Here is a 60,948-nt window from a genome sequence, read left to right as displayed (position 1 = left end):
TTAATATTATGAATGTAATTTACGAAATATGTAAAAAATAGACATTTTATAAATAGGTAATATAAAAATGTATTTTTATGTAAAAATAAAATGTGTCTTATTTTATTGCTAATCACGTGAAACAAATTATTCATTTGCCATAATTAATTTATCATGTTTTATTAAAAATATGTATTTATACGTAAATTCTAGCCTCATAATGATTAGCAATCTTACCATAATATAGTCTTATTCATACCCAAAAATATTCTTTAATAGGACTACTATTAATATATAGGTGTATATAAAAACAAAACTCAATTTACTTTCTAATTGACATTTATTCATTTTACAGATAATAATTAAAAATAAACAATCTGAATGGATATGCACAACTAAAGAGAAAAAAGCTTTGACATCGATAAAATTTAAAAAAATAATAGGTAGGTACATAAAAATAATATGTATGAAACGGATTTCGTTTGATTATTCCGTTTATACGTATGTTTACAGACAGGATTTATAAAAATCACAGAGCGTTAAGTGATTGCTGTCGCTTTTGAATATTTTTATGAATTTAAATAAAAATGTCTATACAAAATAAAATATAAACACAATATGATATAATAATAATTATGTAGTGAGCTTAAAAACGTTCAGATTTAAAATCATCTATGGTTTTAGCGAAATATTCTGCAGCTATAGCTATATATATTAAATATATCTTATCATCTAATGCAACAACAATATATCTTTATTCTTTATTACATATTTAGACGTACATGATATTACCATTATATATGCAAGGTTAGGTTATTTACGAGTTACAAAGTAAGGTTTGAGATATTTATTATTTGTAGTCTTGTAGAGATCAAATGGTACTACATACTTATTTTAAACGTGTCGGATCGATGAAAATTAAATTCTATTATATTTCGAGAACAATATGATATAATGTATTCTATTTAGAGATCTCAAATTACACTAATTTTATTCTAACGTTTTATGATAACATTATTGAAAAATTGTTAAAAATTGTAAACATTTAGTTATATTAAGTGTAGTTTGATTATTTATAGTTTAATCTGTTTTAATTAATTTTATTTCCGAACAATATATACGTAATAATATGCGTGTATTCATTTTGAAAATTATACCATCACAATTGTCAATTTGCATTGATTATATTGTAGTCATTCAGTTTATTTTAATCATTAAATATCATTAAGTTATTATAATTATTGGCGTGTAGGACCCTTTGACTCAAATTTTTAATCATAGATTGATTACGATTTCTAATAATGTAAAAAAAATTGCAAGTTATCTATTCGAAATAACCGTAGACAGATAGGTAAAATTCGAACACTCGTGTAATTAGGTATGCATCAATCTGAAATAATGTTATGTACGTAATATACTTGTAGTTCATAGAACGATTGAACTAGAGTTATGGTTAGTATGAAAATAAGTTGGACATTTTCTTTGAATAATTTGATTTAAATTTATGCTAATCAAAATCAATATTTATTATTGTTATTCGTTAATGAACGGAAAAAACTTTGATTTAAGAATTTAGAAACATCTTTGAAATTTTATTCATCTTGCAGTATAAGCGGTTATTAGTATCGACAGTTTGATTTGAAATGTACGCAGAATTTTTTTGTATGTTTATAGTTATTACACACGATGTGATGTAGTTAAACTTAAAGCGTTTGACACATTTTAGAAATTTACGATGATGCTATTAATAAAAATTAAAAACCGTTTCAATTAGTTATTTATTCAATTACTGCACGAGTGACCTAATTTGAATAGGTATGTAATTGATAAATGAATAATCAATATTGTTTGGAGTATTTTTAGCGAGTACCCTATTACAGTCGTAAATATAAATATAAGTATATTCACGACTTTAAATAAAATTCATTTTTAATTGGTTGAGAATATATACTGTGATGGATTATTTGAGCTTAACAGTTTCGCATAAAGTATTATATATAATGATTATTTTACAATTAGAATATAATATAAAATGAGATAAAATACGATATAAACGTGTCCAAATATATATCTATTAATATTTTTCATAATTTATTGTATTTTAGCATTAATATTTTTAAGATTGTTAATGATAAATTATATTTTAAAAGAAGAATTTCAACGCACTCGTATTTATTGAGTTCACAGTTTGTATAACAAAAATAATGAACTTTGTTTTTAGTTATGAAGTGGACGGATCCGTATAAAATTAAGGTTTATATTTTACTGTATTATACACTCGTACATAAATGCAAGTGTCAATTATAAATAGTAAGTCATTGAAGTAAAAGTAAATAATAATCACGATAGTTCGGTTTATGGTGGCAAGTTTAAATTGGAATTTCAACAGCAGTATTATTTATTTGTATTTAATTTTTTTTTATATATATAACGGGCATTATACATCATATAAAAAGTGAAGGGATGTCCTTTGTAACTTGTTGATAGACAGAAAATGCTATATATACAAATAGTATAAACTTGAAACCTTTATAAGGTTTATAAAAAAATCCAAAACTGTCCATCAAAAAATTAATTTCGACACTTGCTAATACGAAAACTTGTCATGAGTTGGTGAAAGTTGTGAATAAGAATTTTATTAACACCAATATTATTATTAGATATTTCGTATGTTTCTAAAGTGTCTAGTTATTGGACAGAAGCGCATAGTATATATATATATATTATAGATACTACAAACCATCACATGTAATACATCTATAAATTATTATTTTTTTATATTTTATAAACCTATTTCTATAAAATTATTTAACGCTGTTAGCTTAACACGACATGCAGGGAAGACACGATATTTACTCATGAAGTTTGAGTATGTAAAAAAGAATCCATATATAATGTTCGCTTTTGACAACCACAAATTGCACGCACATATTCATAAGGTTAACGTTTAGTAGTTTATTTAAGAAGATTTCTGGTTCTTTGGTTGGCCGCTGAAATCCGCAAATCGTTTGATTTTGTCTAAAATCAAATATGATATTTTACGTTTTATTTGCGTTGTTATTTTCAAAAATATTTAGAACATATATTGGTAGATATATGTTAATTATTTAATATATATATACGTATTTATAATTTTTATTTTAAGTACGCTATATTATAAAATTATTGTTAAAATCGAAATAAATATTAAATGAAATATTTACAGTTATCGAGTCGTGTCCTGACAAAATTATTGGAACACGAGTTGATTCCCAACGGAAAAAAATGTTCAGGTACACTCTTTCCGTATAAACTATTATACTATGTAGATAGAGATTTTACTGTCTTTATTATAATTTACTATCGGGAGGGGAAATTAAAATGCACGTAGCAGTACTACAACGATAACGAATGTATCCATCTATCTTGATTATTGACAAACGACTATTAAGATTATCAAGATAACGAATTATAATATAATGCACTAATATGTAATGTAATAATTATTCTATTATTAAACTTTAATTTTCCACGAGAATTGATAGAATAATATAGAAAATCTAGTGATATATATTATATTATAGGATTACAGTGGCGGATTTTAGGATTTTTTTCTTTTTTTGTGGAGGGGGCTAACATTTTTTATATTATTATATTCATATAATATAATTTTTAACATAATATTTAAGATTTGATTTTAGGCCTTACATACATAATATAACCCCCGGGCTCTCTTGAATCCGCCACAATAGAAACAAAATTTATTATTTTGTAAGATGTTTAATTGTAATATATTAGTATAATATTGTAATGGGAAATGGACAAATTTCTATATTTGTGTACATGTATATTTTTTTCATCGGGGCACATCTCGTGTATCCTGAAAAACCTAGGGACATAATTCCGTATTTGAGACAACTCGTTTACAGACGAAGCATTTACCTTTGTGCTGATTTTTTCGATCTGCTGGTTTTGATTTTCAAGCTCGGAACCCATATCTAACGCCATGTTTCTCAAGTTACCAATCATCGTGTTCACTTGTCCCAAGTTTTCATCCATTTCCGTTTCTCGGGCATCGTTTGTAATCCTATATGAACGCATATCCTCGTTTGTATCATCGTTTTGTATTTTTTTTTCTGTTAATTAATTCTCAATTAAATAGCAATTTACTTCACTATGTATCCACCCTGTGGCGTTATGTTTGGTCCCTCGATTACACGCTGTGGTTGTTTATTTATTACTTTGCCATCTTCGTTTCCTTTCCACGTGCCTTCGTCTTCTTTGAAAGATGTCGACCTAAATACAATAGTGTAATACTATATAATTTGTTTAGGAAAAACAGAGAATATAAGTGTATTCGGGGAGTAAAAACATCTGGATTTGAACTTGTTGACAATAGATTTTTTTTCTGTGAGAATATTCCCTAAAGCACTAACCTACTCTGAATTATATAATGTTCCCTGTAAAAAAACCTAAATTCAGTAATTTTAAACAATGTTTTTGTAAAAAAAAATTTCAACTTTAATATTTTTTCTACTTCATATTTTCTATATGAACATAAAACTTTTTTTTCTAATTTAATATTTATACAGTGTATATACGTTTTTTATAGAGGAAACGTGTAGATATAATATGCAGAAGAAACATTTCATCAATCGTGAACTCTTATATAACTTGTTAAAATATTTAAAATATTCTTTACACTACTTTTTTACTTATAAGTTCATTTTATAAAACATCGATCATTAAAAAAAAAATTAGAATTTAAAAAATTTCGAATTAATTCTTTAAATATACAATTTATTAATTGTATAAATGGTATTAAAGTCAAATGTATATCATCTACTATACATACTTCAAACTTCAAAAGTTCAATGAATTATTTTTTTTTTTAAATCTGTTATGTTTTAGTTTTTGTTCGTTTATCATCACTTTAATAATTTTTTCTCCCTCACGGCCTCACCTCTTAAGGTATCTTTAGTACATTGCTTTAAATTATTCGTGTACACAGATGAACAGTCACGAGTATGTTTTATTTTTATTTCTTAGGTAGGTCATTACTAAATACCTTTAATAGTTGCATTGGTACATAACAATTATAGGTATCTCCAAATTAAATTCCTTTATATATTGTTGTATATTGCATTATAATTTGCATGATAGATTAGTTTATATAAATATTTATGTTATAGGTAGTTAAAGATATAACAGTAGTTTATTGATGATTTTATGACAATATGAGAGCTACATATAAATATTTACATTTTGATTTTCTATAAAAGTATATATAGTATACGAAAAGTCGCAAGTGTATATTTTGTATAGTATTTAGTTTTAAAAGGACATTATACTGTTGGTAAAATTCAATAATACCTATCTCGAAAATCGAAACAACTAAAAATCTAAAAAGTCTTAAATATTATGTACATTACTTAATATAATTATAACATAATGTAAACACTTCAAACAAATGGTACTACAGTTTTACATGCAATTTAGTAGTTAAGGAAAAATATATAATAATTACCGACACGCCTATAATATCGAGTATACCAGTATTAAAATAATAACGATTATAATATGTACTATGTATTATAAACATAAATAAACTATAAACCGTTTAGATGTACAGAAATATTCGACGTTTGCATAACTGAAATACAAAATAAAATTACTTTATCGTTATCTCGACTATCAAAACTATGGCTTGTCGACTTGTATTACACACGATACCTGTATAAAATTTTCGTACCGTATAGTGTGTGTGTAACTGATAGTACTGCTGTCGTTGGTAGTCTAGGGCAGTGTTTCCCAACTGGTGTCCCGCGGAACCTAAGGGTTCCGTCAGCTGGTATCAAGGGTTCCGTAAGAAATTTGGGAAAATATATATTAATTAATAATATTTTCGATTTGAATTATGATTTGAACATAGAAAAGCTACAAAAATTATATGGGGTTTCATAAAACGTTCAAGCTCCTGCAAAGGTTCTATGAGAAAGAAAGAAGTTGGGAAACACTGGTCTACGGAATCTAGGGGAAAATAATCATTGGCCATTTTTGATACGGTTGTAGTATATACGCACACCTAAACTATTAAATCAGTTATTTCCTTCTCATAATTTGTATTCAACCATAGGATTTTTATGTACCTACGGGTAGATTCAATTCCATACAGTTTGTTTTGTATAAATGCAGCATAATTATAATATATAAATATTGCTGTGAATATTGAATGTAATATATTAAACTATGATATTATATATGTACATTATATTTAAACTGTATATCGTATTGATGAACGGGCACTTATTAATATAAATATACAATTGTCTGATGATAAAATACTATCTATCCGAAATCAATGTAATAATTATATTGAAATAATAATTAATAAGTAATAGTAAAATATAAAGTATGATTTAAGCTTTAATGCTATACTTATTATAAAAAAAATCGTAGGTCGTATTCTAATATATTCACGTCTCGTATTCTAAATCGCACGTCAGCCATCAAAAGTAAGTTAATAGTTTTTAAATTAAAAAAATTGTTAGTTGAGATAACAGACAAGTAAAGGCTAAAGTACCAATAAACTAATCAAAATTTATAAAGTTATAATTAAATCATTATAATATACAAAACTATTAATAAAAAAACAACAACACATAAGAATTTATATTTTAATGATTATAAACGACATATAGGTATATATATTTATTATATTACCTTCAAATACATACAAATTTATAAAATATACACAAACAATACGCAAATATTGTATAAGAAATAATGACGTTTTATTTTTAATGTTATTTATTTACACATTTATCATGATGTAGTCTATTTTTTTTTTTTATAATTTATCTAAGTTTTATAACAAGGAATAATTAAAAGTTTTTAACAGATTTCAGCGTTAATGGTGGATATAGAACTTCACATTTAATTGTTGGATGGTAATTTATAAACACAATTTGAAATTCAATAAATAACTTCAAAAGAAACAACATAAATAAAATATAAAATGAATATTACAACGATTTGTATTATTAGGAGTCAAACAAATTAATAAATAAAGGCATATCTCAGAATTATGAATTTTGAAGAGGTTATCGTTTTAAAAAATAAATAAATATAGTAAAAATTTATAAAATATTAGTTTAATAATTAACGATGAGATATTTTTTTACCCTGTAGTTGGTAGATCGTTGATCGGAGTCCTCGGACAAGAGTGAATAATCAGGTGGAAACATAACAGCGATTAATTTAGACGAATAAAATAAAATAAATAATATTTATTAAATATACATGTATTTGGAAAAAACAGTCATTTGATGGGTCATTAATGTTATGAATTACTTATGATACAACGTTGGCATAAAACAATTTTAGATGATCGACAAGGTGTTTAACGTATATTAAATATTTCACGTATAAAAAACTGTAAAGGTGTAATTCAAATAAAATACATTTAAACCTATTAAATTTATTTTTAAATCGTTTTAATAAACGTTAATCGTATAAAAACAATACAGTAATAGTTTGCATAAATGCACATCCGAATTGTATATACGTTTATATAATTGAATTAAATGTTTTAGACAGCTATAATGTCAAGACGATATTTTTATACAGAATATTTAGCAAAAACTCCGAAGCAAATACTTATCAAGCTCGATAAATTACCATAAAAATTCCACAGTACATATAAATAATGTCTTACGGTATTGCTGTAGCTAGTAGCTTGTTATTTAATTTTGGAAAATTACAAAAAGTAGTAAGTAAGATCAACATGTATTTATCTGTTTTTATATTTAATTTAAAAAAGATGCCATACATACACGGGTTGTTTCAGTATTGTTAGTTTAATGTATTATATAGAATTGATCTATTATCAAATATAAAGGTAAGAATATTATCTGTATATCGTTTTTAGCAATATTTTAATTTTTGAGTTAGTTATGATAATTTTTGAATTTAAATATTTGAAATAATCGTATTTCACATAAAAAATGGTAGTATCTTAAAAACCCAACGTCCAATAATACAGATAACGTTAAAAACTTTAAGCTTGAAAACAGGTAAATTCACTCTTATATTAAATGTAACAATACATAATTAGTTTAATAATAATAACTAAAATAGCATTACAAAATGTATTTATTTAAAATTTTTGTACACAATTACCTAACGATTAAAAAAAAAATATATATTTAAAATTGTTATTCAAAATGTTTTTAAAATTGATTATTTATTAAAAGTCTAAAAGTTCTTTTTAAATAGTTAAAATGTTTTTTTTTTTTTTTAATTAGATCATAATTACCACGGAAAACTTAAATTCATTATTGCAGGTGTTTTATATAATTTTCTACATACGATATAAATATGTAATATAAAATTGTAATTATCTTACATGAAATGCAGAAAAAAGTTTTTGTAGGCTATTCAAGCTTCAGTGTTACATGGGTAAATCTTATATTTCAATTTAAATCAAAAAATGTTCACTGCAGCTGCAAGAGCGTGCACGCAGGCAATAATGTTCAGTGCCATCCGTCTGTTTGATTGAAATTCGCCGTTAATCATCTTTTCACTCTCGTCGAGGTTTCTAATCAATGATTATAAATCTATACGTATATATAATATATATTATGTGTGCTGTGATTAACTGTAGACTATAGCGCATTTTTATTTGAATATGAATTTTCGTAAATTCGTGCAACGTTTATCCAAAAAACTTGAAAATTAGTTAGATATAGGATTATCTACAGCATCTGATTTTTCGCTAATTTTTTCGTAAATTTCGCTCATGTTTGTGTTTAATTTTTTCAATAAATAATATATGTATGGTTTTGAGAATTTAGTTAGAAATTTGAGTGTGCTAACTGCTAATTATAAAAATATATGTGCTAAATAAATGATATTAAAGTAAGGCATATTATAATATAAATATACGCGTATGCATTAACCTAGAGTGTAAATTAATATTATATTAGGTCGACGTGTTTTGGAATTTACCTGTTTGCATTTTACTTCAGACTAATAGATAATATAACGTCTCGTTACATACAATAGTTATATGTTACTACTGTTCGTTACCAACTTTTAACTACTAATTGTTTTCAAAAAATAAAAAACAAAATAAATAAAAAAAATCTATAATGGAAACATTATTCGTACTTTTACCGGAAATTTGTATTAGGTACTTCGTTTGAAATCAAATATAAATTAGTGATATAATTCACTCGAGTGTATTTTTTTTCGGATCGGATTCGAAATAGGATTTCGTCTTGTAGGTCGAACTGCCGAACCGTTCAATTTATGATATTTTTCCTGGATGTACAAAAGATAAAACGCATTAGTCGTCGAGAGGGGTTTGTATTTTTTTTTTTTTTACTCTGTTCGACAGTTTCCACCGAGACACTATGTATACAAGTGTTTATTTGATTACGAGCCAAGTGTAGTTACGGTGAAATATTGGTAGGAACTTACTTGTTGCAAGGTAGCACGCAAATACCACAACATTTCTCCATGCCGGTAAGGTTTTTCTCCGCTTCCTTCATGTCCGCGTTTATTTGATCCATCCCCTCCTCGATCCTGTCCATTTTCTCTAAAAATCGCACAAACCATAATATAATATATACGTATAGTATATACGTTCTTAGTAAATGTGCCTATTGAAGCCATGCGACGCGTTCTTAAACAGATTACAAAAACCATTTCGATATAACTGCAAATATACAGGGAGAAATGTTGAGATAAAAATATCGTAGTATATTGCTGATTGCGGTTTATATGCTTTGGGTATAAAGACTAGTAGTTGAACGATTTTGTATACCTATATACATATATATATATTGAAATCTGTCAGATCTTGTAGATATTATTTTTGGTGAGCCGTGAGTATTATTACATGAAAGGTAACTGACTATAAATAGTACTATACGTACAAATAAATATCATATACTGAGCAGTGGTGAATCCAGGATTTGTTCAAGGGAAATGGATGACATATATTTATGCCACTGAGAATATATACCTATTATATTCATTATGTAGAAAAATTATGTATACATGCAATTCAAATATGACTCTAAAAATTGCACGCCTATTATACGCATCATTTTTCCAGCAAATTTATTTGGAACTTAAATATTTGAATTCCCCGACGTACTAAAATTAACTAAACATATAATAGTACATAATATGTCATATTCCATAAACATTTCTCCACTTTTTTGTGTACGTCATTTATAAGAGACCTCAGTAAATTTTAGTTTAAGGTTCGTATTTAATCAATGATTTTTTTATTGTATTAATAAATCAGGTACCTATTAGTAATTTATCAATGGATTCGAAGTCATTAATGTTGTGTAATATATAACTACTCATGCCGTATAGTTCATCTTAAACTTTCTGGGGCATATTAAATACTAATACATATTTAATATTAATTAATTCATCCTTACCGCCTTGATCATCTAACTCAACTAGAGCTTTAATGGCTGCTTCCTTTGTCTGCAAAAATTTCACGTTAGTTATTTTTACGTTCACAAATATAATATAAAAATTAATGGTAATAATACTCATATTTATTAGATTTCAATTCGGTTTTCTTTCGAAACAAAGTTTTAAGCATAACTATAGTAATAATGAACCTAATTATGTAACTTTTTTCAAGACGAATTGACAACGTTGCTTGTTGACGTAAGATTTTTTCAAATACTAAAAGTAGAATGTTTCTATATTTATGTATGATAAAAGTTTTTTCGTGGATTTATTTCATGATGGGTACATAAATAATTTTTTAAAGAACTTTTAAGTGGCATTTTTGTATTTGGTTTTTTTAATTTATTAATGTAATAATAATTATGCAAAATCTACTGTATTATATTATGTATATAGGTTGTACATTAATTTAGAGTAAAAAATTTCTATTGTATGAAAACTCGATTCTATAAGTATTTTTGTAAGTATCTTTATCAAATTATTTTTCATTTATATGTGAATATTATTAAGCTTAATAAATATTAATTAGTTTCTTACACGAGTATTAAACTATACTACTATAATATTGTATAGTGGTTTAGGATTTGTACTTCTAGATATTCTGGGAATAGAATATTCTAGTTTCGTGGAATTTCCGATCACGGCTTTCTCAAGAATTTGTGAGAATGCCACCCACTCCCCAGAAAAAAAAAACTGTTAAAAATGATATTTTTTCAATTATTATTTTTATTATTTTATACGGCCACAAATTTTTATTTATTTGTAATTTATATAAATATAACTAAATTATTTTATATATTTTAATAATTTAAAAATGCGTTGTAAAATTTTACTGTATAGATCAGTAGTCTTCAACATTTTTTACTCGCTAACCACTTTTTTGTAAACAATTATTCGTGACCATATATATGATCGATATAACAAGCCTATCTATGATCCTATGTTTATTATTATCTTTAAATTATAGGAAATAGTACGGTTTAATCGTAAAATACTGTTTTCGATGTAATAATATAATCTGTTGTATGATCTTGATAGATACATAATACTAATACCATACTATGATTTTATACCCATTATTACAAGTATTTAGCTTATAATATATTAAAGTATTAATATAATAATATTATAAATTGAATGCTACGTGAAATGCTTTTTTTTTTATTATTTATTATTGATTATAGTTTTATAATTTTTATTTAAGAGAAGACCTGCTGCGACCCATTTTTAAAGCGTACGCCATCCAAAATTGGATCGTGACCCATCGGTTGAAGATCACTGGTATAGATGTTAGTTATGTTCATCACCAGATACAGTTAAATTAAAGTGTTTAAAGTTATTATCTATATGATTATAACTTATAATACATAAACTACTAAACTATAGGTATCGACGAAACATTATACACATTACATTTTTATAATATTATTATAAAAATATAACCTTTCTGCAGTATCTCCAGTTTTCGTCAAATCTATTTGTCGAATAATGACGGTTGAAGATTATGAAAAAGTTAAAAAAATAAAAAGGATAATTTATTTTTTAATCCGTATATCGATACTATTAGTTACAACAAATTATACCAGTACAGGTACATAATAAAGAAGACCCGGAACTTGATACATTTGCATCTTTTTTTCTAATGCTCACATTCGAGGCTAATCTTTACAGACATTTGATTCGTAAAGTATAGAATTTAATGGTACAATTTTGATTTTGCATTTTTTGCATTTTTAAGGAATTTTATGCTTTACAGTCATTTTTTAGTGTTTTTGGTACATTTTATTCATTTTTGTACTTTTTTTTTTACATATATTTGCATTTTTCTTATTGAAAGTTACTAAGCTACTGCTGTAAAATATGACTATTAATAATTTAAAGAATAATATTTTATTTATTTGTTTTTTAATTATTCATGTTAAAATGATAATAATTGTTATCTTATATTATTTGAAAGCTAATGATGAACTCCACTAAAAGTTAGCTACAATTTCAAGTGAAAACTTTTCTTGTCAAAATTAAAAAAATGAAACATATTTATAAACAAGTTTTTTAAAATGAATTATTCAATCATAAATTTCATGTAAATTTTTGATAAATGCGTCTTTAAAAATAGTTAATATATTTAATAATATTATATGGATATGAATAAATTAGCAATTAAGTTTTAACAAAGTTAATTCTGTCGAAAGTCCGAATGCGTGCAAACATAAGGATATATACATATTATGCATAATATTCTATTAGGTTATATATACATTTATAAAACTATAATATTATATATATATAGCGCTTTATTTACTTTTTAAGTGTTATAAAGGTTTTATAAAGGTCAGTTATTTGCTTCTAGATGAATTTGTAAAATTGAATTAACAAAAAGACGTGAAAATGTATTTCATCATACTTCTAAACTTTAAATTAAAACTATTTAATTACTCAGATGAACAACTAGCTCTTCGCCCTATACTACGGTTTATAAAATGAGACCGAAAGCGTAGAACTTGATGAAAACGAAAACTTATGAGACGTTATTATTTAAAGTGCGATTTAATTTACCTGACTAATGGCCATTCACAACTATGAGAAAACATTGTAATAAATAATTCATAAAAAATCGTTTTGATTAAATGTGATTCAATTTCGAAATATACTTTTTAAGTGGTTCTCAAGTGACTATATATGTATATATTTATATTCACTAACGTTTAAGAAATAATATACTATTATACTTTCAAAGAAGAACTTTACATATACAAAATATAAAAGTTTATTTAATTATATAAATGTATATTGTACATTGTATATTGAATATGTACATTTTTATATGATATAATATACATAGCGATTACGCAATTATTGCTTAGTGATTACCTAACCTAACATGTCGTACTAGTCATTTTTAAAGGATCCGTTATTAAGTATCTTCTATCACTCGCATTTGTCTTAAAGATGTATTTATAACGAAGTAGTGTATAAAGCTATATTGTACACATATATAATAATATAAATCATTTAGCGATTATATTATACTTATATACAACTAACCGTTACTGTCAATTTAATCTCGACACCATTAATGAACATCCGATGGTTTATAGTCATCACTTAAATGCGCCTTTTGTTCAGTTATGGTGAATATCTAAATTCTACATATTATACTGTATCTATATCGTATAAAATTGAACAATATTCGTGTTTGACATACGCTATTAAGAAACAAAATGTCACTTAATAACCCTTTCATCCCATATAATCAATAATATGTCATTAGAATAAATATAAAAATATATTATTTATATAGGTACAACGTTTATTTATTTTTAAATATTAACTGATATGTTAATTATTGCTTTTTTACTTATAGGTACTCGTATTTCTATATTCACTGTTTGAAATTTATTTTTCGACTCAATCCTATACATGATTTATATACATTTAAAAATAAAAATTTACAATACATGTGCATATCTATGGATAATTGAATTTAATATTAAAATGTACAAAGAAGTGATCAATTACATTTTTACTCCCTTAATTTATAAATGAAATGTAAATGTACATTTTTATTATGTTTATTAAATTCGTTTAATTTGAAGTTTATAATAACTTTATACACAATTAAACCGAACAGAGCAAATTTAAAAGTATAACATAATATTTTGTTTTTAAATTATATACATAATTATAGTGTTTATAGAATTTATTTAGCTTATATACACGAGTAAAACAAATTTTTTATTAAAATAAACAATCTATACTTTAGGGGTATAATTCGTTTATGTGATTAATGTGGAATACATATATATTAATTTTATTAATCACACGAATTAATAATAAAAATAAAATATTTATAGGCAATAACTTTATTGTGAGCAATCATTCATTATGACACTCGTCACTGGCTTTTATAGTATAAAACATACAATAATAAGTTATACATATGTTATACATATTCAATAAAATATATTAAAAATGTACAACAGGTATTATTGAAGTTTTATGTTCGCTTAAAGTTATATATAGGAAAATTATTTATTTCTTCACTATAACTGATATTTAGATTATCAACACTAAAAATAGAATATTTTAAATTGTATAATTAATTTTAATATTTAGAATCTATATGTTATTCAAAATTATTGAATATAGTATAAATGATATAATTATTAATTATACAATTATTATAGTTGTAACTAAGTTCAAAATTACATACATTGTATCCATGGATAATTCAATTAATTGTATACTTATACGAGTATAAGTTAAGAATCACTGCTTATTTTGAAAAAGTTAGGGTAGTACAATATAAAAACTAATTATATAATTAATATTAGATATTTAGGTATATTTATATTATAATAGATTAGGCTAAAACGTTGCAATATTTGATATAAATTATTATAAAATCTATAAATTTAATAGCTTAATAACTTTCAAAAGTTACCAGTTTTATTAAAGAAATAAAATCTACTATATATTGATTATTTAAAATAAAACTATTAATTTCCCAACAGTTGGTTTATTTTGTTTGTATTTTATAGCCATTATAGGTTCATTTTCCTGATATTGTTACAATTTATTAAAATTGTTTAAAAAATAATTGACATTTGACACATTTTTAGTCGAATCTTATTAATTTGCAACAATGTGTAAAATGTTTTCACAGTATCGCTCCGAAAAATAATTTATGTAAATACAATTTCCAGATTAATGGTATAATAATTATAAAATAAATGAAGGAAGAATGTTATCCGGATCACTTAAGCATAAAATAATTATAATGTGAACCAAATCTGACTGTAGTTTGCTTAAATTAATTTTTTTTTCTTTTAAAAAATTCCTTCAACCGTGTAATTAATTAATTTTTTCAATTTAATATACGCGCGTTCACCATAATATTATATTTTATATGAATGAACGCACGTGTCAGACCGCGTTGTAGAGCAAACGCGTATTGAACGATAAATATAATTTTGTATTATATAATGTCGGTCATATATATTATAATAGATATAAAGGTAATATGAGATTTTGTCGACGGTTGATTATCATTTGCCGAGACGAAATCAGAACGCGGCAATAATAATTTAATACCTCATAACAGTAATAACAACCGATGACGTAAAAAGTACCCTCCGACGCGCGACGTCGGTAAACAACAAAAAAAAAAAAAAAAATGGACGAATATTGTATTACACGCCGTTTGAAAAATATATTCGATTGGGGTTTTGTTTTGGCGTAGGGAGTTGTGTTGGTCTCGAAGGGGAAAAACAATTACAAAAAAAATACATTTCGTCTCATGTTATATACATGGTTACTGTAAACATATAATATGTACCTATATTACAATATATATATATATATATATTATACTACGTACCCCTTCGCAGAGTTCGATCATTCGACGGGTGCTCTCCAGAGACTGTAAGCAAAAACAAAAACAAAAAAATACACACGAAATCAGTTTTGAAAAAGATATGTAAGTACAAAGTGCAGTGATCTGGTGCACCTCGGTGCTTACCTCGTCCGTTACGTGGGCCGATCGCAATTGCATGTCTTGCAACTCGTTGGCTACGATGGCTGGCATAGTTGCAAAGATAATTGTTTTATAACGTATTACCAGCGAAATCGCCGTGTGGATAATTCGGCCAGGAAATATTATCTATTCGTTTTCCGTGTTTGCGGCGCGCAGACTGCACGGTCTTCGGATTTGCAGTTTGGCGAGATCCGTACTGACTGCACGCGTAAAACAAAAATATAAAATAATAAAACAATAATATTATATAAACGTGACGGTTATTGATGGCGGTTATATTTCGTAGGTGTACCGGGTTTTCTAGTGGTTCGTCGACGATAATATTATATTTTGTACTGTCGACTCGTCGTCGTCGTCGCCAGCAAGAGATCGTACGGCGTATTATCGTGCACACGGCGGACGATGTAACCGTTGTGTAATCGAACGGTCGCGGGGTACGTGCGTCGCCGACGGGGTGGAAACGGAAAACTAGGAGCGCAACAGACCGTTTTTACGCCGCCGTGCGAGTGCAAGCTCTGTGCGCGCGCGTGTGTGTGTGTGTGTGTGTGTGTGTGCGCGAGTGTTGCTTTTTCTTTCGCCCGGGCGCCCGCCGCCGCTGACGCTGCCTCCGCCCCCTGCTCGTCAATTTCGCGCGCATCCCCGAGCGCCGCCGCCGCCGCCGCCGCCGACCGCGACGACGACGACAACAATGACAGCGTTTCCCGGGTTCGACCGCGGCCGCGGACAGCGCGGAGTTTTTACCCGTTAAACGTATAATTTATAATGAACTATAAATTTTGTATGACGCCGTTACTCGTAAATCATATTGTAATATTGTATATAGTATTGTGCACACGAATATCTGTACGGCTGTACCTACACGCGGAGTGCGTAAAATGTAAAATCGTTAAAAGTTGGTCCGACTCTTGTGTATCATATATATATATGTATATTATATTAGAATGATGACTGCAACAAGCGTAATAAAGTCAAGGAAATTACGTATTCGTCTAATATAGGTATTATTCTATTTATAGGTTTTTAAAGTAAAACCATCATAAACCCGCAGCGGAGAAATTATCCGCGTTCTCATCTCGAAAGAAATATCGCATAATTTTATCTTTAAGTGATATAAGTACAAGTGATGATGGGTTGAATAATAAATAATTATAATATGATTAAGACTTATGTATAATACATGCGGCGTTCTTCTAATACATACTAAATAGTTAAATATGTAATATATCACGAGTTTGTAAACTCGTTAAAATCGGGTGTAACATATATACCTAAGTTATAGTGTTATTATATGCATATATTTATATACACATAATTATGTATAATGTAATACATGATACGTGTTGTAGATTATACCGATCAGTCGATTGTATTTTTTACATTAGTAAATTATTATTATAATATTATTGTGTTCGCCTGGTATAATGTAACACACCTACCACCCATTATACTGCATGAGCTCGTGTTTACTGTTTATTATTACGAGTATATGGTCATTACCGATTTTCCGATAAGTTCGATAAGTATATATATACATATATGTGAGTGCGTTATTTACATAATATTTTATTGACTGTGTATCTATCTAAACATATATGACCTAACCGTCCTAACCTGTAAGCATATATATAAATTCTTTTGAGTATACAAGAGAAATCCGTAGGGGTTGCCAAAGGACCTATTGCCCTTCCTATTTTTTTTAAACTGTATGATTTATAATATCGCGCATACGGCATACCAATTTCTTCTATATACGGGATATAAAATATTGCTAGAATACAAATTTCATTTAAATCTTCATAAAATATATATATATATATCTTTCCCCTGGTGGGATTTTATCCCGCGGGTGCGCCTGATTGATTAGTAAGTTTTTCTTTGCGACCCTTTATTGCACCCACTACTATAGAAGTATTAATAGTGTGTATAGGTACTATTGCGCTACTGCGCGAGTTGACGAAACGATATATTTTTAACAAACACTGTAGGCCGTGTTTGTGTAATGTATACTATGCCGTATGGAAGTTATAATTTACGAAGGTTGCGTCTCGTCTGCGCGTGAAATAATACCTACAGAATAAAAATTTTCAGCAAACGAATACGGCGATGAAAATATAATCGACGGAAATCGCTAAAAAGTGAATAATGAACTCCCTGCGTGTTATTTTTGAACGAATATTGTAACACACGTTTGTCTCTGTGGGTGGTAACACTTTTTGTAACTTTAATAATAATGCCTGAACGTCAAATACTATACATAATCAATATATATATACGTGAACACACGATAATCGAAAAATTATTATTTTAAATAAAACAGACATTTTATCGGAATCGATGTATATCCTGCTGCGAACATAATATAACTACCTATAAAACGCGCGCAAACCGTTTTTTGTTTTATTTTCATCCGTTAAAACAGGTGTTGGAATTGACGACGAGTATAGGGACACGGTATGGCATACATCTGACGATCGTCAAAATCAGCGGAATCATAGAGATTGATTCGCGTACAATTGCAAATATAAATTGATTCGTTTTCGTCTCTGTATCTGCACAACCTGCAGCGCATTTCAAAAACTGCGTTCTTTATGGAACACTCTTTACATACGGATTTACGCCTAATGCATATTATATTTAACCGAACGATAATTTACATTCGACGTTGGACAGTATACCCACACGATTAAAATAAGCTTAAAGTTTAGAGTTTGAGCGTATTTATAGCTGTAGACGCACGGCTGAGTAAAGCTCTAAGTTTGCTTCATTTGCACGTGATTCAGATATATCTTTTTTTTAAACATAAATCAAAATTTAAACGTTTCCTTTAAAAATGTCACTCTATCATGGCTAGTATCCGTTAAGCTGGACCTGTGGCCGTACACAATCTCTAGAAATATTTTTTCTATAATAATATAATAGTATGACCTATAATCGCTGTCAGAGATGAGAGCCGCACGAATAGTTATATATTTTATGTATAGTCTCGGTATTAGATTTATGACCATTTGAGGATATAAATATTATATCGTGACCGTTAAAAAGGTTATATATCATAATACTATATGGATTATAATATGCGTGAAATTGGTTTTGTTCTTGATTTTTTTATTATTGTTAGAGCGGATCGTAAGTCAATACGAAAAGTATTGAATGCATCATTATGTGCGATCACATTAATATTTCAAATTTTCTGTAGTAAATCCTGTGCTTCAAAGGGTTAAAACATATTGTTGAAAGAATAAAAATAAAAACAAAATTTGTCATATGAACCATATCATTCATATTTTTTGAAGAGTTATAAGATATTATCATGTCTTTACGTATCGATAAAAAAACGCATGACGCATACATTTGTGTTAATGTTTGAAACTCTAAAATAAATTGAAAGTTCGTCGATCGTAAAACATTGTGATAAATTATTCAAAAATGGGTCATTATTATTAATTATTGATTTATTGTGAAGTGACCTAATCGTTTATGCCTACATAGTAGTTGGTAGGTCTGAATGAATAATTTAAAAGTTAAAAATACGTAGCCTTTCAATCTGTTCCAGGTCATTATTTCATATAAATAATATATCATACATTTTTATAAAAACTTTAATTTTGTCGTGATCATCTGCACGTAATACGGCACAGATGAATAGTGAAGCTATATTATGATATTTTGATTTACATACTAGTTAATACAGGAAGTTGTTGCGCCGACATCAATACAATATGTTGTAAGAGTAGTAAGACGGTGACATGGATAGGCAATTCAGGGGCAACGGTGTCAAGGGTTCGTTTTCTCGGTATTTCAATAACACACTGTTTGACATTATTATGTTTATTATTGTTTCAAACTTCGTTAATACATAATAATTGATTTATTTAATGCAATTTAATAAAGTAGAAGTATAAACGTACAATACAAATATATAAATATTCATAATAACATATTGTATTATTGTATTTACCACAAGCTTGTTTGAAATGTATATATATATATATATATTATGATGTATAATTAACTATAAAAAGTTAAGTATTATTAGGCATATATGTATAAAAAAAAATTTGTACGATTAATCGAAGACAAAATCGTTCATGTTGTTGATGGCGCTCCATGCGAAATGTGTAGCGCCGTCCATTTCCGTAGCCACCGTCGTACCTTCGACGTACCTGTGATTGTTGCCACCGATGTCCTTCTTGCACACCGGACACTTGCCGCACTCGGTCACGCAGTAGATGTGGCCGTTGGCGCACTTAAGCCAGTGGCCTTGCGACCTCCCGTGCTTGTGGAAGTTAACAGACATGGCCGCGTGAATCATCTTCCGTTCGGCGTCCGTCACGACTACCAGACTCTTAAACACCGTCCGTATCCGATCGGTGAGTCGTTTCACTTCGCTGTCCGCGTTCCGGCAATATGGTCCGGTGGCCGTCAACAGGGCCTCCACGCCCGCAACCAAATCGACGACCGTCTCCGGAGCTGTTGACGATGTGGAGGCCTGATTGATGACGGCCAATTGGAAATCGGGATTGGTCTTCACCTCGGCCAGACATACAAGACGGGCGCCGCGCGCTATTTCCAAGCTGATGTCGGTCGTCTGTTGCTTGGACAGACGATCTGCGTGAATCACTGTTTCGGTCATTATCCAAATAAAGTGGTCGATCACGACGTCTTTCGTGTCACCGTTGCTTATGTTCCGGATACGCTTCTCGGAAGCAAAAAATGATTCAGCCAGTCTAGTGGCAGACATCCACGAGTTGAGCTCGACGAGGGTTTCGTCATCCAACATGATTCTGCGCATGCGTTGCAACAGTCGGTCTGACCAGTGAGACCACAATTTTTTTACGACCGCGAACCGCGTGCTCATCATCTCGATTTTATCGAACTGGCGTTTCAATTTCTCCATTGATCGCGCGAGAGTTGACTTCTTCTGGTCGACGGATGACCAATTGGGTCCATCTAACAGTTTGGTCTCAATCTCGCAGATGTCTTTCTGCACAGATTTCACGTGGTTCTTAAATCTCATTGTTTTCAGAATAGGCATTTTGCACATGGGACACTGTTTCTGGACGATCTCTTCGTTGTTCTGATTTATCCATTGTTCTAGACCTCTAGACTCGATCGTATGTTTACAGTCTTCCAAGTAAACAAACCTACGTGACAGATAAATATATATATACAATATTATACTCATAACATTGACAAAAAGATACTCCAAAATTCCCGCCTCGCGATTATACCCTGACGATCAAATACATTTAAAACGGATGCTAGAAGTACGAACTACAACGCCAGAAGTATAAATTCACACAACATCTATCAGAAAATTTAAACTCCGGTACTCCTAAATTCCTAATATACTCAAATTCCTAAAGGAATTTTAACTTAATATACTGAACTGCATACAAAAATTTAGAATCGTATTTTTATATATATATATATATATATATATATATATGTGTGTGTTAATTGTTATTTTTTTTTTATATAAGATTATAATATAAAAATGTATGCTTCAATTCTAAAGATTAAGATAAGATTATTGAAGCAAATGGCCCTAGCGATAGTACCGAGGTAGTTATTATTTATAAAAAAAATCTGGGTGTTATCCATTATCACCCATAATGAAAAAGTACGATTTCCGTTTTCAATAAAAAATGTTTCCTCTAAAAATAATTTGGTAACCAATGGTTTTAATTTTTAACCGATGTAATAATACAAATAATAATAACAATCATTTAATATAGAATATTACTTTGTAATTTTTAAATAATCATTAAGATTACATAACAATATACGCACTAAATAGCGATAATTGTTGATAGTAATAATATAAATAGCTGCATATTCATCGAAGACATGGAAAAACAATATTGGGTATGATTTAATAATAAAAAATGTTATAATAAATTTAGTCCACATCGTTATAATTCAATCGTTGAATCTATATGATCTATTATGTGATTTTTTAAAGTATTATTATTACTTGTATTATATTTTTTATGAAATTTTAAAATATTTAAATATAACAGACATGTAATTATATAATGATTAGAACATTTTTTTATTTTTGTGTTCACAGGTGATTGTTACGAGGTTTCCAAATAATATTTGACAGAAACGGGAATCGTATTTTTTATGTTTTTGGCGAAATAAGACCAAGCCCTAGAATACATATAATACATTTTACAACGTGCCTAATATATTATAGGTGGTGAACATTATATATTATTATAATATTATACATACATACCTTGCGTTTGGTTCGTCTTCATATCCAAATAAAATATTTGTTAATCCGGCCTCATCACATACGCGACAAAGAGGAGGGCATGTTTTGCCACAAAATCCAATACACTTGTGTTTGCATTTCAATTTCTTTGGACACGGTTCGTAGCAAGGCGGTCGATTACAATAATCGCTGCATACTTTGGTGCACTTAAAATGTTTACACTTCCAAACACATGGTTCCTGGTAAATAATAATAATAAAATAACAATTTTGTAACATCTGTAGCTGAATTTTATATAATTATATTATCAAAGTTATATATAACATATAATACAGGACGGTTGGTATATACATGTGACGGTATTTTCCTTTGCTTAAAATATTTTATACATTATACAATATTATACAGATATAGCTGATGCGTGAGGTAATGAGAAAACATGACGGGAGCTAATGTTAGGGTTAGCTCAACTAATCGTGTTATATGTGATTTTAAATATAGCAAAAAAATGTGTATAGAAAAAATCAATATTTTTTTTTATTTTATTTGAAAATATATTTAAATACTGTATAATATTGTAAAGCAGAACAATACGTATAATTATTAATAAGAGTATAGATATATATATATAGTACATATATTGAAAAGAACTTCATTGACATACCTGACATGGTACACACGGGGCACTACATGGGAGTGGACATTTAGAATGCGTACAAGAGTAAGCACATTTTTTTTCGCACGGAGGACACGCTTCTTTGCATGGATAATTGCATCTATTTATATAAATAAAAAAAGACAATTGATAATTATTTAGTTTTCTTAAAATCGTACATTTTTATGATTAATATGTGAATATATATTGTATAAATATCATATATTATAAAGCATACACGCACGTGTGATTGCAAGGGTTCATTTTGTTACAGATTTCTTCACACGGTACGTGCAGTCGACCTTGTTTACATTTTCCACAAGTACCAGAACATATATCACCGCATAATAACATCTTTAAACAAGGTTCATTGCATTTGTCGAGGACATACTGACTACCAACATCAAAGTCTAAAAAAAAATTAATAATACAAGATAATTTGTGTGCAGGTACAAAAAGGTACTCTTATATTAATCGAAATTATATTAATGTATATATTTCATGTATGTTTTCACAATTATAAGCTACGGATAATGTAATGTCTAATGAGTAATAATGGTAATAATGGTTTAATTAACAAAAAAAAATGTTAAATCAAAAAAGGTAATTTTTGAAAATTAGACTTGGATAGTAAGTACTTCAAATAAAATACATATTTTTGGGATTTATTAATTTAATAAGCCTTAAAATTAAAATCATTTTTAAAAATATTATTCATAAAATGAAAAAAATTTTTCAGTTCCATATTATGTAATAATTATTTTCTTATAATATGTTACTTGTTATCATGCCATTATTTCTTTTGTCAATTCTTTTTATCCATGTTAAACTGCCGTTTGGCGTAAATAAACTAATAATTATAATAATTTATATATATTTATTAAGTTTTTAAGTTTTTTAAGTTATTAAGTATATTTACGTTGAATATTTTTTCTACTTAACATAGCAAAAAGGTAATAAACATAAATATTTTGATAACATTCTACTAAGAAAGCTTTCAGTATTTGAAAGTCTTTTTTTTTTAGCAGTTTTGATTATTAGTAATTTATAGAAGGTTTAAGAAGCAATATTAAGTTTTTTCACACTAAGGTTTATTAATATACATTAACATACATTAATATACATATATTTTATATATATGATAAATTATTGATTCTTTGAATACTTTAAATAGTAGTTTAAACATTAAACACTTTATTCGAAATACTATTTTTACAGATACCTATTTAAGTGTTTATTCCAAACACTTCTTAAAAGTATTTTATCTATGTCTGTCGAAAATATATAATATGTAACTTCAATTATTTTTTTATATTATCATTGATAAACCTCAGAGGTTCATCATGTGCAGTGAATTTAAGGAACTTACGAGTTAAAAATTACATATTAATACAATATTTATTTATTACCATAATGAACCTGTCATGGCGTTATAATAGGTAAACTTAATAATGTTTTATTTTTTTTCTTCCCGATAGTTATCAATAATTCTTATATATGCATTTATATATACCTATTATAGGTAATAAGGCCTATTATGTATACTTTGAATGTATAAAATTACTAATAGGATGTGGTGTAGCCGTGTAGAAAGATATACTGATACAGTGATACATGGCATTTAATTTTGCTGACAACGGACGCTTGTCTACGCACGTCCAACAGAAACGTCATGATATATATGTCGGACTTGTGGTTATTGGCACTACTCTAACGTCACTAATTCGATCGATATCTCGCTGTCATTCTATATTCAAATTTCTATTCTATACGTGACAGTCATGACAAACAAACCAATCTCGATGAAACGTGTACCACACTATTAAAATTGTTAATTTCATCTATTACTTACATAGCTAAACCCTTTAGATGTATATAAATATGTATATATTAATATATAATACATTTGATTTATATTGTGTAAGACACACGGTCAAATAGATGAATTTCCAGGGGGTTGAGAGTTTCTTAAAACAATAAGTATTATTCGTATTAACATAAAAATCCTAAAACTTAGTTAATTCTTATAATAATTATTATAAATACATTATTTCAGAGGGAGGAAATTATGACTTTATCTTACGCGTTTGGGTCGTTGCCCATTAGTTTAGTAGGTATTTGTGAAATGGTGTTAGCAAATAATACGAAATATCGTTATAATAGCTGCGACTCGATCAGGAATCTATACAGAATTCGAACAATGAAAATTGACTGAAATTTCTGTGTGTTTTTATAATGTTTGCTATTCGTAATATTTAAGTAAATAATTCCTTCGTTCGTATTTACGTAGGTACATTTACCGGATTTACCATAGGTGGAACTAAACATTTTTATTAGACTAGAAAACTTTTCCAGTAAAAAGAGAGAATATGATAAAGGCCATGAATAGATTCATAATTTTGTATGTGAAGTTATATTTTATGTACACATTTGAAAAAAAAAATGCAATTTATTTTTATGCATATTTATGAAGTTTAATAAATGTATTACCATAGTATAATATAATACAATTTATCTTTATCTGCGTCACAACAATAAAGCAACATTTTACTGTGACCGCATGCGAGCTTTCCCTCTTTCACTATCAGTTCTTTACATTTTTTAGGATCACATTCACTTCCACACCTGTACTTGCATTTATGTCCACAATTCATTGTTCGTGTGCACTTTTTAAGACAAATAACTTTTTTTTCGGGATTTATTTGGCATTCTATTTTACTTGTATGTCCGCATTCCTGGAGTGTTTTTGTGATCTAGGAACGAATTATTATTATAAAAAAAATAATTATTATTTCGTTTAGTGCATGTTACCGTGTCGTAACTTACCATAATTTTGCACTGGCATTTCTCATAGCATATTTTTTGACACTTGTGACCACATCCTAATATGCGATTACACGGGAGATGTTTTGAGCACTGGATACTTTTGATGTCATCGCTACAATTTACAGTCTTTTTTAAATGGCCGCATTCTAGTAATTTGTCAACTTTTATTGTACAATTTGAACAACTTTCGTAACATTTTTTCATGCATTTATGATATTGAGAACAGTTTATATTTAGTTTTGAACATGGTTTTGAGCATACATACTAAAAATAATAATTACGATAAAAACCAACAAGTAAAAAGTGCGTATAAAATAGTTATAACATATTTATAATAATAACGAAAAATAATAATTTACTCTTTCATGTGTCGGATCATCATCTTTATGACAATCAATGTTACATGCATGTCCACATGGTAATCGATCAGTGCATTTAATTGCACACTTAGGTCTTTTCTCGTAACAGTTTTTAATTATTTTATGCCCACAATTTTTCAATGTTATTTCCATCTGTTCAAAAAATAAATGGGTTGAACTTAAAAATAATCGTTTTTAAAGTACGTAGTCTGGTAAAGAATTTATGTCCTACGGTTTGTAATGTTTGTAATTATCATTATTGAGTATACAAATTGTTTTCGAAAAAAAATCACTACAATTAACAACTATTTGTTTATCCATCTATTGCTGCAGGTTAGTAATGACAGTTTTGCGATATAATACATGAACATTATGAACAAACCTTTTCTACGCATTTAAATGTATTAGAGTCAACATGACAAGGTACTTCTGCTTGATGGCCACATGGTAGTATCTTAAGCATAGGCACGATGCAATCTCCACAGTTTGCAACGCACTGTTTCTCACAAGGATGATTATTTTCACAAGTCCTAAGATATTACATTTTATAAATTTAAAATTATTTATATATCAGACTACAAAAATATTAATCATGTATTACATAATTAAAATTAATTACGGTAAGTTATTAAATATATATATAAGACAATATAAGTATAACATTTTGACAAAATTATTGACTTATTAAATGTATAAGTTATATTAGTATATTTATAGTATATTAATATCATCTATCTGTTTTACCTAAAAGTAATAAATTACTTAACTTAACAACAATTGCTCAATAGCACATATAGAAATGTGTGCTACGCAATTAATCTTTTAATCATAATAAAATAATATCATAGTATAGTTTTTATTAATTCATGATTATAGGTTCTTTATAATATACATAATAGAGATAGTAGGTACATACAGTCATACCTCTTTCTACATACGTGTCTATGATAGTCGATAATATAATATGTGTTTCGTTTATAATTTTTTTAGAAATACGGGCATGAGGAGGCTGCCCCTAGGGCCCCCACTGGAGCCCGTTAAGGGGAATGAGATGTTTCGGCGATACAATACGGTATACCTACTTATGTCGGCAATATACTTTGTCTCACCGTGTGGTAAAGAAATATTATCTTTATCATTATTACTAGGTACACGATAAGATAGTCACAATAATCGATCATTTATGGATGATATGACCGTAGGCCGGTTATGATAGGTAAAATGATATTTTTAAGAGATATAGCAAATAATATAGTTTTTGTCGAAACGGACATAGTCAAATTGACATTATGTCGAAACGTCCACGCCGAACTGTCGGCGCTGAATCGTCGGCACCAAATCTTCCTATAGTTCCTAACTAAAGGTCTTAAGGCAAGGTTAGTAAAAACCATGAGCCAATGTATAGTTACTGCTAAAAAATAATAATATTAAAAAAAAATTCACGCTTCGCCAAAATTGACCGAAAAACCAATTTGCAAAACTTTAACTGTTAAAACGTACGTAAATTTCAAGCCCTGTATACTTTTATTAATATTACCTAATTATAATATTATTATAAAATGCATTTACCTATTACACGGATTTTGACATGTTATGATTTTTGTGTGTTCACGATCATAAACATGACATATGCTTGAACAGTAATGACCACATTTCATTAGATTATTGCATAACATAGTATACAACCACCTTCTGAAATTGGTTTAAAATCTTCACATTTCGAGACTTTTGTAATGGAATCACGGTGAACTTCACATTTTAAAGTTAATTCATTGCCTGTTAATAAATTATTAATATCATGAATATACTCGTAATAAGAGTTTTAGTAAAACTATTTAAAATAAAACCTTTTAGAATACAATAGCATATACATTATATTTTAATATTTACCATACGAATCTTGGTCGACTAATTGTTGTTTTATTTCTTTCCATAAATTACTTGAGTAGATTAGGTTTTCCATATTTCCCATTATATATAAACCATCCCTAGCTCTAGATAGGGCAACACATACTCTATTTTCGGTTTTCAAAAAACCCACTTTACCGCTTTCATTACTTCTAACTAACGATAACAATATAATATCATTTTCTTCCCCTTGATAGTTATCAACAACTTGAATTTTCATACCATTTAAATTTGAATATTGTTTTTGTAACTGAAAATAAAAATATTAATAAATTTCATACTTAATTTATTTCAGTCATTAAAATAAATCCTTAAATGATTTCCATTTCTTTCATTATTTTCCTGAAACGTTTAGATTTATTGATTTATACTTTATTTTACATAATTCAGGTATTCACAATTGTGTTTAAAAACTATTATCATAAAAAACGGTACAGTTTAAAAAACTTATAAAGTGTGTGAGCCATTTGCAGATACTGTAGATATATGATATTTCAAATGTTTGACGTCTAGAGCATGCAAAATATATCGCCCTTATAGTGACATAGCTATAGATGACGTAGAAAATGAAATAAATTAACTGAAGAGAAAATCATTCAATAACAGATCCTCAAAATTCAACAGTTAATTTATCTCATACATTTTTTTTTTGCTATTATTTAAAAAATGTTAATCCAAAATCTTTGAAATATTTTTATTTATTTACTTTAAATAAATTATAATCTTATACACACAATGAATATTTAGACTTATTTTAAACTATTATAGTTGTTATTTTTTCTATAAAAACATCGAAAATATGACAAAAATTGTATATTTTCAATTTTAATAACTGTAGCTTAGATTTAATATACCTTTTTTCATAAAGTAAGTTATTATAGCAATCTAAAAATCTCAAAAATACATAAAGTACACACATTTTTATCAAGAGACTTTAAAATTCAAAAATTGATAAATTGTATATCATTTAATCAAAAAATAGTAATTTCAGTTATTTATTTTGAAGTTGAAAATTCGTAAATTTTTCAATTGATCGTAATTCAAAAAATAATAATACACATATTATTTACTATACAGTGTACGTGTATCCAATGCAATTTTAAAAATACTTAAATAAATATTTTAAGATATTTATTATGCCCCTAGCCTATTCATACTTTTTTATGACCCGTTGGTACTTATTGACTACTCACTAACTAGTCAATAGCAGCAATTAATGTTATACAAATAATATTTTAACTATATTATTACAAACTATGTGTAATTTGTGTTTGGTAAAATTATAGTTCAATTTGCTTTATTACAAATTACTAATAGAAAATTAAATTGCTAACGGTGAATATTTATTTACTTAATAAACGCCTGTAGGATCGAGTTTAATACAATATAGATAAATATTAACAGTGAATGAACAACGAACTAATAAAAATTACAAATTACAAATAGAAAGAAAAAAAATGAAATAATTTAGTGCAATATAATAATTTAATATTACATAAAAAATAAGTATAATAAATTGGTTGATTAGTAGGTAAATGCAATTGACTTGTAAGTGTTTAATAAGTTGGGTAAACATTGCATATACATATCTTTATACAAAAAAATCAGAATTATAGAGTCAGTTACATATACGGGATATACGATCAATAGGGTTGTTGTAGTCATATCCGATGTTCGGTGAAACGGGATTGTGAATGTAGGAATGGACCGGGAACTAAATGTGGGGATATGAAAGTTAAGAAGATGTAGCAAGTCTGAGCAGGCATTGGTATCTTTTACAATTTTTGAAAGGAAGGATAAGTCAATTAAAAAGAATATATATGTTATGTAATAGAATATTCTTGTAAACCGAGGCTGAAACCTGTAACCAGAGTCGTTTTCAATATTTATACTATAATTTATCATTGAATTCAAATCTAACAAATCTATTACAGTTGAGAACTCAAATCTTACTAAAGCTGCAGAACGACTTTTATGTTATAAGAAGTTCAAATGTGTTATATAATATATAGTTTTACTTATATTTTTGGCTCACACTTATACATCAATATATCACACCCCAATAGATCCAGGACTGAACATGCAAATTATATTAATTTGTAAATTAAACATTTTCTAAATGTAAAATATTATTATAAAAATCAAATTATTAAAGTGTATCAGTATTCAGTTAACACTATACTGGTATATTTGACTTACAGAACGTAGTTTAAACTTTTGTCCATTATAGGTAGTCAAAATTGTTACTTGTTTGGGCCTATAGTCTTGTAATATTAAATGTCTAGCAAACATAATTAAAAAGTACGCTTCGTGATCATTACTCTGGCTTGATATTTCTTCGACCTAGGTATAAACAAATTTTATTTATAGCCTAAAGGTATGAAATATAATTGTTGAATAGGTAACAACAATATATCACATAAAATCCTTAAGCTCGCATGTTAAACAATAAAAATGTAAATTACTTACTTCAGTTTCGAAGTTAGTATGGTTGATAAAAAAAATATCTTTAGTGACACCACGTATATGCGGTCTGTTGAGTACTGAAATGTGGTCTAACAGGTTGGGATAAATAACTGGCGTTATTATTGACGACACTTCAGGTCGCATTCTATGCTGTTCACCTAATGGGTAGTATGGCACATCACTGTTGACCATACGTTCAAACAAAGAAATGTCTAAGTGAAATTCCTTTGCCAGTTTATAGACTGCAGTACTAGGACGTAACTGTTTATGATCACCTATATGTAATAAACATAATTAAGTTAAAAATGTAATCAATCCTAAGTAACCATTTCTCTATACATTTTAATATAATACAAATAATAGTAACATGATTTACCTATAAGTATTAAATGTTGACAATGTCTAGTTAGTGATGCGATTATGTGTGCCTCTAATACTTCAGCTGCTTCTTCAACAACCACTGAAAAATATTATAGAATGTTATACTTTTTAGTTTAAAATATTCGATAACTTTAAATATTACCAATCGGTGATTGCAGTCCTTCGAGTAAAACTCTATGCTTAGATGCTCCAGTAGTAGTCATTGCAACAATGTATTTCCTTCTCAAGATTTCAATATTTTCCACTTCCTTCAATTCTGAATATTGTTTGTGCTGATTACAAACGTTTTTTTCAAGATTAAATATTTTGAAATCAAATGCATTTTTAGTAGTATCCACCCAATGAAAATATAATAACCATCTATCTTTCATTTTTAGTTTAAAAAGATCTTTCGGAATCGTATTCCAGAATTAATTTTACAATCAACTAATTTTAACATATGATTAATATAATTGTGTATTCTTTCCATTCTATAACAAATTGTTTCTAATTGTTCGTAATTTTTATTATAATCATTAGAGTAATAACGATTATTATATTGACGTTTCATTCTTTTTGGTTTTAAGTTATTTAGCATTTCAATAATTTTATCACAGGTATCTTTTACAGATTTCAAAGTAATGCTGTAAATAACAATATCCTGGTGTTTGAAAACTATGTCCGGATCTTCATTTCATAGTATAAATTGTCATCATCTATTTCATTAATATTTTTAACATATAAATTGTTTTCAAAGTAAAAATGTTCAGAAATCAATTGTTGGTTCTTAATAAATTGAATTGGATCAAAGTCAAAGTAATTAGAATCACAAATTAGCCAACTAATATATTTTATTGGGTTCGAAAAGAAGTTTTGGTATTCTATTGGCATTCCATTTTTTAATAAGGATAATTCTAAAATACCAGCATTCTTAGAAATAAATTCTTTACAATTTTTAAGATACGTTATTTCGTGTTCTATATTTTTAATTATTTCGGTCGCACTCTTAATGGTTTTAAATACATTGAATGGTTTTCTATAGTTTTTTGTTACATTCTTTAAAGTATAGTCTTTTACTATACTTGATTTTGTTTGATCACCAATTCTAACGACATTGTTTGTGAATTTTATTATACCTTCCATAAACTGATCTAAGGCGTGATTAGTATAGCATACAACTATTATTGGATTTCTTAATTCATTTTTTCGGTACAAATTTTGAATAATTGTTTCGATTATCATCAATCCAATAAATGTTTTCCCTGTGCCAGGTGGACCTTGTATGACTGCCAATTCATTCGTTAACGCTGCTTTGAATGCTTTATATTGCATTTCGTCTAGTCCAATTTTTTCTCGTGTAGGCCATTCACAATCGTTTAAAACATTGAATGGTAACTCATCATTGATATTAAACATTTTTACAGGTAATGATTTTAAGTACTTTGGGTTTTTGATTTTATTGCATGCTGAAATAATATATTTTTTCATCGGAAAATTACTATCATTTAAGTTCTGCAAAACTAGCATGGCACATTTGTAAGGTTCAAAATACACTTCGCTCTCGGCCATAGTCAATGAAGACTCGAGAATGTTTGGCTGTACGTCTTCAATCAATTCTACAACTAATTGACCATTTTCCAAATATCTTCTATCGCGGTTCAATACAATACCGATGAAAAAGTCATTGAATTCATTTACAGTAAGTAACAATAATGACCCATACATTAACCGTTTAGAAATATCCCAGTTGATTTTCAATTTTTTGTTTTTATTGAAATGTATTATATATCCCAATTTATCTTGTACAAACAATTTTTCTTTGATGAATTTAATATTTCGATATATCCGAATGTTATTAATTCGTTTTCGTCCTTCACTATGATTCGTATTATTTTCTATATAACACTTAATCCCATCGCGAAGCGGTGCAATAAAATCTTCACGTAAAAGACGAAATTGTACATCTTAATAATGTTCTACACTCTGGTAAGTTCCTTTTGTGATGTTAGGACGTATAAAAGGTCTTTGGTATTTCATATCAAATGGTGTAGGATAAATAGATAGTACTTGAAAATCTTCGGGTAGTGTAGCGTTTTGAAGTTTGTTTTTATTGTCATTTTTCGTGTCATTATTCAATTTTATATTTGCAAATCGATTTAATATTTTTGTGATTTTAGCCAATAACATGACGTCATTTATTTTAATATCAAGACAGTTGATTTTTATGTCTGACAATGCCATTCTTAAACAAATAATTAAGCTGTGTAAGATTTCAGTAGCTATTTTTAGAAATAAATCTGTAATAGACTGGCAGACTGTAAGACGTTAAAACTGTAAAAACGTTTCAAGATTCGACTGGCGATTTTTGTTTTGTTCTGTTGGAGTAGTGATAATGTACGACTTCAAATGATCAATAAATATTGAGTTCCAACATATTTCAATTAATATAGACTGCTTGCTCACCAAAAAATCGGTATTGCAAATCTTTGCAGTAATCTTCATAAGTAAAAATAACCAGTCTGGATCTTTGTTTTGTTTAAATAAATCTATAAAACCATTAGATTGATTACATATTACAAATACAATATCCGAAGATTCTTTGTTGCTCAACTCTTCCAGGTGTTTGAATCCGAAATGTTTTTTTATTATTTTTTCTTGATACTTGTTCTTAATATTGTCTGGTTTTTTCGTCCCATATCTATTTCTGAAGTTATGATTTTTGTATGGATGACTGTATTCTCTTTGACCTTTGTGTTCCATAATTGTAAGTTTATATTATTTTACTTTATTTGTGTGCAGATACCATCCTAGAAAACCCAATAAAACCTATTAAATTTATTAATAACATATATTTTTATTTTTTATAAGTGTATTAAACTAATATATATTTATCGAGAGCCAATGAAAAATTAGAAAAAAACGGAATCACAATTTTTAATAAACGCAAACTTTTAACTTTAAATTTGAAATAAATAATAAAACATTACATACCAATAACGGTTTTGATTGAATATTGTCTATCTATTTCTAATTAAAAAAAAAATAATAGTATAATAGTCTCCTAATAATATAATATTATAATAGTTGCTATAAATTATAATATTAAATCGTATATTATTATTGTTTTAATCTATGTTAATACCACAATATATAGTATGTAGAAAGTAGAACCGTGTGAATAAAATTATAAATAAGTTAAAATAAGACTAATTATTTTAAAGATTTCATTGTGTAAACATTTCTGCATATGTATTTCCATTATTTTTAATTTCCTAAATCCTAATATATACAGATATCACACTCCCTTTGGTGTAATTATAATATTAAAATATTTCCATCTTTTGCAGTCCTTTTTATTGTCCTATACTAAAGAAATTAAATTATTAAAATTTTCGATGTCAAACTAAATAAAAATTATAATAAAAATCCATGAATAAAAAACTAATAAATGTATTTATTGATTCTATCTAAATTTAAAATTAATAATTGTTAATAATAGTTTTAGTAATTACCTTTATATAGAGTATTCCATCAGCGTCTCAAAATTAAAAAACTTCTTAAGTTTACGATTAATATATACTCGTTGTTATAAAAAACTACGATGTTCAAGAACTATAACAAAAACAATTAAAAATTTTTTAAGGATCACTGAATTTTTTAATATTGCGTGTAGATATGTTGTAAATAAATAAAATAATATTTCTTTCATGAAGTACATTTAAACGTTACCAGTAACGAAAGTTAGTAATGTAATCTATGGTTTTCGGTTCACCTATAATATAATATAACCTACCTATGCCGATGACCTAATTATTTTATTATTGATTACGATTTTTTCCTCGGAAATAACCATGGAACTTGGGCCTATACACTATATATTTTCTATCATTGAAATATATTTTATTATTTTTTGAGTCTTTACTCCATTATCGTCGTTATAGCGAATTTGGCAGTTATCATATTTTTTGTTCATCAATTATGTATTTGTATTTTATAATATATTCGCAATTTATTTGACTTACTTTGAGACCAGTATTTGGTTGCATTAACTAAGTGTCCAAGTGAGTCAATAATTTGAAAGACCCAATAAAATCATAAATGATAAATAACATGCATTGTAAAAAAACAAAGAAAATTTAGTTATGTACATTGTATTTATAAATATTCATTATACTATGGGTATATTTATATGTTTTAAATATATAATGCTGTCATTATTTCCGTTTTTCGGGATTATTTTGAGAATTTTCTATAATGAATTCCTAAAACTACAAATTAGATCCAATTTACTACCAGAAACCGCATTCAAAGTTGAAAGTCGGATCCTTTTTTTTTTACTTTATAATGTATTTTGTATTAAATTTCTTTGCACGCAAGAAAAATAAAGTAAACATCATTGTAAAATGAATACATTCATCGTTCCTTTCAAAATTTTAAAGACCTAGTAATATTTTTTTAAAGAATATATTCTAAACACTATTAAAATTATATATTGTATTATCATTATTTGTATAACGAAATTTAAGACTTTATCTATTATTCACGGAATACAATTATTAAAGAGACTTAAAAATCATCAGTTTGAAATTGATCTGTATTTATGTATATAACTATATAAGTATAGGACGTAGGTATGTATTTTATTTTTATATTAGATTAATTATAGTATAATATTAAAACACAAGAATGTGTGCAATATTCATCTGTATATATTAATGTACCTCAAGAATAAGGTTGAAGTGCTAACATTATACTTTTGCACTACTTAAAATATTTTTTCTTTTGTTTTATTATTGCGTACCAGACAGTTGAGATTTTGAGTTGAAGTGTCTATACGGGACCACCATTTTCTGAATGCACATAATGTGAAAGACGTTTATATTGGAAGATTTTTTACTTTACAAATTATTTATTATTATATAATTATTTGTATTATTTTTCAATAATTTTCATTAATTAAGTTATGTATTATTTTATATTTAGATCGCTATATTTCACCAATTGAAACTTACACCACTTTTTTTTTATTGTGCGGCGTGTGAATCATATATTTTGTAGCCTTTAAAAAATATAATATGCATGTTATTTTAATTACAAAGGTAATCCGTGTGTTCGAAAAAGGACATTTACATTAAAGCTTGCAGTGTTGAAGTGCATAAAGAATATTATGGATAACGATTAAACAGAGTACACACAAAATAAAATAATAAATATACTTTATTTGTTATTTATGATTATGAATAATTTAGCACAATCTATCGAGCTAGATCAATTATTATAAGACTATATGCTCCAGCAGCACTGAGATCTACACAAAATTTAGAAATCATCGGAATTAATTATTGTATGGACGCTGTCTCACACACAATTATTCACAATACTTATGCAGTTATGCTTGTTTAAAATATTTATAATATACTATTATGTTATTATGTTATTAATGGATTAATAAAATAATAACAATATATTTTATAGTATATGTAATACTATTAAACAAAGACTGAAGAGTATACTCATGTACTCATCGAGCGGACGCAGACCGTTTGGGTGAATCGACCCAAAATATGGTCTGTTAAGGCGAATAGATATATACCGTTAGGACGAATAAGTATGAAAATGATTTTAATAGAAACTCAACAATTAATTAAATAAAATCATATAAATATACATAATTAATAAGTCCTATTTAAAAAATATATTGGTGTAGGTATAAGTTATATTATTATATAGGTAGAAAGTAATCTACAGTCAAAAAATAATAAATAAAATTACATATAATATAATTAGTACATTTTAAAGTAATCTATTGGCTTTGTATGAAAATGCTTATAATATATATTATGTTATATATAAGCAAAATCATGTCTGAATCATAATCTTATTTTCAATAATATGATTACTAACGATATCATCCGTATATATCACCAGGTTTTTACTTCGCATAGGTGAAAATAATTTTACTCGCCCAAACGGAACAATTGATCAAACAGTCGCTCAAACAGATTATTATTTTTTTGGTCAAAATTATTACCTTTGCCCAAACGAACATCGCCCTACCGAGCATCGTAATCACCATTGGTGTGTACCTATATTTTGACATGAAAAAGTCGAATAAAATTAACAAATCTTGTATGCTCTTTTTCTGATTAGGATATTTGGTTTTGCATAACGCACTTACGATGGACAGTAAATGATAAATGCGAAACAATCGCGTATATCTAGATAACAGTTCTATACATTTGATGTTTTGATAAAGTTATATATTAACTTATCTTAATAAAGTTTGTGTTTAAAAATTGTCCTGAATTATTGTTGCAATTTATGAATACGAATCATATTAAAAATATTATGAGTAAGTATATGTAGCATTGTAGATTAATTCAGTGAGATTTAAAAAAAAAATTACTCGGAACTTAAATAATGTTAACTGAAACATAACACGATAAACTTTACAGCCTGCAATTTAACTTATTTCAACTTATTTTTTTTTATACTACCTTAACTTGTTATGATTAAATTAATTAAATATACGAATAGTATTAAAATACTTTATTATGTATTTAAATATTATAGTTAATCGTCTTTAAAGTAGGATATATTATTTTTGGTAAAAATACATATATAAATGCATATTATTTTAATATATATATTATATATAATGAGTAATGACCTAATAATAATAATATTGACAAAATAAATTATATATGAAAAAAAGATTATTATTTAATATTTAAATAATCCATTTTATGATAAGTTATTGCTTATTTATACTGTTTAAAGCACTCTAATGCATTTACTAATGCATATATTACCAAAATGTATGATTAGAAGTTCCCGTTAAATGTGTTTAGCTTGAATATTAGTAAAATTACCTATTATTAAACTTAAATGTAAGAAAATTATCATTATCCGTGTTCAATCATTGGATTTCTACAGTAATTTAATTTTTAAGCGAGTTATGTATATGTAATATATTAATATTCAAAAATAATGCAGTACTTTCCTGTTATACGAGACTACGGCTATTTTCGCGACTACCTCCGTTATATAAGACTACCGCGGTTGTTTTGTGAAACACCACAAACCTGTTATCTAAGACTGCCAAAATTTGCACACTTTCCTATTATCACAGACTACCTTAGTTTTATTTAATATTTATATTTGTATAATGCATCTATATATTTAATTCTTTGATATTTTTTTAATCAGTAAGTATTGTTGGGATGACTATATTCGAATTATATATATAAAAAAAGGATTTAAATACCCAGTAATCATTTGTATTGTATTACACAACACACGATACATATGTGGCGTACTGTCATTAAAGACAATAAAATAATAATTATAATAAATAAAAAAATAATAGTGGTAAAAAATGGTAAATCTACAAATAAAATAATAAATAATGATAGCCACATTAACGAATTATATATAAAAAAAAATGTAATAATATAAGTGTCGTATAATCATTTTAGATGTTTCTACATCAAAAAACTTTTGTATCATAAATTGTTCTCTATTTTTAATATCGATGTGTTAAAATGGCTGTAACATACATTTTGAATCACTCTGTATATATATATATAATAATAATATAATAGATAATATAATAATTGTGAATTGCTACGCTAGAACGCAGCGCGTGGATATCGTACATCTAATTGTAGTAGTCGCGATAAAGGAGGTGATCTTGGGTGGTAGTCACGAAAATAGCCGTAGTCTCGTATAACAGGAAAGTACTAAAAATGCTATAATTCACTTAAAAATTAAATTAAATTACTCTTAATCAGGGGAGACTTTGAGACTGTGTCTCCCCAATAATTATAACATTGCAATTGAACTAATTTTTAATTTATTTTTAAATATTTTCTTATAGGTATTTGTGTAATCCATGTAGGAATAATACCACTTTTGTCAACTATATTCACTATATATATGTGTGTGTGTGTGTGTGTATACGTTATACGCATACGTTCTAAGAAAATATCACTACTAGTGCTGCACTAGGTACACAATTCTTGGAATTAACGATAATGATTAACGACGGGCAATGAGGTCGTAATACGAATGAGACAGTCGATCAACAGTCTCCAGTCTAATATTATAGATGGCATATAAAAGTTCGGAGGGGGAATCACAGCGATAATGGTTTTTGTATAGAATCCGTGAGACTAGTCTCATTAGTAATATTTGCCATTGCCCATTAGTATATACGTAATCGGTGTGTATGTTTGTAAGTGCGTCGTAAGTTTACCGCGTTTTTAATAAATTTAAAAATATGGAATTAAAACATTGTCCTTTAGATGAGTTATTGGACAAAGATTTTCATTTATTTACTTATGATGAAAAATGTTAATTAAAAAACAAAAAGCCTATTCCATATTTAGCCATTGAATATAAAGACGGAAAATTTACTCGTAAATTTCAAAACCAGTTGGTATAGTAAATTTACATGGCTTAGTGGCTGTGATAAACGCAACAAACAATGCAATTTATCTATATTTTTTCAGTAATTCAAATTAATAACTTATAATGAAATTGAATAAATTATCTATCAAAAATATAGATAACTATATTCGGAATTATTTAACAAATTTAATCAGTTACAGCATTGACTAAAATACTAATATTTTAAGTAAAAATGTACATAAATAGCTAATAGTTAAACAAAAGTTAAGTCTCCCCGTAAATTTTATTCACGCACCGCTACTGCTCTTAATGAGAGAACACAGAGAATGTTCTTAACTTTGAATTTAATAATTGATTAATTCGCACTAGCATTTAATAAGTTAACAATACAATTGGAACTATTGAGCGTACATTTTGATATACTATACGTTAGTCAGATTGAGATAATACATGCTGGTATGACGTATTTTTAAATGTTTAAGCAGTTTAACCATGTTCTTGAGATGAGATGATATTAAACGGTGCCTCTCTGACGTCATTGGTCAGTGCCGGCGGATTGGTAAGATATCGGTCTACCGAGTTTCAGAATTTCTAACGTTTGATTACAGCTACTGTACGGTTTAAATAATTCGAATCAATTACATATACTTCCAATAATTGTACTACTTTAGCACTATAATAATAAAAAAAATACGATCAAACACTTAAAACCAGGCCATATTTTGAGTGGTAACTCGATGAACTGCAAAAATAATCTGGCTCTGTCATTGGAACATCGCCACCTGCTGAAATACCGGCGTTCGTTTACATAGGTACTAATTATTTCATGCATTTCTTATCGGTTTATAGATATTTTTTGTAATAAACACGGAATGATAAACAATAATATAATAAATAATAATTCATACTAAACTATTAAAGTGAATTAAAGAAGAAATTTTTCTTAAATACAATCATAAATACGTTAAAAATTATTAGCAAAATTTGTGCTTTAACTAAGAAGATCACATTTTGAGTATTATTTACTACAACATTTTAGGTGAGGCGCCGCCTCACTTGACTCACCCTCAAAACAACCACTGCTATAATTGTATCTGCAGGATATAATTATAGAAACATTAAATAAGTAATTATCTGAAAATGAGTATACAATTTTTTCACAATTTTTTTTTTTATTTAATTAAAAACATTCCTACAATTTTTAATTAACATTTGCTTTCTCGCATAATCCAGTCAGGAAAAAACAGAAAAAATAATTCAAAACTATTAAATTAAGCTATTAATTATATTGACAATTATTTAATTATGAATTATTACTATCAAAATACGAAATAAAGTATGGGACGTAGATATTCTGTTTAAGAGTTTAGATAATATTTAATACTGGTCTATTAGAAATAGTTTTACAAATTACAAGGCACTATAATATTAATGTTAATGTATTTAAAATGAATAGTATACCTTCAAGCGATGGCGGCCAACATGCACAGTTAAAACACAAAAACAACTGGAAAAAACGGAAAAACGCATGTGCACGCTTTGAGTAAATAGTAATACCACAGAAAAATACAACGACGTATGAGACGTGTGTATGTGTGCAATGTAATTACCTCAAGTATGAGACAACTGGCAAATGAAAATAAGATAAAAAAAAGTTGGTTGAGTGTCTGCAACTTATTTTAATTGTATATTATGTGTGTATGTGTGCGTGTGTGTGCGCGCGCGTGTGCGGTCGGTCCGTGCGCATAACGCGTATAGGATTTTACTCAACAGTTAACACCACGATGGAGACGAAACGTTTTTTTTCAAAAACAGCGAAATCGATGATAACGGAGTATAATAATAAGTTATCTCTGATCAGGCCATAGTCCATCACAAGGCTTATAGATTATAAGTCCATCATAGACCTCTTACTGCAATAGTGGTAGAAGGTCTATGGGTCAGGCGCGGTAGGGGAGGGTCCCTGTACAGTAGAGCCAACTATCAACACGGATCTTAAAGAAAAAATGATTATTTTAATGTGGTTATTATAGTTGAACACTTGAAGCTAGAAAGCCTTATTTATTTATTTACATGAATACCCATATTGGCTCGAGAATAATACATTAATTATATGTTATATCATTATACCTAATTGTTTTACGTTTAATAAAAACGCACTCGTAATAAGGTTTGGTTTATGATGTCAAATTGACTATTTGTTAATGTAATGTTTAAAACAATTAGGCATCACGGCGTAATGTTGTCCATATGGACATAACATATTATAAATTCATCAAAAAAAAAAAAACTTTTTATTAACCCGTATAAAAATATTGAACAAAACAACGACAAATTTATATTTATATTTATTTAGTAATAAATGCTAAATTGTCAAATACCTGCAGTTAGTATAAATACCAGTGTCCATGTGTGTATATTCCACTTCACTTTATACTAACTTAAATATGAAGTTATCTTGAGGTAATCGTTAATGGTTGACACAGTAGAAATTAAACTGAATAAATAACTGTTGCTCAAACATTTATAATTATGTACGGTATAGGTTGTGTATTAAAAACGGCATTGTAACCTGCGTACTCTATTTCTATTGTGGTTTGTATTACACAGGTTTTAGTTGTTTAACCATAGACGTTGCGTTTATTGCATTTTAATTCAACGTCTTGTAAGTTGTATAGTAGGTAATGGGTTTCACTGTTTTTATAGAAATCTGTAAAACGATGTAATGTAGCCACAGGTATTCGTATTATATGCCATAGCGTCTTTTTAGTATAAGCTCTTGTATAGAACAATTAGTAATTACTATCTATATTAGTATCTACACGTATTATTTAGTCGTACAATGTAGTTGTACATTGACCACATTGTACTTTATATTGGATAAACTAATTTTTAGCTTGTATTCAGTGCCGTGGTAACCACCGATGCAGGCGTAGCATTGAACCGGGGCACTTGATCTTGAAAGGGCCCTGCCGATTACTTGATAATGTGACCAAAAATATTTAATACAACAAATAAAAAATAAAATAATATAAGATGATGAACAATACTACAATAGAATGATATTTTTTAGTTATTATGTAGACAGACGCGTAATAGGCGGTAATAGTTATATATAGTGTCGTTAGCATATTAGCATGAGACGCGAGTTTTACCCAACATAGAACAGTTATCATTAATAATGCTAGTTAATATCTAACTTATAATTTTGATAATTATTTAATACTATTATTATTATTTTTACAAAGCAAAATATGAGTTTGAGGTTTTTTTTTATAAAGATTGATATAGATATTTATTGGTGTTTTTATACCAAATAGTATAAAAAAAAAAAAATATGTTGTGGCCGTCATACCCACAATTATTAATAATGTGTATTTCAATCAATTTGTGTAAAATATAATTTAAATTATGTATTAGTTTTAATTTTTTATGTGTTTATATTGTATAGGATACTATGAGTATAATTTAATACAATCATTAACATTAATGATCTAGTAATTTTAAATAGTGATTATAATATTAGATTATATTATAATCTAGTTATTATAATAGTATAATAATATAAGTATAGATACTTCATAACGTTTTTGATGTTAACTTAATAAAGTTCTTTGATAATACATTGAATTATATAAAACGTATATAAATTTGTTTGTCTCCATATATTTATTTTAATACATGTATTTGTAAATGGTACACTATAAATGGCTATTTAATTAAGTAATTACAATTTACAGATAAAATTTGACTGTTTGGTATATATACTTTTATACTTAACAAAATGGCAATCTAGTAAGTTTCATACCAAATACCTAAATTAACTAATATAATTTTATGCTGGAATAAACACTTTTTATGGGCAGGGCAAAAACGCTGCAGTTTTAAAAGTCTAAACTAAAATTTTTAGGAGACTTTGTAGTGACTAAAGAGCCTCATTAGTTACTAATAGCGTTTAAATTTATGGGGCACCTAGACCAATTAGCACCTGGGCACACAATTATCTAGCTACGGCACCGAGCATATATGCTAATATGGTAATGGTATAGTAGTATACTCAGCACGGGTAATCAAATTGTTTCATTTTCATTTGATTTGATTGTGATTGTAGTTATAGAATTATTATTGTACTGTTATTATTAATCATTAATATGATGATGTACCATATTAACAGTATGATGCATTATTAGTACGTCTTCCTTATTATATTATGATTGACTGAAACTCGCATACCGTAAAAACACTAGGGGATATTATTATTAACGATGTAATATAATAGAAAAGTTTGGCAGGAACGACACTCTCCTTTCTATATATATATGAAATGCGTATTCTATTATCATTATTACACACCAGTCGACAATTTTGACACAATAAACCCTTTAAAAAAAATAAATGCTATCTCTGCACGTTGCAGCATGTCCCTGATTTTACGTATACGACCCCATATATACGAATTAATTTGCATATACGCTCACATCACGCACATCACACACACCTATAGCTGTACTATATATCTATATAAACGGACGAACGCATACTCGTATACTCGTTGACAGCATAATTCCTCGACGAAAGTTAAAAGCTCTGTTTATGTATTTCACACGTCCATATTATTATAATAAACGTGTGTAATAGATGTATAGTGTAGTAATAATAATAATAATAATAATAATACGCTATGATATAGTAAGTTCGTACATGCGACCTTAAAATGTGTATATGAATAGCGGTAACGGCAAATTATTATTGTGGTGGTGCGAAATTTATATTTAACGAACTTGCTGTCGTATCGTATAGGTATAATTATAGGCATACGACCTGCCAACCTATGTGATTAAAATATACAAAGGGTGATTCACCGAGCATGCTCACTCTCATTTTTTATTTAATATTGAATTTATAATTTATTCAATTTTTTTTTTGGAATTTTTAAATATACTTAAAAACCATATTTTAAATTATTGGACTTTTTATATTACTTTATTTCTTAAAAAATATTCTGTAGTGATAAAAATTTCTGTTATTCAAATGAGAACACTAATTTTTACTGTAAATTATTTAGTATACATTTTTTTTAAATGTTGATGTACCTAATTCAATATTCTAACAAGTAGTTTCTCATTTATTAAAACGTTTATATAATAAGGGTAATAGTCCTTAAAAATGGTTTTACAAAACAATAAATTAGATATAAAATTATATCTAATATTTATTTTATTTTATTCGATTTAAAATAAAACAATGATTATTTAACTTAAAATAATAAAAATACAAGTAAACAAATAAAATATCTTACCAGTTTATATAATTAACATATTTAATTAAAAATGCTCTGTAATTAAAGTCAAACTTCTCGTTTGTCATATTTATTAGATGATCTAGATTATAATCATACACATATGTAATTAGTAGTAATGAGAAGTATTATAATGAAAGGCGGTGGAATTTGTCAGTTAGCAAGAAGGCGTCACATCTCAGGTTGATAATAATCACTAGCAGGGTAGATAAATCAACATGATCAGTTATAATAAGTTGGTTTAAGAACGTTATATTAGTCATTTGTCGGTGATCTGATAGACTGAGCAAACCGAATAGTTGACTAGTAGTCTTTCAAAGGGCAATTTGTATGTAGTAGAAAAATAAAAAAACACTTAAACTTTATTTCTAACCTAACCTGCTTAATCAATTGTGATGGATACCATCAGAATTGATTCATAGTATCATAGGAAAATTGAATCGCTAAAATAGTAAAATGCATTTGGAATTTGTATAGTCTTTAGGATGTGTGAAAGTCATTATCTCACATTTTGATATATTAAGCTGTAGACTTTAATCTTAGTCTCAATTAACCAACCGATCAAGGACAGCAAACAATCACACAATCAAGACTAGATTGTATGTAAATAATATAAATGAATCGAATCATTTTGATAAATGTGAAGGGATTGTGATAGATTTACAGTTTTCAACCATTGATAATTATTGATTACCAGATTTTACAATCGGCGCAATGGAACAACGTTTTAAGAGTGAATTTATTATACTTAGACCATTTTTACATATAAATAGATAATATAAATCACTAAAATATTGTTAAAACACCATAGTCCTCCATATCACGCATATCGGACTTATTCCTTAGTTCATAAAGTCACATAACTCAAAGCCGGTCGTTCGAATTTTTGATTCTGATACGTCAATATTTTCAGAAAATTTTCCATTGAATAATTTACAGAAAAAATAAAAGTTTGTATTTTCACAAGCTACTATTTTAAATAGTATATAAATTTCAAGAATTTTAAAATAGGGTCTGAAAATTCTAAATTTTGAATAGCTGCGTTAATGAAGAAAAAATAGATGATCGTGCTCGGTGAATTGCTCTGAATATATAAAGGTCGTGAATGTACGTGTATGTATAATGTATGTATATACACTGTGTAATTACTCGCATTAATTAGTGTTGAAAACGTTAACACATTGTCGACGAAACTCGTAGTTACCATAATATGATATAGGTACACGACTAAGAGACATCATTTAGTCAATTGAAATAATGGAATCGCTGCTGCAGCGTTAGTGGGATATGAGACGTGGTATTTGCCGTATTATTAAAATTCGTCTGGAATCATGAACTTATGTTTTATGTAGATAATACCGTACACAATTTATCCGGTAGTTTATCGTATGTGAATAAATCATAATATGATTGTAAATAAATTGTGTTGACTTCTATTAAACAGATATTATGTTATAAATAATGAAATTACACATTTTTTTTAAACTTTTATATACTATGCTTATGTGATTTATTAGAATATAGTGTGTAAAAATTCTGTTATTTATCAGTATAAAATATGCACACAACAAGAAACTGGCAAATATGAATCTCAATACGATCATGACTTCATGAGTACAATAATACAATAGTCAACGAATAATGAAATATTAATAATGTTGTATAAAATTGAACTGTAAGATTTATTTATTATCTCTCAACATTTTCAACGTAAAATGTTTTTGGAAATTCATTTATATTGCTGTGTTAGAAACTAGATAAAAATTAGTTGTATGAGATTTATAAGGAAGAAACGGCAATACGTTATTTATAGTCAATTTTGATTTGGAAAACAATAAAAATCAATAATGTAACGACGATGATGTCACTGGAGAAAATTTTAAAAATTACATTTTTATAATATTACACAATATATAGTTGTCCCATTAGTTTATTTTATTTCAATTAATATAGTAGTAGTTCAATTTAATATTATGTGGTGCAGTATGTTATTCCTAGATAAATTTAATTATAGTATTTGGTACATGGTACATAATATTTTATTTTATGTTTTGAAAATAAGCTAATACGAGTAACATAAAATACGCACTTGTGTTTTATTTTCATTTCGTTATAGATTACTTATTTTTAATAAAATTAATTTTATAATATATAAATTAGTTTGATAAGTTAGATTGTAATTCATTAAATTAATTAGGTATGTTAACTCATGTATTTAATAAAAAGTATAAAATATTACATTATGAAAAGAATGTAATAAAATATGTGTATACACACTCTTAATTGGATATTATTTTGACATATTTACCCGTAAACTACAAAAGTAAAAGTAAACAAAATATTTTGAATTTGTAATTACATTATATCATACACCTACAACACAAATTGTTACAATAATTAATTTAACCATACATACAATATAGAACCAGACTCAATTAATTAACTACTTTGGCACTATATACTTTAAATTTGACGTTGACATATTAATATGAAACAATTTATTTCATAATATAATATACGAAGAATGCTGATGTTTTTGTAATACATAACATTAAATGTTATACCTATATCAAATTTTATTCATTGCGGGCGTTGTTAGTATAATTCGTTCTGATTATATCATTAAAAAAGTATAATATTGGTCAGTGGTGAATATTATTTTGGGATTGATAATTTAAAATTATAAAAGGGTAGACCGAGGACATTATTCTTGGAAAACGCAAACCACACATGGGTTAGTTTTTAAGGACATGTTAATTAGTAGGATTGAAAAACGACGACACGCATAACATAAACCCATTTACTATGGTTAGATCTATAAGGACAAAAAAATGGGTTAAACACAAAACGTTATATAAATATATTTATGTATATAAATTAAATACACGTAGTTTTAAAAAGTGATAAACTATAAACATATAAATTATTTTAATATTAAAATATTACTTATTTTTAATACATTTTAGCTAATATAAACGTTAAAGACATTTTAAAATTGTATTTAGCCTCTATTGGGCCTGACCTCGTAAGTATTCTCTTCCTCGCTTTTGAACCTCTACCACGAGGCCGTGAAAGTTACACTCAACAACATTTACGAGTAAAACATTTTAATTAAACAAAACGAATCATAATAAATTTTATAAATTATTATTGTATTGTGTTATGTATACCTATGCTCAAGATATGTTATGTATATATTTAGAAAATATAGCCATGTATAATTGCACAATGGTATTCATAGTTTTGTTTCAACCGTATAAATTATACAGTCAATCTGCGTAAATACGCATGCCTATGTATATATACTTTCGGATTTTGAATAGTTTTGGAATAAGAAGATTGATGGTTCTTCCGCACCGTTCGTCTGGTAAAAATCCTGTAAAACTTTCCGTTTTTCCAAGCTCCCGCAACCCCTCTAAACTGTCATCACATCGTCACATCGTCATTGTGGTTTATTTGTCATCATCACCCACACAAACCAATGAGTTGATAGAATTTTTATATCGGGAAGAGGTGAGAGTTCTCAATTTTTTTCGTCTTCGAATAATATATATCATCCGTTTATATGAAGTTGTTTATTTCTAAGTAGTCCGCAAAAGCAAAAAGATTCAAGGGAATTTACTTCAGCTACTGCTACGTTGGACCATAACTTTCAATCGTCAACGACATTTAATATTATAGACACACGCACACACATACATATATACATACATACATACATACTTACATACATACATACATACATACATCATACATACATACATACATACATACATACATACATACATTCATACATACATTCATACATACATACATACATTCATACATACATACATATTTACATACCAAATACGCTCACCAGATAATATGGGAACACAAAGACAACGACGACGATAGAGAGAGTCGCGGAAACTCAGCCAGATCAATATATAGTACCGCTCTACACACACCGTACTCGTTCAGCGCGCGCCACTCTGAATTCAAATTATTATGGGTCGCCGCCACCGCTAAACATACCTTTTTACTCTTTTTCTCCAATCGTCATTGAATGAGTCAGAAGCTCTGTCTACCTTTCTCTTTTCTTTCTTTAAAGCTTATAATCTAACCACAGCGACCACCACTAATATCGTTTTATCTGTTGCAGACTTGCACATCATATATACCTATCAATGGTTTTCGTGATTTAAACTTAAATCTCCCTTCATTGGTTTTTCGACTTGTTATTATTGCAGAAATAGCGATTTAAAACTAACTGAAATAGGTACCTATACTTACTATACAGATGAATACCGTCAATTTTTGATATAACATAAGCAATTTAAAAAAAAAATTTTTTGTTTTCAATGATAAAGGTACTATTTTATTTTTCCTGGTTCAATTACGTTTTTAATTTTCTATTTTCAATTCTAACACTAATTTATTTCCCATCAAATCGCGTCTCAGTGGCTTATAATTACGACGACTATTATTAGTGATTATTTGTTATACAAGCTAAAAATTAGTTTATCCAATATAAAGTACAATGTGGTCAATGTACAACTACATTTTACGACTAAATAATATTTGTAGATACTAATATAGATGGTAATTACTAATTGTTCTATACAAGAGCTTATACTAAAAAGACGCTATAGCATATAATACGAATACCTAGTGGCTACATTACATCGTTTTACAGATTTCTATAAAAACAGTGCAACCCATTACCTACTATACAACTTACAAGACGTTGAATTAAAATGCAATAAACACAACGTCTATAGTTAAACAACTAAAACCTGTGTAATACAAACCACAATAGAAATAGAATACGCAGTTTACTGTCATTTTAAATACATAACCTACCAGCTACCATACATAATTATAATTGTTTGAGCAACAATTATTTATTCAGTTTAATTTCTACTGTGTCAACCATTAACGATTACCTCAAGATAACTTAATATTTAGGTTAGTATAAAGTGAAGTGGAATATACACACTGGTATTTATACTACTAACTGCAGGTATATGACAATTTAGCATTTATTACTAAATAAATATAAATATAAATTTGTCGTTGTTTTGTTTAATATTTTATATGGGTTAGTAAGTTTTTTTTTTAATGAGTTTTTACAAAGCACATATATTTGTTAGCAAATTTGCCGACAAAAATAAAAATAAATATGACTTTCTGGATTTAAGTTACACATATGAAAAGTTAATTAAGTTGATAGTTATTGCGATGACAGGTGAAGTTAAAATCCGAAATTGTTGTAGAAATTATAAGTTTTTATTACAGACAATCTGGCCATCATTTTGTGCTATATTGCTTATATAATTGACAACAAATATTTATATAATAATATTATGTATACATTTATATTCATAATTGTAATAAATGTAATTATTGATAAAACTAATATATTAATAATAAAACAATAAAATGGTGGGAAATTACAACTTTTTTTGTTTTAATACTAATAAGCGTCTAAATTACAGTTAGTAATCTAGTTTATTTCTTCTATCTGTGGACCAAGATGATATGAACTAATAACTAATAAATTATTGTTGTATATTGTTGCTTCGATTTAATAAACTAACAACAATTAATTTTTATTGATTCATTAAGTATTTTTATTTTATAAAAAAATACGTATACACTCAACTAACTTCTTTTAAATAATAAGAGTATAGACTAAATGTACACAACAAAATTGTATGTTAACCAGAATTATAAAATATTTTATAAAAAATGCCACTCATTTATAATACACTTTATCTTTATGATATAAATATAAGTATTTATTTAGTCTTGTAAAATATTCTGACTCTAATAAAACTTTCAGTGCATTAAAGGACTACCAACTGGCAACTATTATAAAAGATTAAAGAAGCAACATTTTTAATTAAAGAATTTGTATGAGAAACTTATTGCTGAAATATTATATAAATATAATAATATGGCTTCTTAATTTATTACTTAAGGTTTTATATCCGTGTGTTGTGAAAAATTAGAAACATTTAGGCGAGGGCATTCATTTTCTAAATGCTTAGAATATTTGGACTTTATTTAGGTTTAACATCTTTGTAGTTAGTACTACTCCATAACCACGCATAACGGTTACGGCTTAGTCTGTATGTTAGGTATAATCTCATTTTCTACATAGCTTATTTTCGAAAGTCTAAAAGGTTGAATCATACAATTTACTGCAATTGCTTGAGATAAGTATTAAATATTAATAGTAAACCAACCAATAGTAGATACCCAAGGCCCGCTGTCCGAATCCGGCCAGTAGAAATTTTATAAAAATTAGAAATTTTTATAGGTATAAATGAAAATAATAATTTTATTTTGATAAGCTTTTAAAAATTACAAAGTATTTTATAATTTTTATAATTATCATTGAAAGCATGGCATTCAGTATAAATTTTGCTCTTTTTATTTTAAGATATTTTAATAATTAAAATGTAATTTATTATTTTTTGCAAACAATAAATGTGAACCTGCAGTTTCTAATGACGAAAACAAACTAGCGACTAGAGTGGAAATATTCAGTACTTTAAACACACAATTAAAGTCATAAATTCGATAAGTAAACTAACAATAATATTATATCTATTATATATTTTATCAAAATGAACAAAATAAAACCATGAAGTAAGTGCATACATTCCGTAAGCTGAAAAAGGTTGGACACGACTAAATTATAGATAGTATAAATTTAGCAGTTCTTAAGAATAATTGAGAAAACGATCTAAATCATATTATACTCGTAAGAAGTAGTAGTTATAGAATAAATCGTTCATATTTAGTGTTTTACATAAACAAAACTTCTCTGTATTTTCAATCCAAGATTTCCAGGTTTAAAATGAGTTGTACAACAAAATTTATTCATATTTATTCTTGAGATTCGTAGTAAATCGAACATTAACTATTTAGAGTTTATTACGTAAGATTGATGAATTAGTACTTAGTAGTATTGTAATTTTAATGATTATTCATTGTTGGGAATCATTGAAATGAGTATATTCAATCAAACTTATCATCGCTTAACTATACATTTGGTTTCTAAAATGTGTTATAAAACTTATTTAAAAACGTATATTACCACAGAGCCCATTTGTTGGTTATTTTATTTAAGTACTTAACTAATATGTTTGTTAAAATATAAACTTAATTAAATTTTTAATAAAGATATTTGCATTATTAAACATTCATCTTACATTGAGTTCTAAAAAATAAAATAATGAAATCTTATTTATTCCAAACCAACATAATGATGCGTTATTTTCGTCGATGGATTCATTAAATCTGATTATTCAAATATTTTTATTATTATTTTATTAAACTATAAGTACCTATAATAATAATAATTGTTTGAACATACATCGATATAATTCATAGTACATTGTTATTGAAACATAAATTGATTTGAAAAAATATGCATTTATATCATGCTTTTCTTTTAAGTACATAAATCCAGTCATTATCAATATTTAATCATTACTATTATATACAATATTTTCACTTTAGCATACACTTCAGAACTCCCGCGCATTGTTACAAGTATATAATTACTAAAAAAGACAACGCCCTGTGAGTTTTCACAAAATATCAAAGTTTGCGTGATCAACAATGTTAAGGTGGGATCTACGACCTTGTGAATAGAAAACATAAAAATAATCTAATTTATAGGAATATATTTATTAACTATAGAATCACAAACAGTGTACAGTAAAATATTTATTATATAACGCACTGTTGTTCAAAAATAGTATGTATTAAACTATAGTAGTGTACTATAGAATATAAATATGAAACAATGATTACTATAAAAACATAACTTTATAATATGAATACATACATAAAAAACATAAATTATACATTTATGTATCATAAATTCATAACAAATTATGATTCGAGGTACTTATAGTAAATGATAATGTTCTTAAATTTATCTATTGCAAAAAATACTCTTTTCATTTTTGAAATCTTACTTTAAATAAAATGTATATTCACGTTTTCAACTTAAAAAATACTGTATTAATTTAATAAATGAAACGCGAATAATTATTAGAAACGAGTAATGACAGTAGCTACAATAAGCTATTTGCTTAGTGTCTACACAATAAGAATTTAGCCTATGGGTTATAGGTATATTTAAAAAAAATATCGTCATCCCATTATAATTTTTAATATAGGTAATATAAACATGAAAAATATTGTTGAAGAACATTTAGTGCTGTGTACTGCATCGATTTCCTATTTTGTATTATTTCCACTGTCACACGTATCCGCCAACATTTTAATGTTGGCGGTCCGTCAAAAGCATTAATAAATCAGATTGAATCGTAAACAATGACGTTGAAGTAGTTACATGAGCTTTTTCGGTTAGTGACTAAAAATAAAATTACGTTAATGTTTGTTCCGAGAACGGACTAGAAAATAGTTTTAAGTGTTTAATAACGAAATTTAAAACAATGGTCACATTTAATTAATTTAATCGATCGCATATTTGTCTACCGGTATTATTTATTCGTACAAAGTCTAATTAGACCAATTAATGGTTCAGCGAAAAATTTAATTAGTAATTAGCTCATTTGCCTGCTGGTTACAATCAATCGCAATACAGAACTGTCAGATATCAGCATGCTGTATTTGAAAACTGTTTAAAACACCAGTGAAAATATAATAACTCCAGCTTACACATAATATGGGTCTATAATGCAGCAGCACTCCACAGAGTATAATGTATATAGTTAAGTTTGTGTTAAAAGCACAGGAACTACGGGCCAAATACGCTTTGGGTTTTTGTGAATACCTTGTAAATTATAGAAGTTGGACATCATATTATAAAGATTTAAACATCTTTAAAAAGAAGAATCGTCTCAAGAAATTACACTAAATAAAGTTACTTCAAAAATGTCCCCAATAAGTAAGGTTGCTATATAGATCATATTCATAATTCAAGAAAAAAATCATAATAATATGCAGAAGAATATGACCTTACTAAAGTCTATAGCAATTCTTTTATTTATAGTTTATTACTATCCAAATTTTCAATTTATTTCAGACATAAAATAAAACGTTCCTAGATTAACTGCTATCCATATTATCAACGAATACGTTAAACTATGCAGTTTAATTTGTTGAAATAAATGATAAATACAATAAATAATGCAGATAATTCTATATAGTATAAACTATAAAGTTAGCATCTATAATAATAATTATAATAATAATTGTTATTATCATTTTTCGGTGAAATCCTAATGTTCTTCTTCGTTAGTTTTCTTTTTTCTTTTCTTATATAAAAAAAAAAAGACTATTTACTTAATAAAGTTACTATGATTATTTAGTTTATATTTATGGCCATTTGATTATATATCACCATTAAAGCATAACTGGGTCACACTACAACTTAATACTTCAAACTTATAAAAATAATCAGGATATTTTATAAATAAGAAATTAACTAATAAAGTAATAACTAAAATTATATGTAGACAACTGCGTTTTAAGCGCTGTTACGGGAGTGGTGATTGTTTTATATAACATTCATTATGTATAGGTATATTGTAGATCGATATGAAGTGAAGTGGCCCTAAATAGACATTTGAAACAAAAAAGATGATATACATTTGATAATGGACGATATTGATCAAAATAACCTAACACATTGTAGTTAGTTGTAAATAATTTAAAACCAAAATATACACGTACAGTAATGTATAATACATAAAACAAATTATTATATAGGTATACAACGATGGTGTACGCATCATCATCGTGATGCAATTTAAATGAAAATGGGTTTTTCGAAAAATGAAATATTCATTAAACGATAGCTTATGAATAAAAAATGAATTATCATCGCCTTCGGTGCTTTACACATTTAATACGTATAATTATTCCCAAAATAAACTTACAGATTTACAAATGAGTATGGAAATCTCTAGAATCTATAGATATACAGAAATATCGAATTCTTACTACCCTGCGTATACACACGTTCTCATATAACTCAATTTTTTTCTGTAAAACAATCGAAGCCGAATTAAAATAGTATGATGTTTTACAAATTCTCCCTCTACTTTCAAAAAAATAGAAGATTATTATCTATCAGTGAAACTACTAAATTAAAAATACCTTTCTGAATCACTTTTAAATGAAAAGTACAACGGACATTAATGAACATATTGATCCGTAGGTACCCGCTCCATGTTATTTACTACGGTTATATAGAGTGAATCGGGTCGAAAATATTACTATTATACACGTACTTGGTATCTCTTGTAGTCTTGTGTCACGTTTTGTATATATATATACATATATTGTCGTCCGCGCGTTTTCAATAGTCGTAAATTATATATGTAACTTGTGCGTAAAAACACATATTATCATTTCTCGCCGAACACGATGATTGATGACCGACCATTTGCTTTTCTGCTAATTTATATAAATATTCTTGTATCTCCGCGGTATTATTATACTTCACCATACAAATAATACATTATCTTGTTCTGTAATTTCAATAATAAACTTCCGGCTGCACATATATAACGTACGATATTATTTTCGTTTCTGTATCGTTAATTCACCTCTGCGGTAACGGCGTTTTAATACATACACAGTGACCATAGAACGGTTGTTATCGTATATATATATATATATATATATAAATATGAATGACTTTTAAAATATTTACATAAATTATATGTTATAGTGTTACATTATTGAAAAATCATGTTTTTCAAATTATTATTGAAATAAAAGTTATCTACGGGGACAAAAACGATGCGAATGTGAAGATAAACACACACATGTATATTATTATAAATCGATTATAGGATGAATAAAATGTCTGAAAATATTGAAAACATGTGTTTTTCAGTATAATTAATTATTGATTTTTAAATAGCAACCATTTGCAACCATTGCACTTTATTTTCTTATAATGTACAAAAATAAAAGAATTGTAATATAATAATTAAAATTTTAATGTACTCGTATAGTAATACATTTTTTAAATATATTACATAAAGTATATACTTAAAATGTATATTATAAAGGTATAAAAGTAAGAAATTAAAGTAATTTGGAAATAAGTTTATATAAATTTTAACCATAGGTCCCGACTTTACGAGGGCGACGTGGGCAATCACACTCATACTTTGATTTTAAAAGAGCATCGCCCCCACTTCTCGATCATAACGGGGGTAAAATGTAAAATAGTATTTCAGCATTTCGCTTTTGTGTATAAAAATTGTTTGATTATTATTATAGCTAATGAGTTTTGATATTGAAATGTTCACTAAAAATATTATCTAATTAAAGTCAAAAATAAAATATTACAAAACACGATTATGTAATATGTATAATGTATATAAATACATAATATATAGAACACACACCTATAGTCCACTCCCCGATAGAAACTACGAACGTTTAGAGCATATAACTACAGTCTGCGGGTCAAATACAGTATTGAAAAGTAAACCATTATACTTTAAATTTTCCGTTCACATTTTGAATACTTAAGAGTATATTATTTCAAATTTGAGAGACATTCAACATTTTATGAGAATCTACAAAAAAAGAATAGTCAGATTTAAAATTATATGCACCAGAAGAATCTAGAAAACAAAAAAAAAATCCTATTTTTTTATATTTTTACCTGAAAGTAAATTTAATTAAATATATAAAAAACCATTGATAATATACTTTCTAGTTCTACAACTGAGATTCAACTTTGAAGTTTGATCATTTTTATTTAATGTAGAAATGTTTTTAATTTATCCAAACATTTTACCACAAGACAGGAAATATGTTTATCACCACGGTGCTCAACAAAATAAAATACGTTTGCATTGAAATGAATATGATATAACAATATTTTCATAGTTAAATAAATTTAGTTAAAAAACAATATATTATCATATAAAAAATGTTTTTTTAGTTTTAACTGTAGCTAACAAAGAGAATCGGAATAATATACACGAACAGTAGTTTAAGCCTAGAGTTTTAGGCCATTATTTATATTATAATGACACTATTGATCTTCAATATTTATCATTAATTCTAAATCCAAATTATTATCACTTATAATTCTCTGTATACTTACGTAGCACGTGTTATACCTATCTATATTCTTATGATCTTTAAATAATATATAAATGATTAATGATATACTCCAGAATTAATCTTACATAATATACATTCATAAAAGACTTATAGACTTACAAGTTACAGTGTTTACTTTATGAGAGGTTCAATAATTTGTTACTCGCAGCAATAAGCATATTGCTAAGCATTAAATCTTAGACTAAATATTATAAATTATAATATTGTATAAATCGTTTGGTTTTGTGATAATTTATCGCCATGATATAACAATAAACAAGAGTCATAACACATTGAAAGGTTCTATAGTAGCAGTTTATTAATTTTGTTACCATAATACATCTTTCAAATTGTCAATAGCATTATACTACCATTTATTATTTGAACACTATGATTTAAAATATAATATAATAGATATTATTAAAGATATTCAAGTTTCTTTATTAATCTCAACCTATGAGTTTAAAAACTGATAAGATATTATTTTATAGTATAAAATAATTTAGTTTATTCGCATATTTATATTATTATATGGGTACTTGGATATATTTTATAAATACCGAAAAAATAAACCACAACAGAGCGGTGTCCTTGAATTGCATAACCATAACGCCGTGTTACCATAATTATTCAATTATTGAAAATCGTTTATTTAAAAGGAACTCTTAATATTATCATTATTACTTTAAAATTGTATATATTTAACAATAATATTTAGTAAAATAAACAGGTATGAGAATAAAAATGAATAATACTATTTATAAGTAGACTTACAATAACAAACAACAGTCTTATGTAATAGTTATTATATTTATTTTACAATTTATTAATTTTATATTTTTATACATGATAAATGTGGTGATCACGACTGAGTTCGAACAAAGCGTCCAGATAGTAGTGTCACTTGACAGTTGACAACCGGTCATTTCAATACTACTTGTTATTCGTTACATAATATTACATTATTTTTTGGTTGATATTATGGTGTGATAATCAGTAATTAAAATGCGAATAATATTTTTTAGTGTAAAGCTGGGCCACAAAAATGGTCAAATAGTATGTACAATTTTTATTTATTAAATTATGGCTTATTTTAATGATAATATGATACTCTCAGTATTTTATATCCCTTCATTTTCATTATATTATATTTTTATTCTACAACATTAGTTAAATAAAAAAAGCAATACTAAAGATTACCTTTTACATAATTGGGATACACATATTGTACATTAGTGTGGGTGGTGACTACATGTAAAAATCATGAATATCAGCCATATTTTAATTGTATTTATAAAAAGTAAATTTATTTCAATTATCGATTGAGTCCATAAAAAATTAACATACATATATACATTCGGCAGGCGTGTATACTTATTTTTCAATAAAAATTAACAATTGACGTTTGAAGTGTATTCAATAAAAATTATATATATATATATATATAAAATAATATACCAGTACACTTAAAGAAGTTTATTTATACAATATTATATATGTTTGTCTGTATAAAAGTAAAATTATTAATTATCATCATGTAACATACTCTATATATATATATGTATTTTAAATTTTTATTCTGATAGAAGATAATCAGCCTAATTTAACACATTTTTTTGTGAATCTATAAATTCATAATTTGCTATAAGATATTAAAAATATATGGTAAACAAATATAAATAATTTTCAAACAAAACTAATTAAAGTACAATCAATATATTTTTAATTGATTAAATATTAGATGTTTTCTTATATCACTATAAATATAAAAAAAAAATTCATAAAAGAATTTGATTTATAAAACTCAATGTAGTTGCTCAACTAATAAAAATGAAAGTATTAATAATTATTATTAAATCTTTATTTAAATGGTAATTATTACAAGCAAAGAATTATAGTTATTATATTTTTATATATCTAAATTTTGTTCTTTCAGGAACTTAGTTACTTTGCTAAAGATCCAATGATAATACTTATGTCCTGTATTGTATATTTTAAAAATTATGTATAATTAGTTAAGTTGAGTTAAATTTGTATGCATGGTTGGTATTGGATAGTTGTCTAATGTCTAGTATAGTAGTATACGATACTTGTGTTTTGGTATTTTATGTTAAATGTGAAATTATTATTGATAATATAAAGTACAGAAAATTAGTAAAATATTTTTTTTACTGATTGTACATTAATTTTATTGTATGTAAATTTATATAAACTATAATAACCTATAATATTTATGTATAATGTATTAATTTACGCGCGTGTTATCTTGTACATAATATATTATAACGTCCACATATACATTTATAATTTATTTAGGTATTCTTGAATACATAGTAAATTCAATAAATTAAAAAAACATTAAAATATTCAAATTATAGAATAATTAATTTGTTAAAAAATATCGTAAATTATTACACAAAAAAAGTCAAAACCATTTATCTTCTACCTAAATCAACAAAATTTGTAAGGACTTTGTGGAGTTTTTTGACATTTTGATTGCAGTCTACGTTTCATGATAAACTAACCCAAATTAATCATACACATTTAATACTTGTTCATATTTATACAAGCTTTTTCGCTGAACATGGGTAGACATAGTAAACTATTAACCCCAGGTTGGATGGATGATATTATATAGAATCATTTGATGTATCCCTCGTGAGTACCTTCCCGGGATTTGAAGCAAATGGCTTTTACTCAGTAATATACTACACACGAAACTTGCGCAATGATGCTGTAATTATTTTTACACGGGGATCAGAACGTTATACAGTTGATAGATTTCATTTTTTACATACACGAGAGGTACATTGTATATGTATTGGTACATATAGTATCAATATACTATATATGTATACTGTATAGTATACACTATATACTACTATAGTGCTGTAAAATGATAATATATTAGATATATTTATCATCATTACCATCGTTCTTTATCATATTACCCAAAAAAAGAATTTGGCAACGCATAATATACTGGTGCGGCTTTCAAGTCTCAAGACATGTATTTTTACATAGTATTAAATTTTAATGTGATAACCTGTGTACTATATCAACTTTTAAAGTTATAGATCATCATATACTAATGGATACCTAAACGAAAACAATACTATTACTTTTTCGGGCCTACTTTTAAGGTTTGATTCATTCTCAATCGATCATTTGCTTTCCACCGCTAATTATAGATAGATACTAAACATAATATTATTATCTATCAGCTATCAATGTTGGGTAAATAAATTTTGATTATAACCAACGATTGAAGTTTATAAGAATTATATCTTTAATTTTTAATATACATTTTTCCATTACAATAAAATAACTAATTTGTCAATTTAGTAATTGGTAGTATGTTGTAATAATAATTTAAAATATATTTTATTATTGGTAAACAAACAATACAACAATATGGTTGTGTTTTTAAACAAGCAATATGATTAATTTCACTGGCTTATAGCCGTACATTCATAGTCAAATCATATTTATTTTTACAACAATAATACAGCATATTAATCTTTTAGAACAGATATATAAAATAAATGTATATTTATTAAATGTCATCAATTTAAAATTATAAGTTTAATTTATATAATACAATAATTATCTATCAATTCAATAATAAACCTTAGAGATGATTTCCTCACACTGATACAGATGTAAAATTTTAATTAACATGATAGAATTAAAAAATATTTAATGGTATCTACTTGAAAAGTAATCGTTTAAACAATTTAAAACTTACGGTTACTCGCCGATAAACTTATTATAATATTATTATTTTTTTATAAAATAAATAGGTATTTTGTTAAAAATACACCTAATATACATGGGTTGTATCAAGAGAATGAAATTATTTGTATAAAAGACAACAGAGAAGCTATTAAAGGGAGACAAAGAAACCGTTTTTCAGAGTTTAATTTAAATAATGTTTATTAAAATTTATGGTATCTACGGCAGTGAAACTATTTCAAATAACAAAATTGAAAAAGTCATTTTAATCTCGGCTAAAGAGAAAACATAAGCAAAAAAAAAAATTTCACCGGGGTATAAAGTTTTCACCCTACAGCAATTATTTATGTATTTAATTTATCATATTTATATATATATATAATAATTTTTTAGGGTGTAGTAAACTATAATTTTTAACTTAAAATCAAAGTTATTGACTTATTCAAATTCAAATTTTTCTGGAATTTTAAGTAAACATATAAAAACTATATTTTTAAATGCATTGATTTCTTATCCATTTAATATTTAAGCAATAGCGATACAAACTAGTATCTGCATACTACATTACTTTTAATGAGTGCTATCCTTTTTATTGTTATTGTTAGG

At 26.9% G+C, this 60,948-nt stretch overlaps 2 protein-coding genes and 1 long non-coding RNA gene across 3 annotated transcripts; all 3 read right to left on the bottom strand.

Annotated features, from left to right (window-relative positions):
* Positions 1-363: 363 nt before the first annotated feature.
* On the bottom strand, positions 364-16,461 carry LOC113555651 (synaptosomal-associated protein 25-like). Its single transcript, XM_026960124.2, has 8 exons — positions 16,287-16,461; positions 15,980-16,194; positions 15,839-15,880; positions 10,419-10,467; positions 9,442-9,559; positions 4,129-4,254; positions 3,901-4,045; positions 364-2,997 (listed from the first exon to the last, which is right to left on the bottom strand). The coding sequence occupies exons 2-8, from the start codon at positions 16,043-16,045 to the stop codon at positions 2,935-2,937; spliced, it is 609 nt and encodes a 202-aa protein (XP_026815925.1). The 5' UTR covers positions 16,046-16,194; positions 16,287-16,461; the 3' UTR covers positions 364-2,934.
* Positions 16,462-20,039: 3,578 nt separating this feature from the next.
* Positions 20,040-32,661, bottom strand: LOC113557043 (NFX1-type zinc finger-containing protein 1-like). The gene is given in 17 exon segments (XM_026962325.1): positions 20,040-21,138; positions 22,239-22,456; positions 22,882-22,993; positions 23,117-23,284; positions 25,390-25,625; positions 25,699-25,962; positions 26,058-26,210; positions 26,440-26,587; positions 27,627-27,736; positions 27,739-27,833; positions 27,948-28,215; positions 30,165-30,308; positions 30,435-30,706; positions 30,808-30,891; positions 30,955-31,224; positions 31,227-31,487; positions 31,490-32,661. Coding segments are annotated over 17 exon segments (4,908 nt in total). The 5' UTR covers positions 32,517-32,661; the 3' UTR covers positions 20,040-20,060.
* A 523-nt stretch (positions 32,662-33,184) lies between these two features.
* On the bottom strand, positions 33,185-40,793 carry LOC113557044. The gene is made up of 3 exons (XR_003405569.1): positions 40,665-40,793; positions 34,304-34,403; positions 33,185-33,598 (listed from the first exon to the last, which is right to left on the bottom strand). It is a non-coding gene; the product is annotated as an uncharacterized LOC113557044 (long non-coding RNA).
* Between the last annotated feature and the right edge of the window lie 20,155 nt (positions 40,794-60,948).

The sequence above is a fragment of the Rhopalosiphum maidis genome, chromosome 4 (assembly GCF_003676215.2).
Source record: "Rhopalosiphum maidis isolate BTI-1 chromosome 4, ASM367621v3, whole genome shotgun sequence".
Taxonomy (NCBI): domain Eukaryota; kingdom Metazoa; phylum Arthropoda; class Insecta; order Hemiptera; family Aphididae; genus Rhopalosiphum; species Rhopalosiphum maidis.
This window is presented reverse-complemented; position numbering and strand designations above follow the sequence as displayed.

Bases quoted from the DNA above. Each gene is read 5' to 3' on its own strand.
- LOC113555651 (XM_026960124.2), bottom strand. From the start codon at position 16,045: ATGCCAGCCATCGTAGCCAACGAGTTGCAAGACATGCAATTGCGATCG. The intron at 10,468-15,838 runs GTACGTAGTATA...AAATTTTTGCAG, and splicing joins TGATCGAACTCTGCGAAGGG to ACAAAGGAAGCAGCCATTAA. The intron at 9,560-10,418 runs GTAAGGATGAAT...TGCGATTTTTAG, and splicing joins TGAGTTAGATGATCAAGGCG to AGAAAATGGACAGGATCGAG.